General features: G+C 42.8%; 1 protein-coding gene across 3 annotated transcripts; it reads left to right on the top strand.

The window, feature by feature from the left end:
* The first annotated feature begins 19,947 nt into the window (after positions 1 to 19,947).
* On the top strand, positions 19,948 to 56,609 carry LOC101159345 (leucine-rich repeat-containing protein 38). Of its 3 annotated transcripts, XM_020703612.2 has the most exons (4): positions 20,213 to 20,400; positions 20,539 to 20,630; positions 21,143 to 21,780; positions 41,204 to 45,569. In XM_020703612.2, the coding sequence occupies exons 2-4, from the start codon at positions 20,575 to 20,577 to the stop codon at positions 41,449 to 41,451; spliced, it is 942 nt and encodes a 313-aa protein (XP_020559271.1). In that variant the 5' UTR covers positions 20,213 to 20,400; positions 20,539 to 20,574; the 3' UTR covers positions 41,452 to 45,569. The 3 variants fall into 3 exon arrangements, with proteins under 3 accessions (XP_020559273.1, XP_020559271.1, XP_020559270.1); XM_020703614.2 differs by lacking the exon at positions 41,204 to 45,569 and adding an exon at positions 56,269 to 56,609 and having other exon boundaries at positions 19,948 to 20,630; XM_020703611.2 differs by having other exon boundaries at positions 20,213 to 20,630.
* Positions 56,610 to 72,089: the final 15,480 nt, after the last annotated feature.

Raw genomic sequence — 72,089 nt, forward strand, 5'->3', positions numbered from 1 at the left:
TTCATATTCTGCACACATGTTCCTGTATATTATTCCAGCCACTTGATTGTGGCGCGCCATGTATGCTTTCCCTGCCAGCATCTTACACCCTGCAGTTATGTGCTGGATTGTTTCAGGCACCTCTTTGCACAGCCTACACCTTGGGTCTTGTCTGGTGTGGTAGATCTGAGCCTCTATTGCTCTGGTGCTCAGGGCTTTTTCCTGGGCTGCCAGGATGAGTGCTTCGGGGCTGTCCTGTAGGCCAGCCCTTTCTAGCCATTGGTAGGACTTCTTGATATCAGCCACTTCAGTTATGGTCCGGTGGTACGTCCCATGCAGGGGTTTGTCCTCCCATGAGGATCTGTCCTCCAGCACTGTATCCTCTGTTCTCCATTGCCTGAGACATTCACTCAGCACACTGTCATTTGGGGCCTTGAGCTTGATGTACTCATGCATCTTGGATGTTTCATCCTGGATAGTGGCTTCTACGCTCACTAGTCCTCGGCCTCCTTCCTTGCGGCTAGCATACAGTCTCAGGGTGCTGGATTTGGGATGGAACCCTCCATGCATGGTGAGGAGCTTTCGTGTTTTAACATCCGTGGTCTGTATCTCTTCCTTTGGCCATCTTATTATTCCTGCAGGGTATCTGATAACTGGCAGTGCGTAGCTGTTTATTGCCCGGGTCTTATTTTTGCCATTGAGCTGGCTTCTCAGGACTTGCCTTACTCGTTGGAGGTATTTAGCTGTTGCAGCTTTCCTTGTTGCCTGCTCCAGGTTGCCATTTGCCTGTGGAATTCCAAGGTACTTGTAACTGTCCTCGATGTCTGCTATTGTTCCTTCTGGGAGTGAGACCCCTCCTGTGTGGACTACCTTGCCTCTCTTAGTCACCATCCGGCTACATTTCTCGAGCCCGAATGACATCCCAATGTCAGTACTGTAGATCCTGGTGGTGTGGATCAGGGAGTCAATGTCACGCTCGCTCTTAGCATATAGCTTGATGTCATCCATGTATAGGAGGTGACTGATGTTGGCCCCATTTCTGAGTCGGTATCCATAGCCAGTCTTGGTGATTATTTGGCTGAGGGGGTTCAGACCTATGCAGAACAGCAGTGGGGACAGAGCATCACCTTGGTATATACCACATTTGATGGACACTTGCGCAAGTGGCTTCCCATTGGCTTCAAGGGTGGTTTTCCACAGCTTCATTGAGTTTCCTATGAAGGCTCTTAGAGTCCTGTTGATGTTGTACAGCTCCAAGCATTCAGTGATCCATGTGTGTGGCATTGAGTCATAGGCCTTCTTGTAATCATTCCAGGCAGTGCACAGGTTGGTGTGTCGTGACTTACAGTCTTGAGCGACTGTTCTGTCGACCAGGAGTTGGTGTTTGGCTCCTCTGGAGTCTCTACCAATGCCCTTCTGTGTGTTACTCATGAATTGATCCATGTGCCTATTTATCTTTGTTGCAATGATGCCTGACATGAGCTTCCATGTTGTGGAGAGACAGGTTATTGGCCGGTAGTTGGATGGTACTGCACCCTTTGAAGGATCCTTCTGGATTAGGATCGTTCGCCCTTCCGTTAGCCATTCGGGGTGAGTCCCATCTCTTAGCAACTGGTTCATTTGTGCTGCCAGGCGCTCGTGGAGTGCGGTAAGCTTCTTTAGCCAGTAGGCATGTATCATGTCAGGGCCCGGTGCTGTCCAGTTCTTCATACCTGAGACTCTTTCTTGGATGTCTGCCACTGTGATGGTTACTGGATTCTGTTCAGGGAGGTTGCTATGTTCTTTTCTCAGAGATACCAGCCACTGGGCATTGCTGTTATGTGCTGTCTCTTTCTCCCATATACTTTCCAGTACTGTTCAGTTTCTAGCCTTGGTGGGTCTGCTCGGCTGTCTTGACCATGCCACTGAGCGTACACTTTTGCAGGTTGAGTTGCGAAGAGCCTGTTTATTCGTCTGGCTTCATTGTCTCTTGTGTACCTCTTTAGGCGGCTGCTCAAGGCTAGGAGCCTTTGTTTGGCAGTTTCCAGTGCTTCAGGTATGGGGATCTGGCTGTATCTCTTAGGTACTTGCTTTCTCATTGTACCTCTTTGAGCCTCTGTCAGCTTACTCACATCCTTCCGAGTTGCCTTGATTTTGGCCTCTAACCGTTACTTCCATGGTGGTCACTGTTTTCTTCCATGGTTGTTCTTGTAGCCAAGCATCTCAAGGATCACTGCTGCTGAAGTGTAAACCAGTTCATTAGTTTCTGCGATGGTTGTGGTAGGAATTGCCCTCAATGCTTCATTCACAGTTTCCAGTAGACTTTCAGGCGGTACATCACTTAACCGTTGTAGCTGGTGTCGGGGTTGCCTAGTGTTCATTGTAGACATGATCTTGTCTTTCAGGTCAGTTGCTGCCTTGCTCAGCGTAATTGTGGTTGTTGGGGCTGTGTACCCAATCTCAGGGTGGGAGTGTGGTAAAACCTCCTCTCTGACCTGCTGTTCTGGCTCTCCCGTGGCATTTTATTGTATCGCTTCAATCTCAAGTTGTGATAGGAGTTGCCGTTTGTGTATGTTAGAGCACTGGGCTACCAGTTGTTTGGCAGTTAGCCTTGATTGTGGGTTTCGAAGCATCCATTCATTCCACATTCTCTGCTTGTAACCTCTCTGGGTGGGATTACTTGAGTAGTAGCATTCTAACAGAACCTTGTTCTCACATCTAGTCCATTTCCGTCTTGTTCCAGTAGCCCACTTTCCATCAGGGTGCTCTGGTCCCTCAGCACCTGACGCAGACCTTGTTTGGCGGGGCGACGTCTGAGCCGGCATGACATGTGGTTCATTGTCTCTCATGTTGTGAGGTAGGCATTAGCGTTAAGGGTCTTGCCAAAGGACCCTCACTGGGTTATGGTAATTGCCCCATTTCCATGGTAATTGCCCCATTTCATTGCCATTTTTTTCCATTACCATTAATTGTTCGTTCCCTGGGAATCGAACCCGGGTTTCCTGCATGACAGTCCTGCACCTTACCAACCGAGCTACCCAGCCGGTTATATATATATATATATGTATATATATATATATATGTATATATATATATACATATGTATATATATATATATATACACATATGTATATATATATATATATATATATATATATATATATATATATATATATCTATCTCTACACATATGTATATATATATATATATATATATATCTACACATATGTATATATATATATATATATATATATATATATATATATATATATATATATATATATATATATATATATATATATATATATATGTATGTATGTATATATATATATATATATATATATATATATATATATATATATATATATATATATATATATATATATGTATATATATATATATATTTATTGTGGAGAGACAGGTTATTGGCCGGTAGTTGGATGGGACTGCACCCTTTTGAGAGATCCTTCTGGATCAGGATCGTTCGCCCTTCCGTTAGCCATTAGTGGTGAGTCCCATCTCTTAGCAGCTGGTTCATTTGTGCTGCCAGGCGCTCGTGGAGTGCGGTGAGTCTCTTTAGCCAGTAGGCATGTATCATGTCAGGGCCCGGTGCTGTCCAGTTCTTCATATCTGAGACTCTGTCTTGGATGTCTGCCACTGTGATGGTTACTGGATTCTGTTCAGGGAGGTTCCTATGTTCTTTACTCAGAGAGACCAGCCACTGGGCATTGCTGTTATGTGCTGTCTCTTTCTCCCATATGCTTTTCCAGTACTGTTCAGTTTCCAGCCTTGGTGTGTCTGCTCGGCTGTTTTGACCCCTCCCGCTCTGCGTACACTTTCGCAGGCTAAGTTGCGAACAGCCTGTTTATCCGTCTAGCTTCTCTTGTGTGTTTCTTTAGGCGGCTGCTCAAGGCTAGGAGCCTTTGTTTGGCAGTTTCCAGTCCTTCAGGCATCTGGCTGTATCTCTTTGGTACTTGCTTTCTCATTGTACCTCTTTGAGCCTCTGTCAGCTTGCTCACATCCCTCCGGGTTACCTTAATTTTGGCCTCTAACCGTTGCTTCCATGGTGGGTATTTTTTTCCTCCCATGGTTGCTCTTGTAGTCAAGCATCGCAAGGATCACTGTTGCTGAAGTGTAAACCAATTCATTGGTTTCTGTGATTGTTTCTAGATGTCATATTTATATATAAATATATATGGACCATGAACTAGGTGGTTCTAGGTGGTTTTGGTTCATTTTCAAGTGGACTGAGGTTCAGTTTGCTATGAGATTCCTCAGTCTGAATATGTTCCGTACTCAGAATGGAACGACTGGATCAAAATGGCCACCGTAGCTGGTCGTCACTTGATGTAAACAGCTTAGGAAAGAAGCAACCCATGAGCCAGGGACAAATGTAAAGCAATCTGTGTCGTGTGATCAGACAGAAAAAAATTGGTGTCCAACTCCCCACTTGTTTGAACATTAACACCATAAATGCCATAACACCACAACGATGAGACACAGCAACTCATTGAAATGTGGTCGGATGATTAAAACAACTTTCAACGTGAATGTTTCTGAAGACAATCTCTAGGTCATAAGCACTTACTAGCATACCTTCTTATGTTAACACCGAATGTGATTCGCGCAACCAATTCACGTTGGCCGCCTCTCTTTCACCACATGGCCAATTCTGTGCTCGCTGCCTACCAAAAATGACTTCCTTTAAGCTTACCGCCGCAGCCATGTGAGGGAGGAGCTACCAGCTAATGCTGTTAGCCTGATAGCTACATGGAACAGGGTCCGTGTTTTGCTAATTTACAATGTGGAAAACACGGTTTATATATAGATAGATGGTAGATCGGGTTTATTCATTTTAAAGAGCTCTACAAAAACATCGGTAATCCCGTCTCCATGTTTGGAATCTTTCAGATTCTCTCCATTCAGTGATCTTCTCTACCGCTGCTGTGTCTAGAAGACGGCTGGTTCCATTGAGTTTCCATCCCTCTCTGACCGAAGGCTTGAAGGCTTGCTGTCCCGCATTAACCCGAGAGGGAAAAAATAAGTGCAAGAATAAAATTAGGGAATTTCTTTATCATTGCCTCGATAAAAATAAAAACAACATCATAAAGTCCAGGAGACCAGAGCAGACTGTCTGTCCATTCAGCATCTGCTCTGTGTCTAGCCGCCAGCTGGCCTCCTGAGCCGCATAGCGAGCTCAATCGTCCCAGTCCTGCGACAGACTGCCGATGGTGTACCCGGCTGGATAGAAGCCTGGCCGGTTTCTGAAACCCTGCTGCCCTGAAAGGAAAACAGTGCTTTAAGAAAATGAATGGAAGTTCAGAAAAAACTATGGATCGATTTACTATATTGTGTTTTCTACCAGCTGTCACTGAAAACGTTGCGTGCTAAAAGTTGAGTACTTGATTAATTGATGCTACGTGGCGACCTCCCCAGAGTTCCAATTTTTTTAAAATCTGGTCCGCCTCCCAATTCACACTGTGCCACTCAAATCCCATCGGTACCAGACCCTCACACCACGCCCGCCGCTCCAATCACAGCGCAAGACCTCAGATCTCATCTATGCCGTTGACTAAACAATAAGACTGGCTGCCTCCGCCACGTGAATCCTATATGATGTGAACACAGCATTAGCCATCCTCTTGCCAGTAACAGCCTTGCAGCTACTGCTCGCTACTTTGGTCCTCAGCTAGACCAAAGTAGCAAGTAAAGTAGCAAAGTGTTGTCCCTGACATTGATACAAACTTTCCAAATTGGTCAGCCAAATATGAAGTCTAAATAATTGTACTATCCAGACAAGGATTGCAAAACGCTTCATTCCATCATCTGTGCCTCTAGTTGCTTTACCTCACACTCGTAATTCCTGGCCAATAATTAAAGAGATCTTTAACGTGGTTTTGTTTACAAGCTTTGGTTCGAGACAAGGAAGTCCGCTTGATGGCGGTCTCGGTACGGACCAAATTACTACTCCAGTCTAAATACATCCTGTTATTTAATAGGGTTAAACAAATCTTTGAAACAAGGTTGATTGAAAAAGGGTTATAGAAATAATGCTTGAGTTTGCACAGGAGCAAAAAGTAAATCCTATTCAGTTGGAATAAGGTATTTACTCTTTTACACCAGAGACGTAGTCAAAACACGCTCTTCAGACTTCCATAACTCTTCAACCATTTACGCAATTTTTGTGATTCCAATGGTTTACGTTAATTTTGTAACCACTTTACTGCTGCAAAGCACTGCAAAGCTGCTTTTCTCAACTTTAGAATGTGTTGCAGAAATTGCGTAAACTGTTAAAGAGTTGCAATAGTTCAAAGAACGCTTTAGCTCCAGTGTTAACGGGATAGACAACATGATGACACGACAGCCAGGAAATGAAATCATGTACCAAACTCATTAAAAAGGGTTTTCATGGCAAACAAATTGTTCATTAGACTCTTGGCACCACTTTTACTCAGGCACTTTAGCAGCCACAGACTCCCAGTTACAATGTTTATTTTATGATTCTCATTAATTATTCACATTAGAGAGGCTAAAACACTGAACTTATCCAGTAGTAGCACACATTGATAAACAAACGTTTTCTACTTTTATACATTGATTTACTCTTGTGTTTTTTTATTCTTAAGGGGAAAGCCACCAAGAGAAATGAGTCGATCTATGAGCTCAATAAAAAATTATTGATCAGGATTTCTTTTGATGTTTTAAATGAAAACTATGATGTGGAACGATTATTGAAAAGCTATTGATCAGCTGACAGAAGTGCTAATATTGAAAACCTTGAGTCAATTTAGTATAAATATTCGGAATTTGTTTATTTTAAGCAATCAAAGAAACAAACAAACAAAAAACTAAAGGGGACAAACATATTTATCCATGTATACACACACACATATCCCTACAGATCCATAAACATGTGTAAATAATGGTAGTATAAAATCACAAGTGAATATATATGCATTTATACGTACAGTACATTATTCCTTGAAACCATTAAATGTTAAAGTTGACAATTTGAGAAAAATCCCCTAAAAGGAAATGGGAAGACGCACATTTATGTAATCCCACCCCTATAGATTTTCAACAGAACTTTTTCTTTCATTACATAGTCACATTTTGTTTGTTTTATTCATACTTTATTTTCCAAGGTTAAAATATATATATATATATATATATATATATATATATATATATATATATATATATATATATATATATATATTTTTAACTTGTCCTGTCCAACAGCTGGGCAGACAGATGAGAGCTGAGGGCCTCTTGTGTTGGACATATTTTACTTTAACAAGAGGGGTTATTAATCTTCAGACAAACCAAAGGTATGAATGAATAAACCCCTTTTGTAATTGAGGCCAAACTTTTATTCATTTCAACCATGATTGAAAATCTTTGGTGTTGGACCGGACGGAAAATGAAAGAAGGGAAGAAGAGGGAGGGATGTCAGAGGGGGGGGGGGGGGGGGGTGGTAGTGAGAGGGGGGGGGGGGTAAGACCATGAAGCAGCATAAAGCAGACAGGTTTACTGGTTGTTTATCGTTGCGGTACAGTTCAAATGTAGTACAAATAGGGCGGGGCCTGTTCACACACACTCAAATATTATCAACACACCTGCTAGCCGCAAAAATGTCCACATGTCAACATGCACACAAGACAGATAGTGTTCACGAACGCATACCTATGCCTTTAAACCAACTAGTGTGAAATCTTTCATTCATTCAATCATGCAAACTATAAGTGCAAAGGTGAGCTAACACCTGTGCTCAGGTGAGTGTTTATGTTCTTCTAAAATGGATGGTGGAATGTGAAAAGAAGGAGGAGGAGCGCCCAGCCACCGCCACACCCAGACCCCCGCCACAGCAGCAGCGGCAGCCGGAATTCCCCCAACGCCACACGGGAACAGGCAGGGAACGACCGCCCCCCGGGCAACCAAGACCGCCACCCAGGCCAGGGCCAGCAGGACCGCCGCGAGGCCCCCAGAGCCAGAGAGCAGGGAGGTTAAAGCAAGGTTAAAATATTTAGTAAATTCACAAGTATTAATAAAAGCAAAAATGACATGCTTATTGATTTTCACTAGAATCCATTACATTATTCCAGGAATCGTTATTGCACATCATAGATAGATAGATAGATAGATAGATAGATAGATAGATAGATAGATAGATAGATAGATAGATAGATAGACAACTTGACAACTTTATTTATCCATTTGGGAGGTTCCCGCATGGAAATTGACATCTCCATCGCATACAGCACTGGTTGACATACATATAGGAAAAAGGAAAAAGCAGCACAGTGACTAGAAAAATGAGGAAGATTAGAACAGTAAGAAACAATTTAAATATCTGCAAACAGTATATAAAAAAAAAAAAAAAAAAAGTCATTCAGGCCCTTTCCCTTTCCTTTCTGTCCCCCTCCCCCCTCCTAAGTGGTGGTTAAAGAGTTTGATGGCCCGGGGGACAAACATCAAGAAAAAAAAAAAGTGGTGTGCTTTCCGACTGTGATAAGAATATATTACGTTGTTGCATAATCCATTACAATTAATATTGCTTGTTTTTGTTAAATAAAAATCAGTATCATTGTCCTGACTGAACGAGGTTACAAATATTGATATGATATTAAATGAATCAGTCCATATTCAAATGGTCCACGATGGCTCTAAGGTTGGTTTACCTTCTTATTCTGTCAAATTCTTCTGGGTTAACACTTTTTAAAGTTCTCTGTGCAGTTGTATTTGCCGTGCATGTTAATTGAGGAATAAACTCGTAATCAGGGTCTATGTCTTCTTGTAAACTGTTATCCGTGTAACTGAAGAAGGTCATGTCTGTGAGGATTGTGAACTTTGGTTTGGTTTTTGTCAGTTGTAGTTTTTGTTCATGTTCTGTTTTGAGTTCAGTCACACCAGTTTCAGGTTTGTCATGATCCACAGCTGTCTTCATTTCAGTTAATTACCCCCAGTCTATTTAAGTGTCTTCAGGTCACCTGCTCTGTTCTGCTCTGTCACCCTTTTTTTTTGTTGTTGTTGTTTCTCCATGTTTCTCCCGTTGTTTTTGGGCATTTTCTGTTTATTAAATGTTAGGTTTCTGCTTGGTCTCCTGCATTTGGGGTCCTACACCATGAGTGATGGCGAAACCAAAGTGAATCCGATTGTACTGAAACGGTTCAGGGTTGTGAAGCATTTGGCACACTGAAACTAATGACATCTATTGGTCAGACTACAAAACTGTATCAGGAGGGAACAAAAGACCAACATGTCATTCTGTGCTTCAAGTCATGTGTAGCAATGAAACTTAGGATTTCCAAAATATCTTTCTTTTATGAATAATCTTAGTGAAGTTGTCACATATTGACATTTCATGTATAAAATATTGTAAAGCATATACTGTTTGTTTGCAGATTAGAAACAAATGATATCTTTAAAATGTCAAATTTCAAATGGAAATAAAGCTGTGAAATCCTTCTGCTACATTGTCAGCCTATCTGTGCTGAATGTGTGGATACATGGATTTATATGATTTGCAAATGTCAGTAAATGAAATGTTCAACCAAACCGTGAAGAAAACAATGTGACCACAGCAGCAATGCAATCAAAGACTCCTCTGCCCATAAAGTGATGATGAGGATTCTGGCTCTTCGTACAGAGAACCGGCTCTTCTGGTTCGGCTCTCTAAAAGGACCCGACTCTTTCAGCTCTTCAGATATATTTGTGGCTTTAATTTATCATCAATGATGATAAAATTATGCACAAAATGAATTTCTAATGTTCAAAACCCATTTTTTATTAATATGTGCATTGTATGAATACATTTTTATTTAATATTTAATGTAAAAAATAAAATTATAGAATACAGAAAACTAATCCAATTTACAACTATATAATTATTTTTAATCTTTTTTACTTTAAACAATTTACAATGAAACTACGCACAACACTGCAACCACAACACAAAATATACATTAAAATGTGCATAACAAGACGAAAAAATGGAAATTATCACAGTAAAAGTTGGCATATAAAATAACCAAGTTTCTCAGCCTTGAGAATCTGATCCGGTTTCCTCAGTCAGTAATGATCTTCTCTGACTTTAAGTGTGGGTTGTTTGTGGAGCCGGTTAGAATCTCAAAAGGGTGCACTTAGGAACCCTTTGGTGGTTTAACCCAAACTAACCGTGATCCTAACCTTGATGTAACCCACATGTTTTCCTGGCACTGTCCCTCTAAAGCACACGCGATTTCGGGAACTCTCGCGAGACTTCCGAACGTGACGACACACTCAACTTCCGTGTTTCATTCAGTTATAAATAAGTGGCGGGGATGGTTGACAGGATGCATACATTCGGGAGTTTCAGCAATATCCTTGCTACACAACGCCCTGCATCAGACAGCCATCTAACTCGTCTTCCAACTTTCGTTTTTTTCTCACGCTGCAACTGGTGAGTGACAGTTTTCTTTTGTATGTGTGCGAGTCAGCAGGCGCGGGCGCCAGCTGATCTCACAGCTGATCCCGGTTTGAGATCATGTAAACAAAACAAATTGTTTGGAAAACTATATGAACTGTTTATTTTAAAATCAATTGTGAGTACTCTAAACAAACCGAACTAATAATCATGCGCATGTTAATTATTATGAATTGATGATTATGAATTATGTTGTAGTGATTGCATTGTTTCTGATCAGAGAATCAGATCAGAAAATCACAGGAAAAATGCATATTTGGAAAGCTTTTGTCATGAACTTATTTTTAAAACATAATTCCATGTTTTAAATAAGTATTTGGTCCTGTTTATACAGGCCAGGTTTTTTTCCATCGGGAGGAATCCTCTTCCCATCTGCTGATGGCGAGTTAACAGAGCCCACCTGGACAAAAACGCCAACTGTCCCTACTAACGCGGTAGGATACAATCACATGAACCCTCATCAATAACTTTACCGGCATTGCTCAAGCACCAATCATCGGAGCTAACTCAGCTGACTCCAAAGACTATTTCTGAATCACCCAAAAAGGGTGAACTTGTTGGACACTGGACTAAAAGAAAAAAATATATATATATATATGGTTATTTCGCATTGTACATATTGTCTGTCAATTATTTTGTAGCTTGTTCACTGTAAATATATCAACTTCAAATCAGCTGAAGGAGTCCTGTGTGATTTTGCATCTCCACATTTCCTCCCTGAGACGAATCTGCCCAGTCTAATGTATCCTTAATCAAAAGTGTTACATGTAAATTTATGGCGAGCTAGCTAGGAGGAATTGTGGAGTGTTAAATCACTTTAATCCTTCAAAACTGTTGCATATACTTTGATTCATGGATGTTTTTCTCAGCTGTGGGGTTAAAATACCATATGCTGTTCTTGTTGAAGGGGTTACAGTGACTAAAGAAAATGAGGAAGTATTAGACTTTTTGAAACAGTATGGAAAAATTAATCAGGTAAAGGTAATTTCTGACTCTAACTCTGGGTATGATGATACACTTGTAGTGGAGTACTGCTCAGGTGCAGCTGTGGAGGCTTTACGCCCTAAATTACCACATAATTTAGTTTCTGAAGATCATGTTTCCTCATTCTGCATTTTTGATTTATCAGCAATCTGTTCAGCGCGTGTTGCTAAAACCAAAACCGCGTCATACTTATCAGAACTCCAGGACCTTGCACGATTAACTGGAATGGATTACGCACAGGTCCTGGCGGCTACAATGACTCAGATTAGTCACTCTGTGGCAGCACTTCAGCCTCTTTCACAGGTGAAAGAGCAACCTTCAAGTCCATCATTGGGAGTTCCACCATCGGATGTTGGGGCTTCAAACTTAGACATCCCAGGGCCTGAACCACCTCAAACTCCAAAGTCTGCATCTCATTCGATCCCTCGCTTGTCTAATTTTGGTCCAGACCTTCATCCACCTGAGGTGCAGCGGTATGTAGTAGAGCATATTGTCAAAAGTGAAGACGTTACACACCAGCAAAGACTCAAACCATTTTCAGGAAGATTCCCTCGACCAAACCATGAAACAGATTATGAAACCTGGAGGTCTGGAGTGGAATTGCTGTTGAAGGACCCTGCTGTTTCTGATCTCCAGCGCTCAAGGAAGATCGTTGACAGTCTACTACCACCAGCTGCTGACATAATAAAACATCTCAGCTCTGATGCATTGCCTGCTGTTTATTTGGAAACTCTTGACTCTGCTTATGCTACAGTGCAAGACGGAGATGAACTTTTCGCTAAGTTCATGGACACCTTTCAGAACGCTGGTGAAAAGCCCTCGACTTACCTGCAGCGACTTCAGGTTTCACTCAACTCTGCTGTGAAGAGAGGAGGAGCCGCAGAGGATGACATACCACGCCATCTTCTTAATCAGTTCTGCAGAGGATGCTGGGACGACAATTTAATCACAGGACTTCAACTCAAACAGAAAAAACCTCAACCACCAACTTTTGCAGAATTACTACTACTTCTACGCACAGAAGAAGACAGAGAAACAGCCAAAGCTCAACGAATGAAGCAACATCTAGGTGTGACCAAGCAAAAAGTTTCAACTCATGCACAGTTTGCTCAAAACATAGAAGGAGGAGCAGTAGCCAAATTAACTAGCATCACTCAACAACTGGCACGTCAACTAGCTGATGTTCAGCGACAACTTGCGCTACTAACAGCCAGCCAGTCTACCTCTTCGGTAAGACCGAAAACGCATGCAGTCACCACACAACAACAAAAGCCTGATAACCAGCAGTTTCGAAGGACCACGTCCCATCCTAAACCAGGCTATTGCTTTAGATGTGGTGAAGATGGACACATCAGGCCACAATGTGAAAATAAGCCAAACTCAGCACTCGTGGCAAAGAAGAAGAAACTGTTTGCACAAAAACAAAGTCATCTCCATTTAAACTAATGTCGGTGCCTGTTGAGGGACGAACAGGGACCCAAGACCAACCTTGTCCCAAGACAAAGAAAACCATCCAGTGTGCAGTGCAATCCACTGTAAAGAGCAGTTCACTTCCAAAAGGTCTCATCGGTTCCAAGTGTTCTGCCATGTTAAGAATTGCTGGATTGACCTGTCATTGTCTGTTAGACACAGGTTCACAAGTTACCACTATCCCTGTGTCATTTTATAATGAAAACTTAACAGATCAACCTGTAAAGCCTTTGGAGCATTTATTGGAAGTTGAAGGAGCTGCAGGACAATCTGTACCCTATCTGGGATATGTAGAACTTGCTGTTCTTTTCCCCAAAGACTTTGTTGGAACTGAGCTCGAAGTGCAAACTTTAGCTCTAGTGGTGCCAGACGTCCGTCCAGAGAGCCCATCTCCTGTACTTATTGGGATGAACACTCTTGAAGGGCTGTATGCCACCTATATCAACAGTGAATTTACGAAATTTCAGCCTAGTGCTTGTGGCTATAAAGCAGTTTTGAAAATCTTAGAACTCCGTCACCAGCAAAACCAAACGGGAAAAGCAGGGACTGTGCGGTTAAACAGCCAGACCCCAGTTCTGATTAAATCCAGCCAGGCCTTAGTTCTGGAAGGTTCTGCCAAGGTTCAAACATCCCCTACAAATAAATGGGCAATAATTGAACATCCATCTATTCCTTTACCTGGTGGATTGAGTGTCCAAAGATGTCTAGTAAAACTTCCTAAATATCCTCCATACAAGATTCCTGTTATTGTTAAGAATGAGTCCAAACAAGATATTCTAATTCCGGCTATGTCAGTTATTGGTGACATTGATGACGCACCTACCATCTTGTCACAGCAAGTCAGTTCTCCAGCCAAAGAAAACCATACGTTCATGGAGTTTAACTTCGGAGACTCGCCTATTCCAGCCGAGTGGAAACATCGCATAACAACACAGCTCAACAAAATACCTGAAGTTTTTGCTCAACACGATTTAGATTTTGGTTGCACTGACAAAGTCAAACATCACATCAAACTGCATGACAAGACCCCCTTCAAGCATCGCTCTCGTCCAATCCATCCACAAGATCTGGAAGCAGTTCGAAAGCATCTGCGCGATTTGTTTGAAGCAGGAGTCATCAGGGAGTCTGAGTCCTCATTCTCCTCTCCCATAGTTGTGGTCCGGAAGAAGAATGGTGACGTAAGGCTGTGCATCGATTACAGGAAACTAAATCTTCAGACAATTAAAGACGCCTATGCTTTGCCAAATCTGGAAGAGTCATTTGCAGCTTTGAGTGGTTCAAAATGGTTCAGTGTGTTGGATTTAAAATCTGGTTATTATCAGATCGAAATGAATGAAGAAGACAAAGAGAAAACTGCATTTGTCACCCCCCTAGGGTTCTGGGAGTGGAATCGCATGCCCCAAGGAGTAACCAATGCTCCTAGCACATTCCAGAGATTAATGGAAAAATGCATGGGGGATTTGCATCTCAATGAAGTTCTTGTCTTTATTGATGACATTATAGTTTTCTCACCCACGTTAGAAGAGCATGAAACCCGGTTACTCAAGGTTTTGAACAGACTAAAAGATTATGGTTTGAAATTGTCCCCAGACAAATGTAAATTCTTCCAAACCAGCGTCCGTTACCTTGGCCACGTCGTATCTGAAAAAGGAGTAGAAACCGATCCAGAGAAGATCTCCGCATTAAAATCCTGGCCAGTTCCTCAGAACTTGAGAGAACTAAGGTCTTTCCTTGGATTTGCCGGTTACTACCGACGGTTCATTAAGGATTACGCCACTATTGCAAAACCGCTGAATCTACTTACCCGAGGTTATCCACCAGTTCGTCGGTCCACCAAAGTAAAAAACTTACCTGGGCGATATCTGGACCCGAAGAACTCCTTTGGTGAGAGATGGACCATAGACTGCCAAAATGCTTTTTCGGCTATAATTAATAAGCTAACTTCTGCACCTGTTCTTGCATTTGCCAACCCTAAATTGCCTTATATCCTGCATACAGATGCAAGCACAACAGGGTTGGGAGCAGTTTTGTATCAAGAACAGGAGAACCAACTGCGAGTCATAGCCTATGCCAGCCGAGGCTTATCCCAGAGTGAGTCAAGATATCCAGCTCACAAACTGGAATTCTTGGCATTGAAGTGGAGTGTGACGGAGAAATTTCATGATTTCCTCTATGGTGCCAACTTTACAGTTGTTACGGACAGCAACCCCCTTACATACATCTTGACATCAGCAAAATTGGATGCCACAAGTCACCGCTGGTTGGCTGCACTTTCCACATATTCTTTCAAGCTGCAGTACCGTGCTGGCTGTCACAATACAGATGCTGATGCCCTCTCGAGATACGCTTGTAGGGATGAGCCAGAAGAAGATTACCCCTGTAAGGAGCAGGAGTTGGTGCACCGTCTGACAAATCAGTTGAGCGGGGCTGGAACTACTGAAGAGATCTCCTCTGATGTAGTGGATGCCATTTGTAACAACTGCCTTGCGAGAACCAGTCTCCAGCCAAACCTTTTGCACTCTAGCATAACATTGGTTGAATCCCTTTCTGTCACTGCTCATGCCATTCCAGCTGGTTTTGATGAGAACAGTAGTGGCCTTCCACTCATCCCTTCAATGTCTCATGATGACTTAAGAGCAGAGCAGCAGGCTGACTCGGCCATCAGTGAAGTTGTTCATCAACTCAACACTGGTGAAAAAGTTCCCCCCGGGGTCAGAGAGGAGCTCCCAGAGTTACCCCTACTGCTACGAGAGTGGAACCGACTGGAATTGGAAGACGGAGTGTTATATAGGAAACGACAAGAGGAGGGTCGTGTTGTTCTCCAATTAGTTCTTCCCCCAAGGCTGCGGCCTATTGTTCTTAAAGCCCTTCATAATGACATGGGCCATATGGGCATAGAACGCACCCTGGATCTGCTTCGTCAACGGTTTTTCTGGCCCAGAATGGCAGCGGACGTGGAACGGACAATAAAAACATGTGACCGGTGTGTCAGACGTAAGACACCGACAGAGAAAGCCGCTCCACTTGTCAACATTAAAACGTCTCGTCCACTTGAGCTGCTGTGTATGGACTTTTTGTCACTTGAACCTGACAGTTCAAACACTAAGGACATTTTAGTCATCACAGATCATTTCACAAAGTTTGCAGTAGCCATTCCCACTCCAAACCAAAAAGCCAAGACTGTTGCTAAGTGTCTCTGGAATGACTTCATAGTGCCATATGGCATTCCAGAGCGCTTGCATTCAGACCAAGGACCAGATTTTGAGTCAAAATTAATCAAAGAGCTCTGTGAAATAGCTGGGATAATAAAGAGTAGAACTACACCCTATCACCCACGTGGAAATCCAGTCGAACGTTTCAACCGGACGCTCTTAAACATGTTGGGCACACTGGAAGCCAAGCAAAAGTCCAAGTGGCGAGAGTATGTAAAACCTCTTGTACATGCGTACAACTGCACAAAAAATGAGGTCACAGGGTTCACACCATATGAACTCCTGTTTGGTCGATCACCTCGCCTTCCAGTGGATTTGGCCTTTGGGTTGCCAGTTCGAGAACCCCCTGCTGTATCACACTCAGAATATGTCAAAAGCCTTCGGAACCATCTAGAGGAAAGTTATAAATTGGCAACAAAACACTCACTCAAGTCGCATGAAAAAAACAAGAGCCGCTTTGATAAAAGAGTGATACCTTGCAGCTTAGAACCAGGCGACAGAGTTCTCGTCCGCAATGTGCGACTCCGAGGGAAACACAAGCTGGAAGACAAGTGGGAGCAAGAGGTGTATGTTGTAGTCAAACGTGCAGGCGATCTCCCTGTCTACACAATACGACCTGAGACTAGGGTTGGCCCAACCCGCACTCTCCATAGAGACCTGTTGCTGCCCTGTGGATTCCTTCCAGCAAGTCCAGTTGAACCTGACGATGCAGATATCCCACTAGTAAAACCTAAGACTCGTAGCCAAACTCACTCTGATCCCGTTGCTCTCCTGGAGACGGAAGATAATGAATCAGTCTTCTCAGAATGTCCAATTGTACTACCAGCAAAGTTCGGAGTGGAAACCACTATTAGACCTCAGCAACAGCAAGGGCTCAGCGATTCTACAGATGTTGCTGTCCCACCTGAGTCTGATCCTCAGCTACCAACCACGGCTTTAACAGTTATGGATTCACCAGATGGACACTTACCTGCTATCGACGAAATCATAACCCCCATCGAGGAAGAGGACATATCCCCAGCCGGTGATGAGTCTGCACAACTCGAAGGAATGCCTGTGAACGATGAAGTGCCTGAAGACTTACCTGCTGCTGGGTTGTCTCTGGATCCTGAGGCTGAAGGTGTTTGCCAATCTGAGTCATTAATGAATGAGAATACTTCTAGCTCTGCTGAGGTGCTTAATGATCAAACAGACGCAGAGTTAACCCTTAGACGCTCTACTCGACAACGTCAATTACCACGCCGACTTAATTATTCAGTGCTTGGTAACCCACTTATTTCTGTTGTACAGACACTGTTTCAAAGCGTGTCTAATGCGTATACAGAAGCCCTAAAACATGCCGCTGCGGTGCAATCATCGAAACCCAGCTAGGGTCCCATGCAACGTGGACGTGCAATGTCTAAAGCGGGGAGGATGTAACCCACATGTTTTCCTGGCACTGTCCCTCTAAAGCACACGCGATTTCGGGAACTCTCGCGAGACTTCCGAACGTGACGACACACTCAACTTCCGTGTTTCATTCAGTTATAAATAAGTGGCGGGGATGGTTGACAGGATGCATACATTCGGGAGTTTCAGCAATATCCTTGCTACACAACGCCCTGCATCAGACAGCCATCTAACTCGTCTTCCAACTTTCGTTTTTTTTTCTCACGCTGCAACTGGTGAGTGACAGTTTTCTTTTGTATGTGTGCGAGTCAGCAGGCGCGGGCGCCAGCTGATCTCACAGCTGATCCCGGTTTGAGATCATGTAAACAAAACAAATTGTTTGGAAAACTATATGAACTGTTTATTTTAAAATCAATTGTGAGTACTCTAAACAAACCGAACTAATAATCATGCGCATGTTAATTATTATGAATTGATGATTATGAATTATGTTGTAGTGATTGCATTGTTTCTGATCAGAGAATCAGATCAGAAAATCACAGGAAAAATGCATATTTGGAAAGCTTTTGTCATGAACTTATTTTTAAAACATAATTCCATGTTTTAAATAAGTATTTGGTCCTGTTTATACAGGCCAGGTTTTTTTTCCATCGGGAGGAATCCTCTTCCCATCTGCTGATGGCGAGTTAACAGAGCCCACCTGGACAAAAACGCCAACTGTCCCTACTAACGCGGTAGGATACAATCACATGAACCCTCATCAATAACTTTACCGGCATTGCTCAAGCACCAATCATCGGAGCTAACTCAGCTGACTCCAAAGACTATTTCTGAATCACCCAAAAAGGGTGAACTTGTTGGACACTGGACTAAAAGAAAAATATATATATATATATGGTTATTTCGCATTGTACATATTGTCTGTCAATTATTTTGTAGCTTGTTCACTGTAAATATATCAACTTCAAATCAGCTGAAGGAGTCCTGTGTGATTTTGCATCTCCACATTTCCTCCCTGAGACGAATCTGCCCAGTCTAATGTATCCTTAATCAAAAGTGTTACATTAACCCTTCCTCTGGGTCCATGCGGCCAAGAAAAAAGTTCAACACTGACTTGCAAATAAGACGCTTAAAAAAACAAAACACAGTGACCGACTCTTTACTGCAATCTTATCGCCACAAACACAGGATGAGTTCTGCCTCTCTATAAGAACCCCGCTTTGACTTCAAAACTGGCAAAGATGGTCAGCAATCCATGAGGGTGAAATGAAGATACATTTTGAAAGTCAAACGCCATCTCAAGCGAGCGCTCGATACGCCAACAATGACACTTTGGCTTTGAAAGATCGATACAGAGTCGAGCCGCACGCTTGAGCAAAACATCTCTACAGTATACACCACTAGGTCTTAATAACCCCCCCCCCTCCTTTTAGGCGGGTAGGGGCGCAGCAGGCATGTCGCTCAATTCGCGCCGCAGGACCTTTGATCGCGTCTGTACCTTTGACTTGACACTAAAAACTGGTCGCCGCGCAAATCGTGTGTGGTGTGAACTCAGCTCAACACTGTCAATTGAATGGGACCAATAGATTTATGATCATATACGGATACGTTTACATTCATTAATATTTGTATTTCTGAGTATTTATGTAAAAAAAGTAATGTGTTAAAAAAGTCAAATCCTTAAATAATATAAGGGGGTCTTAAGAATATTTTAGAGGCGATTCAGCCCCCCCAAAAAAGGCCTAACAATACCACTGCTGTACACCACCAGTACCTAACAATGTCAGGTTTTTTTACAGGTCAGAAAACTGTTGCAAATCATCATAATGAAGAGCTCTCCGAAATAAATGGATAAATAAAACATCTTTATACATACAAGAATCTGTGGGGTCATGCCCTCTGAGCCCCCCAGCAGAGATGGCAGATGAGAGCTGTAATGAGGCTGAGACAACCACCGGTCCCCCCTCTGCACCGTCTTCTGTGGCCTGCTTATCACCCTTCCTGACATTGCAGGTTCAGGACGCCCTTCTGAAGTAACCTCTCATTGTTGAAACAGCAGACACAGCAACTGTTACAAATTCAGAAACACACCAAACTCTAAATGTTATCAACAGGCCATCAAGATTTTAAATTTAGTGGCCCTACGCTGTGACACAGTTTACCTGTTTCACAGATTTTTTCTTTTAAGTGCAATTTTTTTAAACGTTTCATTCTATAATACTGGACTTATGTTACTATAAAGATTTGAAAAGACAAAGTCCCACTCCTATCAGCTTTGATTGCAAAGCCTTTTACAGTGGTCTTTTTATCCTGATTATGCCGTTTTTAGGCAAAAAAAAAAAAAAAAAACGGTAGTTTCCAGGACCTTGTTTCTGCAGAGCGGCAGGAGTTCATTAGAAGTTTGCCTCTGAGTTGTGGGCAGGCCTGCCTTCATTTACCATCAACCCTTTGTTTACTCGCTCCCTTGAGAAATTGTCTTTGTGGCACCTTAAAACCCTGCACTAAAAATAATTTTCTACATGATAAACCTAATTAACATGCAGGTGAATATCTGCAAATGTTCTCCAGGTGCATTTGTGGTTCATTTAGGATGATTTTCTTTTTCTTCCTGACCTACACATCTTCTCCTAAGTATCACGTATTACTAGTCCTGCATTTTTGATAGTCTCATCCAACCAATCGTTTCTTCCCACTATGGGAAGTGACATCACATGTTGACAGCTTAGTTCAGGCACGCCCCCCTGAAAATGAGGAGAGGGGAGAGGGCATGAGATAAGCTGTGGTACACACAGAGGCAGACGTTGGATTGGCATGGCTGTGCAGCTCAGCGCTGCATCCACGGGGCTCCTGCCTGGACATTTCCATTCTCGTTGAAGCAGCCTTGAGACGGTGCAGACGGACAGAGGAACCCTAACCCGTGCTGTGTGTGTGGTTTTTTTTTTTACAGCATGTGCCGGGCTCTGGGAGACATAGAGGGAAAATTGAGGGGAGGGGGGAAAAACAACACCACCACCACACACTTGAGCGATGCTCCGTGAGCTTCTCTCTCTTTCTTTTCAGATCGTCGGGCTTTTCTGATCCTCGGACCTCGGACTAATGGAGGAATGCAACGATATAACTCTGTGCTTGTCATGCTTGAATCACACCTTCATATATCCTTTTGTGTCAGAGCCCTCATTGTCTTTGTCTGTCCCTGCCGCCAGACCAACTGTAGGGTAGTGTGGCGGACTCGGCTTCCTCCTCAACCCCCCTCTTCTCCCCTGTGTGTGTCCCAGACTTTCCTTCAGTCTACGATCGCTCGAACCCATTTTGCTCCTCGGAGCGCCACTCCTCTTTGTGTCAGGCACGTTTTCTCTCGCTGCCCGTCTTCCCCTCTCTGTCCACTCACAGCAGGCAGGCTGCTCTTCTGCCTTTGCCGCTTGCTACATGATCTGTTGGAAACCAGTTGTCGTCTCCGTTGTGTTGTCTCGCAATTCCAGAGCTCTTTCAGTAATCCATCTCCATAACGTCAGGATGTTCATTCAGGAGGACTGATCCCCTCCACCCCTTTCCCCTCCCTCATCCCAATCTCCTGCCCTCTGACCCCCACCTTGTTGCCGTCACCCCCCCCACCCTTCTCCTCTTCGTCCCCAATCGAAGTGTTTTCTTTCCTAACACATTTCACCCTTCTGACCATGTTGCCATGCGTCTGCTGGCTTCACACTATCCTCGTCTTGCTGTCCTCTGCCTTATGGACCCTGGGGGAAAACTGCCCAGCGATCTGCCTTTGCCCCGATCCTCACACTGTTGACTGCAGCGGTCGTGGGTTGACCCGGCTACCCGAGGAGATCCCTTTGGACATCCGTAGGCTTTTGTTGGCTGACAACTGGATACCTCGCATTCCTTCGGACTTCCTGGTTCTGTACAGTGACTTGGTTTATCTGGACCTCCGGAACAACTCCCTCTCACACATAGAACCCGGGACCCTGAGCACCTCCTCTAGACTGGTCTTCCTGGACTTGGGCAGTAACAATTTGACTGAAATCCCCAAGGGGACTTTCGGGGAGACCCGGAGCCTGATCAAACTGCGACTGGGAAACAACCCGTATCTCAGCAATGTCAACGAGGATGCCTTCCTGGGCCTCACCTCTCTGAGAGAACTTGAACTGGAACGTAATGCATTGTCTACCCTGAAGGTGGGGGCATTGAAACAGTTGCCCTCCCTGCGGGTGGTGAGGCTAGAGGGCAACCCATGGGTGTGCAACTGTAATTTTACCAACCTCTTTGAATGGCTGATGGAGAACAGCCACAAGCTTCCAAACGGTGAGTGTTAACGCCAGAGTCTGCTTGTCTTCCGGTGCTTGACCCAAATTAAGTGTTTATGAGTAAATCATCCACGAGCAGTGCAGCAAATCCATAAGCATAGCACTCCTCTGCTCTATTTATATTGGAGAAGAGGAATTCCCCCTCCCTCCCCTTTGCTCTAATTTATTTTCTTTCTTCCTCCACCCCCACAGAACATAATGTGTGAGGCTGAGTGCGTAATAGCAGAAAATAGTTGTTTAAAAGTGACAAGCGTGTGTTATTAATAAATCCAATCAATTGAAAAGTCCATAGAGCTCATGTGATCTGAGCTAAAACAGAACAAACAAGTGAGGGGGTGTGTTTATCAATTCAATCAACATTTTTATTTCCAATCCACGGTGACACTCAAACTAAATCCATAGTGGTGTTTCATGTTTTTTTTCTGTTTTCTTTATCCATTAGGATTTTTATACTCACGACTCCATCTAGCACAGCGATTTAGTCACGGATGAGTTACATAACAGGATGGATGATTTGGTGTTTTTGCTACGTAATCTTGCATGCTGATTTCAGAGGAACCTCAAGACAGAGGGGCTAGCCTCTTCTTGGAGCGGTAAATAGTGATGACAATAGAATCTGTAAGGGATTACTTTAGTGCCAACACTTACAGGTGCTGAATATTAAATGAGGTGGCAAGACATATCTTGCATACTAAAAATGATTTAGTATTTTAATCCTCACGGCTCCAAGGGGCTTTTAAGTGGTCGTGTAATTGTGAATGTAAAACAGATTTAAATGTGTCTTTCTAATTGGTGAACATCAACATCCTACTGAAGAGGAACTCTGTGGGAAAAAAAAACACTATTTATGACCTTGGAGAGGACACAGACAGCGGTTTGTCATGAGTTGTTTCAGCAATAAAACTGGACTAAACGCATTTCACAGTCTTGACGTACAACGCACAGTGCTGCTGTTCTATGACAAAGATTCTATTCCATCGAATATTTCATTCAAATCAGATTGTATGCATTTTAGAAATGGGGGGGTTGCTCAGGTGGAGGTCGTGAAGAATGTTGACAGTCACGTGTGCTTCTGTTTCGAGGGTAATAGGGCTGTGAAATTTTGACTTGTACATTCAAAGAGGAGCTTATGTCGTGGCCGATGAATCAAATCATCAAAGGGCTTGAACACGTTTTATGCATCTCTGCGTGTTTCTTTTGGGGCAGTCTTGCAAATGAGCAGAACATTTTGTTTTTGTTCTGCTAGCAGCTCTGCTCAGCTATAGACGAGACGTGAAGCATGCTGTCTTGTGCTGGAGTCCCTCTCAGATAACTTTTGGAATAATAGACAATATTTGTGTTTTTGTTTTTACCGTGCTATTTAGTCGCTTTAGGATCTAGGATCCTGTCTCTTTGGGGAACTGTACCATGTTCCCATATATATTGTTTAAATACCCCAGATGTTTTTGCTGTGAATGATTTAAAACATTCAGATGGACCTTAAGTAACCTTTACTTTAGGAAAAAGGAGCAGAAGGTACATTCTTTTCTGAAGATACTTCCGATTTGAGTGAGGAGTATATGAGTGAGGAAATGGCAACTGCAGATTTTTCCATTGTTTTTACATATTTCTGGACAATACCATCATTATGGAAACTACCAATAAAGACGTGCTACAGCATGAACTGGACACTTTTTTAATGAGCAAGGTAAATCGTTTGGACCTAAATGCATCAAAAACCAAAGAATTGATCAACTGTTTCCTCCATCTCCATACCATAATTTCACTTTAACACTAAATACCTCTTTAGAAATGCCAGCAGCGACGTTTTTATTTTTCTACATAAACTTTGAAAACTCCAACATTCTTTCAGCTTTTGTTTTAAAGGTTTCATGGAATTCATCTTTTCATTTAACATAGTTTCTTGGTTTGGTTCACAATTTACAATAATGGTTCAAAGCTTTACTGATGTCTACAGACTCCACATATTCAGATCTTTACCGCCAAGGACAAAGAGAGCTACTTGGAGTTTTAGACAAGTATCACACCTGGGTGCATCAGAGCTAGTGGGACTTTATACCAGCCGCAGTCTGTTAAATAGCTAATCTAAATTCTATGATGACATTTTTTAGGTTATTTTGTTGTTTTTTTGTATTCTGAATTGTTTTGATTTTACTGATTTTGTGTCTGCTCTGTGTTGGACCGGCAAAGGAAGTTTAGACTACCTGAACATATGATATATATACTTTGACTGTGCTCTCTTGCATCTTTTTATCCAAAATACAGCAGCATCTAAGCTGATTTACTGATATATTTCTCCACCAACAGTCAAAATGAAAAAACGTCGCTTTTCCCTGTCAAACACTGAATGGCCTCAGGGTGAAGGTGCTATATAATAAAGTTGCTTTTCCTTGTCCAGCTGCTGTTTAGATTAATACCTAATTTAATTTATGAAAACATTATCCAGCTGTGAACCTTAATAACCGTAATGTTCTGATGAGTGATAACAGGAAGCGGTTTAATTTTTAAAGTAGAGAGTTGCTCCCTAACATTTTTCCAATGAAGCTATTAATTATTGTGAATCAGTGTAAGTCATCCATGGCTACTGTTGTCTCGATCTGCTTGTTTTGTCTGAAAAGTGTCACAAAATAAAAGGGTTATTTTCCCAGAATTCCTAAATTCCAAGTTACTTCAGGTCTTTTAACCTAACTCTGTTCCTAAAATTTGCCTAAAAATTGTGGAAAGAAATATTTTAAACTTAGCTTCTTTGAGCAACTCCCGTACTTAAACCATCTTTTCCTCTTTGCGTTGTCTCATTTGATGGTATCACATGGACTTTTCACAGCTTGGTCAGTTATCAAGGTTGTTACAGTATTCATACAAAACAACGACCAAATCAAATTTGTTAAACGTTTTTAAAAATCCAGACTCCCTTAAAAGCCATAAATAAAAGAAGAAAGTTTGCCCATCCTGGAACCGTGTCGAACATTTTTGAGATGCAGTTGGAAAGTAATGATACAAGTGTTGAGTTCCCCAAGCAAATGATTAAATGATCCAAACTGGTTATAGTATGAAACCGTGACATAACAAATAGATTTTAGATTGATCATCCTCATTAAAAGGTTTGTCCTCCCCAGAGGAGCCGCAGAGTTCATCGCCACCTGCTGACCCAAAGGAGTGTGCGACTTACTGAATATCAGACAGTTGGATTTAGCAAACCCGACTGGTTCACACATGCAGTCAGCAAACTGCCAGATCAAATTAATGGAATGATGGAGCTCCGATTGCAGAAAAAGGTTGTGACCTGTTATCTGGGATATCGCATTAGAAGTGGTTATGCAACAACAGATGGACACTCATTAGTAAATGAGCTTGATAAGCGTCACAGTATTGATTTACTCAAAGTAGCGTCACCACTGCGGGCATTTTTACTTAATAAGATGAACAAAAACTGAGCGAAATTCATTTTTCTCAACACGTTGATGTGAACTTTAACATGTTGTGTGTGAGATCTGTTTGATCAAACAAGAAAATTACATTCTGTCAAACATGTCCACTTTCAATTAAATTTCATTCATGTTGGCCAATATTACACCTCAGCCCGTGCACCTAGAGGGAGAAAGCGTACGGATGGTACAGACATACAAGTACCTGGGGGGTGTGTTGGACCACAAGCTGGACTGGACTACCAACACGGACCAGCTTTACGAGAAGAGCCAGTCCAGGCTGTACTTTCTCCGGAGGCTGCGCTCCTTCAACATCTGCACAAAACTGCTGCACATGTTTTACCAGTCGGTGGTGGAGAGGGCTCTCCTCTATGCTGCTGAGTGCTGGTGCAATACCAGCAAGAAGAACATCTGCAGCTCAACAGGATCATCAAGAGGGCGAGCTCTGTGGAGGGACTGCAGCTGGATCCGGTGGAGGAGGTGGCAGAGCAGAAAACTCTGAGCAGGTTCAGGGCCATCATGAGGAATCCCTCACATCCCCAACATGAGGCCTTCACCAGCAGGAGGAGGACATTCAGCAACAGACTGCTGTCCCAGCGCTGCTCCACAGAAAGACTGAAGAAACCTTTTGCTCCTCGTGCCATCAGGCAATACAACTCTCTGGCAGGGCATCTTGGAAGTAATTTATTGTATTTTATTTTTATTTTTTTTATTTTTTACCCACTGATTTTAAAATTACCAATTAATTTTTTTATCTATTACTCTTTTGCTATTTTTTTAAAAACTATTTTTAATGTTTTTAATGTGTGTGTGTGTTTTTAAGTGTGAGCAGATGGCCTTTTTTAAATTTCCTTAGGGATTATTATAGACCTATTCTATTCTAATCTATTCAATAGTTGTCTTAATGGGCTTCAAACCGGAAGTTGTGTAATAAACATAAATCATAAAGAGCATAGAATTCAATGGGTAATGGCTAAACTAATCAGGGCATCCCTGCCCTTAGACACTCCTTAAGGAAAAACTCCTAAAATAAAAAAATAAAAAACGGATTCCAGAAAAGAAAGAAGAAACCTCAGGGGTGTCCACATCAAGGCGGGATCCTCCCCCAGGACGGACAAGCGATGTACCAGAACTCATAGAGAAAACTAGCTTATCTAACTCTACAACTACATGTTTAAAGTCCAGCATGTGAGCCTCATACTTTGACCATATTAGTGTCAGGGCAGTTTTAGTTAAATCAGTTGTGAAACAATCACTTTGAAAACTGATGTTCTGAAGCCCCTCATTCTTTCCAGTAATGACTTGTGTTTTACTTTTTCATTGCTGTAAAAATCAAGAAAATTAAATCGCCTGCCTTTATATGCCACCCATCCTCATTATCCTTTTTTCAGACATGTAAATCTGTATGTATTAAAGGTATGAACCGTTTACTGCGACAGGCGGGCGACCTGTCCAGGATGTCCCCTCCCTTCACCCACAAGTGACTGGGATAGGCTCCCGAACCCCTTGAACCCGAAAGGGACAAGAAGGGACAGAGGATGAATGAATATACCATTTAATTTCAGCCTTTACCTCATTGTCACAGCAGTATTCTGCCATGCTAACTTATTTGGCTCATTTGTGAGGCCAAACGACTGCCCCCTGCTTTCAAACTAAAGATCATGAGTTTAAAGCCTTCTGACTTTTATCATTTTATCAAGCTTTCTTTGTGCTTGATGCTATGCTGAGGTCACTTCAGACTTTATATTAGACACTGACACTTGAGAAAATTCACAAACCGAACAGTGTGTCCTTGTTCATGACCTCCTGCTTTGTGTTGCTGGGCGCTGTCATGTGGCAGTTGAACTCCAACACCCTCCCTATCATTGACCCACTTTTCCTTACCTGTACCTGCCCAGGTGTTGAGGATAATTTAAAACTGTAGTTTTAAATAGATCAGGTTTTGCTGCTTCAGCCTTAGGATCCTGCAAATGATGCTGGCATGCAGCAAATATTTGTGCAGTAGTTTCTTAAATAAATGTTGCTTGATTGTTTTTAGCACAGACGGTTGTTTTCTGTGCGGATGTTTCTTAACATGGGCCTCTCTAATTTAGCTTTGCTGTAGGACAATTCCTAAATGGCCCATTTTTATTAAGTTTCCACAAATCAGCAGCTTAATTTGATTTAATCTTCATTTTCTGTAAATCCAGAATCTGGTATGTTTTACAAAATAAAACTTCCTTCAGAATCTGAAAATAAACAACAGAGATCATAAAAATTACCTACTGTATTTTTTAAAAATCTGCAGCCTGGTACTGAGTGACCCACGGACCAGAACCGGACTGCAGCCCAAAACTTGTGGACCATTTCTTTATGGTATCAGATAAAAAAGCGTATACACTGGTTGTATGTTAAACAACATCAGAGGTGTGTTTTATTTTCTTTGGTAAACTTGGATTATTCTTTTGAAATGTAGTCTGCACAAAATAGATCAAGTAAACCGGATGCTTTTAAAATGTCAGAACTGTACAGTCCATACATAAAACATTTAGGCAAATTAATTGAACAGAATAAAGACGTAAAAAAAACTGAGCTGGTTTTGCATAAGGCTTCCCAAAGAATTTATAGTTTCTGCTCAGAAAGGCTGCATAATGTTGCAGCTGCAAAACCCAGGGTTGTAAATCCAAATCCAATTTAATTATCCTTTTTATTTTATTTATTTTGTTATTTGAAAAAAAAATCCCTGATAATTTGGAGTCTTAGTGGAGAACACTTCAAACATTCCAGGTGAGTGTGATGAGCTGATGGCTGGTTAATCTATAAAAATACTGGTAAACTGTCTCTGACCACATGTGCAGCTTGAGGATAAACAATTATTTGACAAATCTGTGTAGACTCATTCATCCACGATGGTTCCATAGCAGAAAAAGTCACCTGGATTAGGACTGTTTTTCTTCTTGGATAAGATGCATCTTCATTTATTTGACAATCAAAAATGATTGAATAGTTAGTCAGATGTTTTGAACTGTAAGCAGAGATATGTTTGTAATATTTTGTGTGTTTTAGGTTTTTCTTTGTTACTTCTCAGCCTCATAAATGTTTCAGTGGAGGAATGAGTGTAAACATACTCCACTGCTGTCTCCTGTGCTCTTAGGTTAAGGATGAACAAAGGCCATGTATAATTCAGAGTGACACAGTTCTACGCCACATTGGTCTGAGTAATTGGAGCTGGAACTGCCTACCGGGCAGGGCAGGCCAACTTCTCATAGGAGATGAGGGATGGAGGCAGAGGCCTGCCATGGCATCGCTATCAACACTAACCATGACCTGAACAGTATTTTTTGCAAATTCGCAGTTCACGCCACACCTGAGACTAAGTCAGAATTTTCCTTTACCCACTATCCACTTGCTCCTCTGGGGGAATGTCACTTTGCACAAACAGCTAAGAAATATGATGGCATTAACACTGCACACAAATTATGCCACAGTACTCCAAATGCTATATTTACCCCCCATGGGTAAGAGATGGGAAAATATGTGTTCCAGTACCACAGGCTGTTTGCTTGTTTTATCTTGGCCTAATTTCGTGTTTTTGTCAAGCTGGTGTGAGACGGAGAAAGTGTTGACATAAGAGGCAGAGAGGGAAAAGGTGGACAGAACAACACAGAGCATCAGCTATGAGATGAAGAAACGAAAGATGACTTCAAAGTTTCTGAGAGAGAACACAAATCAAAGAAAGGAACAGCATCTTTGTGTCTTAATGACTAAAAGAGACAACAACAAAAAACGGAGGCAAATGCAGGAGTTATTGCTTTCAGCACCAGGAAGTGAATAATTATGTTTTAGTGATCATAGAGGGTGGTTTGATGTTCATTAATCTTTCAAAACTTATAAAATTTGAATACTGAACATATTATCTTTTTTTTTTATCTTACAGCTCAAAAAAGCCTGCTTATCTCCAATCTAATGGAACCGTATTTATAAAACACACAAAAAAAGAATGAAAAGAGAAAATTCAAAGATAACTGACCTTTTTCTAAACTATAGTTTTTTAACCCCTTGACTCCTGAATTTATTTCCAGCAACAACCAAAAAGTCACATGTTTTTGCTTTCAAATAGATTCTGGATTAAAATTTTTAAACCACCAACGTGGTTTAATGCACATTTGCATCATTGTGCATCAAGGGGTCAAATTTGTACCTAAACATGTCGTTTCCTAAACTTGATTTTCATTCTACAGGTATATAAACATTTTTATTTAGATTTTCCCTTAACCTTGTAACCACTCTGCCTTTACTCCTTTGTAGACTAATATTACTGGTAAAACCAGAATATTGTGAAGGTTTTTTTAGTTTGCATGTGTTCATGGTTACCAGTGCTTCAGAAACCAATAAGGGGGCTAAAATCTACAGAAGGAAGATGTTTGTGCAGAGATCAATCGTTTGGTACTGAGAGCGCGGGGCAAAATGAATCCCCAATATCAGTCTGTGATGGCAAAGTAGATCAATCTCAGCTGAAACAGGGGATAGCTTATATCCTGTCAACTGCTTGTAACTTTAAAAGCAATCAATCAAAGCTCTGCGCCAAGACTGTAATGCATCCGTGTGGGTAGACGTACCTGGTGGTGTAAAGGAGTGATTTGTAATGCATTACTGGACAGAGGCCTGCTCTGCAGCCACTGCATTTATGAGCACAAAGGTGGTGCAGGTTATTTATGAGCCCTAAAATGTGTTGGTATTGATCTACACATCTTTAATGCTGACAGTGACTCTTTGAAGATCTATTCGGAAGTTGCCGAATAACGGTTAGCTTTCATTTGGTGACAGGAACTAACCATTTTTTAAGTACACAAACAGTATGTATTTCAATCGACAATAAAAAATGATTATATTTAGGACAAAACCTCATTGACTGTATCTGAGAGCTTGACTCAGTGATGTCGTCCATAGAAAATGGTTTACTTTCAGATCCAACAAATGACGTCAATTCAGTCGGCGTTCTTAACGGACGCCACCACGTTGGAGCAAGATGTCATCAGGAAGCAGTGATTGGTCTTAATCGGTCCAAGTCCACTCTCAGCCAATTACGAGTGAGCCTGTTGGAAGGCCACACCCGTACTATTTGAAAGCTGGCTACTCAAAATCTGTCCCACATTTTGAATGTTGGATGTGGGGGCCAGCTGGCTCCACATACTTTTGTTGAGGCGTCTGATTGGTTAGTTTATAATTTAATTAACTTGAACTAAAGAAAAAATATCATGGAAAAAATTAGGGTTATCAAGAGTGTGTACAAAAAGGTATCAGAATGTTTTTTCTGACCAATAGAATGAGTGACAGCTGTTTATTTCTCTATAGAAGTCAATAGGATTTTGGCTTCTTGGAACTTTGGAAGTTTCCATTTAATTAGAGTGACAAATGGGGTCAAGCTTGAAGTTTGGTTACTGTGTGGGGTTATCCTTGCCTCTGGGCTTCACACCCAACAGGCTTTGCAGTTGCTTTGGGCGTGGTCTGATTCAGTGTTCATATATAAGATGATTTGCCCGCTTTATTTCAGTTTTTTGGCATATGAGTGAATAAAGCTTCACGTATCGAAGTCAAGACTTGTCTTCTCATTCATTGCCACATTGGTGACCCCAATCGTGAATAATGTCAGAACCAGCAGACGCGCGAGTTTCAACGTCATCTTCAGTGACCTCGCCATCTCCCGCGCGCGGGGACCCGGCCATGCTAGCTGCCGCCGCCGTGAAGCTGCCCGAGTTCTGGCAGAGCGATCCCGCCTCCTGGTTCCAGCATGTCGAAGCCCTTTTTCATCTGCGCGGGGTGCACACGGATGACGCCAGGTACTACTTGGTGGTGGCTGCTCTGGATCAGCAGTCCACACGCAGGGCAATGCCGCTGCTGCGCAGCCCGCCCCCGCAGGAGAAGTACGCGGCTCTGAAGGAGCTTCTGCTGCGGAGATACAGCCTGTCTGCTTCAGAGAGAGCAGAGAAGATCCTCAGCATGTCGGGCCTGGGAGACAGTTCGGCTGTGGACTTGATGGACAGCATGCTCTCGCTGCTCGGCTCGGATGAGGGCGGTTTTCTTTTCCCGCACATTTTTTTTGCGGCAGCTCCCACCGCCCGTGCGCGCGGCTTTGGCCAACTCTCCTCGCCTGGCAGCGGGAGATTACAGAGGACTGGCTGAGGAAGCGGACCGAGTTCTACTGGCTACCAGGCGTTTTGCCGTGCAGCACGTGACGTCTGATGCCCACATGCAGGAGACGGAGGACGATCCGGTATCGGTGTCTGCAGTCGGCGAGGGCGCGCGCCGCGGGACCTCCCTGTGCCGTTTCCATCAGAGGTTCGGAAGGAAAGCAAAGCGCTGTGTCCCGCCATGTGCGTTTTTGAGTTCGGGAAACGCAGCAGCCGGCACTCGGTAGCAGCTGTGAGTGCTGGCGAACGTGGAGAGCTGCTGTTTGTTACGGACTCTTGCTCCGGACGTCGTTTCTTGGTGGACTCTGGCGCCCAGAAGAGTTTGGTTCCCCCCTCCGGCTCAGAGATGTCCACCGGTGGACCGCCGCTGTGTGCGGCTAACGGATCTGCTATCGGGACTTTTGGGACCAAAAGGACAACTGTATGTTTTCATGGACGTAAGTTCAATTGGGAATTTGTCGTTGCCTCCGTTTCTGTTCCCATTATCGGTGCAGATTTTTTGTGTGCACATAGTTTGTTGGTGGACATGGCTAACCGCAGACTAATAGACGCGATCACTTTTGCCACTGTCCCATGTGCAGCTGGGGGGTCTGGGCCTGTCATGCGCGCGCATTTTTTGTCATGCGATGACGTTTTTCAGAGTTTGTTGGCTGAGTTTCCATCCTTGACCACCCCCGCCTTTTCCTCCACTGTGGCTAAGCACGGCGTGGAGCATTTCATCCCCACTAAGGGCCCGCCAGTTTTTGCTCGTGCACGGCGCCTCGATGCGGCAAAACTCTCCATCGCTAAGGAGGAGTTCGCCACCATGGAAAGTCTGGGTATCGTGAGGCGCTCTAACAGCCCGTGGGCGTCGCCCCTCCACATGGTGCCCAAGGCAGATGGTTCCTGGCGCCCGTGCGGGGATTTTCGCCGTCTGAACGACGCTACAACACCTGACCGTTATCCCATTCCCCACATTCAGGATTTTTCGGTTCGTTTGTGCCGCGCCTCAATTTTTTCCAAAGTGGACCTGGTGCGCGGTTACCATCAGGTTCCTGTGCGGGCAGAAGACGTGCCTAAGACTGCAGTGATCACTCCTTTTGGTCTTTTTGAGTTCCTGCGCATGCCCTTCGGTCTAAAAGGTGCAGCCCAAACCTTTCAAAGGTTAATGGACTCCGTGCTACGCGGTCTCGAGTTCGTGTTCGTCTATCTAGACGACATTTTGGTGGCCAGCCCCTCCCCTGAAGAGCATCTCATGCACCTAAAGGAAGTTTTCCAGCGGTTGGAAATCCACGGCTTGATCGTTAACCCGGCTAAATGCCAGTTTGGTTTGTCAGCCATTGATTTTTTGGGCCATCGAATTTCAGCGCAGGGTGCGGTTCCTCTTCCCGTCAAAGTTCAGGCCGTGGCTAAATTTCCCCGCCCTGAAGTGGTTAAGTCCCTACAGGAGTTCTTGGGGATGGTGAACTTTTACAACAGGTTCATTCCCCGGGCTGCCCACCTGTTACAACCGCTTTATGACAGTTTGCGTTCAAAGAAAGCCACAGACCCTGTGGAATGGACCCCAGACCGCGTTGCTGCATTTGACGGAGCTAAGTCAGCCTTAGCAAAGGCTGCACTCCTCGCGCACCCAGACCCAGATGCTGAGATCGCGCTGACTACTGACGCTTCAGATATAGCAGTGGGTGCTGTGGTAGAGCAGCGAGTGGCGGGCGCTTGGCAGCCTCTTGCATTTTTTAGCCGCAAGTTGCAGACTCGGGAACGCAAGTATAGTGTGTTTGACCGCGAGTTGCTTTCACTGTATTTGGCAACTCGACATTTCCGTTTTTTGTTGGAAGGACGTTCTTTCGTTGCCTATGTGGATCATAAACCACTTACGTTTGCCATGGCTAAGGTGAGTGAACCTTGGTCTGCGCGCCAACAGCGCCATCTGGCAGCCATTTCTGAGTTTACGACTGACATACGTCACGTAGCCGGAAAGTCCAACACTGTTGCTGACTGCCTCTCACGCGTACTCGTCTCCCCGGTGCTTGTTGGGACGGATTTTTCTGCTATGGCCGCCGAGCAGCCTGGTGATGCAGATATTCTTGCCCTCCGCTCTGGTAGTTCGGGCCTCAAGCTTGAGGATATTGTGTGGCAAGATGGTGGTCTAACTCTCCTGTGTGACGTTTCCACGGGACGGCCACGGCCGGTGGTTCCTGCCGGGTGGCGGCAGCGCATTTTTGAATCTGTTCACTCCCTCTCCCACCCAGGTGTACGTGCGTCTGTAAAGCTGGTTAGTTCCCGTTTTGTGTGGCCTGGGTTGCGTAAGGATGTGAAGGGCTGGGCCGCAGCTTGCGTTGCATGTCAGCGCGCCAAAGTTCACCGGCACACAAAAGCCCCCCTAGAACCTTTCCCGATCCCAGCCAAGCGTTTTGACCACGTTCACGTGGACTTGGTTGGCCCACTGCCTCCTTCGAAGGGTTTCACACATTTGTTAACAATGGTGGATCGGACCACCAGGTGGCCTGAGGTAGTTCCTCTGTCCTCCACTACATCTGCTGACGTGGTCGGTGCTTTTCTCTCTGCCTGGGTTGCTCGTTTTGGTCTACCGTCAGACATTACTTCAGACAGGGGCCCCCAGTTCACTTCGGAGCTTTGGTCGGGAATGGCGCGATCTTTCGGGGTGCAGGTGCACCGTACTGCGGCTTATCATCCTCAAGCGAACGGGTTGTGCGAGCGTTTCCACCGTTCTCTTAAGGCTGCCCTCCGTGCAGCGCTCACAGATGACTGTTGGTTGGATCGTTTGCCGTGGGTCCTACTTGGGCTACGCTCAGCTCCTAAGACCGACCTAGACGCGTCCTCCGCTGAGTTAGTGTTTGGACAGCCGCTCCGAATTCCTGGGGAGTTTTTATTAGAGTCGTCTGCCCCGGGCCCCCGTTTACCGTCGGCTCCTGGCCCCGTGCACCACTGCGTCCCACGGTCATTTATGCCTGCATCGCTCCAGTCAGCCCAGTTTGTTTTTGTCCGACATGACGCCCACCGCTCGCCCCTTCATCCCCCCTACGATGGTCCGTTTCGTGTCCTGGAGAAGGGGGACAAATGTTTTGTCCTGGACATGGGTGGGCGCAGAGACTTTGTGACAGTGGACCGGCTGAAACCAGCGTTTGTGTTGACAGGCGACGCTGTGCAGCCAGCTCGAGTTCCTCGCCGGGGGCGTCCTCCTTCCAGACCCCCAGATCTGCCACGCTCTACAAACAGCGTCCCACAGTTGGCTCCACAGGCTGCGGGTCGACATAGCCGTTTTGGCAGACTCATTAAACGCCCTTGCAGAATGGGTTTGGACACTTGAGTTCCTTTCTGGGTGTTCGGGGGGGGGCTGTGTGGGGTTATCCTTGCCTCTGGGCTTCACACCCAACAGGCTTTGCAGTTGCTTTGGGCGTGGTCTGATTCAGTGTTCATATATAAGATGATTTGCCCGCTTTATTTCAGTTTTTTGGCATATGAGTGAATAAAGCTTCACGTATCGAAGTCAAGACTTGTCTTCTCATTCATTGCCACAACATAAAAGATTGGTTAGAAAGTCTTCAGTTATCCACAGTTTGTCAGTCAAGCGCCTCTGGAATGGAACAGCTACTAAACAGCACAGGAGCAGACTGCATCTTGATTGGTTATTTGTGGGAGCACCCTGTTCTTCTCTGTGGCCTTGTAAATCTCACAAACATGTAAGGGGGCAGGGAATATCACCAAGGACTCCACTGACACAGGAAATAGACTTTTTGGGATGTTGTTTGTATATATTTTCTTTTTATATGGTAATGTCAGCAGGATCATACAATAAAATAAACAAATTATAGAAAACATAAGGAGGTAGTAGCTTATAAACTTTGTCCAGTGCTACTAAACATGTGTATAGAATTGGGACATCTGACCCACATCATTGCGATCCCATCCAGTCCCACGGTGGACACCAGCGCCTGACGGTGAAGGACCGTCATGGTGAGCCTCCTGCAGGGGATTGTCTGTTCTGCATTTTTGGTCAGAGAGCTGCCTGCAGTTCCTGAGCTCTAAGAAAACATTGACTGTGAGGAAGCAGAATTCTTGGTTTCATATAATCGGGATTCAATTCATCCCAATAGAAAATTAATCAAATCAAGCATTATCTACAAACTTTAGAAACCAAAGAATGAGAAAAGTATGGAAAAACAAGTGCTTACTTTGGTGTGATGCAGTTACAAATGTCTGTGAGAAATTCCTGTATACAGTGTGTACCCAGAACCCGTCACAGACGCTGCTCCATCCTGTACAAGTAGATGCACTGGATTGCATGTGACAGGCAGGAGCCTGTTCACCGCCTGTCTCTCTGTCACAGACGTCAGCCTGTTCAACTGTGTGCCTACAAAGGACCTACCCAACCTACCAATTGGTACCACGTCAAGCTTTGTCGTGCCCAGCAGATTATAATCTAGCAAAAAGCCTTTGCAACCAAAGTCACAGTCTGCAGCAGACATTTGCAGCCAGCTATCTGAGGACGTAAAAGCAGGTCCGTCCCTTCCTGCACAGAGCGTGACTTTAGAATTCAGTCCAATTTACTGTTCAATGTCAAGTACTCTATGGTTTCATATGCTAGACAGGACAGCCAAAGCCCCAACCATTAAAAGCAAAAGTATAAGAATGTATTTATTTGGGAGGATTTATATTTTTAATAAAGCACCTTGTTGTGTGGAGACTACATCATATAATTCCCGTCCGTCCTGGTTTTATGAAACTTAGCTGTCTGCAGCAAAATGGTACCAACGTTTCCTGCAGATGTTGCCACTACTTGGTTCTTTTGGGCTTCAATCCCAAATCCAAATGATAAGAGACTTTTATGCTTCAATCAAAGTCTGTGGGATTGTGGCTTCTTGGTACCAGCAGGTACTTCCTGTTTGGAACGCCAGGGGGGAGGGGTCACTCAGTCCAGTTCTAATACACAATCAACAGCTTACAACAATTAAAGAGCTATTTTTCACTAACCCCTTTCCTTTACTAACCCATGCAAATGTGTGCCTGCAAAAGTTCCTGAGACATAAAACCAAAAATAATTAGCAACAGCAAAACAATATGCACTGTTAATGTGCTCATGTCACACCTTGCAGCTCTTTCTATGAATGGATCTTGTAACCCTTGTTCTATCCTAGGCACTTTACCATTGGGAGTTGGGTCATCTAGACCCACTAGACAGTGCTCTGAACCTTTTTTCTTCAATGATTTGTGATCTTCACTGGTGTCCATGGATTACATGAAATCTTTCCACCTTTATCCACCTTTGTCATGGTAGGGAGAACACCTCAGTGTAGGGGGGGGGGGGGGGTCATCTAAGATAGCAAAAGGGTTAAAAAAATTAATAAAACAAGATTTTGGATGAATCTAACCTTTTTTTTGTTGTTACAGCAAACAAACAATCTATTAAGCATTTATGTGGGAATACTGACAGAGAAATTGGTCACTCTCTGAAACTCTGTGTTCAGCCACCCAAAGCAACAGACAGGGGGAGTAGGCTGGATGGAGAGTGGGGACAATGTCAGGTTTAATTTATGATGGAAGGATAGCACCCAGAGTGAAAGGGAAGGTATACAGGATGGTACTGAGACCAGCGATGATGTATGATGTGGAGATAATGGCTTTGGCCAAGAAGACACAAAGCAGATCTGGAGGTAGCAGTTTTCTGCTGGGGGTGGCCAGGCTGGACAGAATAAGTAATGAGTTTATTAAATAATGGACAGCATAGCTGAAGAGTTCTGCAGGACTTGAATGCAATCACTGAGCTACTGAGGACAGACAAAAAGAATGTGTGTCAATTTTTGAAGATGAATTTTGATAAAAGATCAAAACTCCAGCATCAGATGGTCCTTTGTGAATGAAAGGCAAGTCGGCAAGCTTAGCCTTTTCCTTCTCAACAGTAAAAGGGAGGCTGTGGATCGGTGTTGACGTGTTCTCATGTCCTTTGGGATATAAATGTGTGTCAGTGGAAGAACAAATGTCCTTAAGAGGAACAAAACAATGGAGGATGGCAGAGTTTAGTAGGAAAAGTTTAAGGTTCAGCAAATCTTTGTTTTGGTTTGAAACCATCCCCTCAAGCCGCAGTCACAACTGCCCCTATGGGGGTGGATCCGGGCTGTCTGCGGGTGAAATATGGGAAAGCCTGTATGGAGTGCGCAGGTGGAAATTTTGATGTCATTCACTGCTCTGTGATCCCGTAGAGCCTAAATGTTCATGCACATATGACCCGTCGACGTGACGGCTTAGACAGCACGTGAGGGTGACGCAGGCGTGTCATACAGGTTTTTCTGGTGTGCCCACTGTGTGCAATTTTAGAAATGAGGAAATGGGACAATCAGAGCTGAGTTTGTGCGGGCATCCTTTAGGTGTCCTGCGGGCAACATCTGGTATGTGTAGCTTTGCGTAAACTCGGGAATGGGCCACTTGACTAATGACTAGTGTGGCGCAAGGACATCGTATGACAGCATCACCCTTACGAAAGTGTGTGTAACTTCCATTAGCTTTACGAATACTTCATGGTACACTTACCATACACACCAATGGTACATTCCATTTTCAACGTTCCGTATGAGTGCATGTGGCTAAGGCGTTAAATCTACACTCTAATTTAGAGGGTTTAGCCTCTAAAAAGCCCAGAAATTTTGATTCGACTGTAAGGATTCAGTGGTTTGGTTTTCTTTGTCATGTTTTTGGTTTCCTTCTTGTCAGTCACTCCACTTTCAGGTTCATGATCCACAACTGTCTTCAGTTCAGTTAATTGCCCTCAGCCTATTTAAGTGTCTTGGTTTTTGTTCATCCTTGTCAGGTCATCTGCTCTGTTTTGTCACCGGTTTGTTTCTCCCCATAGTTTTGTCATGTTTCAGTTTGTTTATTAAATGTTTTATTTCCTGTCACCAAGCTTGGTCTCCTGCATTTTGGGTCCTCCACCACCAGTTCTTGACAGACTGACAGAGAAAAAACCCTGCTTTAAGAAAATTTGTGCTCAGACGATAAGGTTTAGTGAATCTCAAATCTTATTTTGCTTAGTTATTTTAATAAATGGGAGTTTTAGTTGTATTTGAAACATGTAGCCGAGGAGGAAAACCAAATATAATGTACGGATCAAACCAGACAGCAAGCTTAGTTGCAAAACTAAGAACAACTGAGTCCTAGATCAGTCTGGGTTAGATGGGCTGTAATGCTGCTGAAATGTCACAAAAAACCCAAAGAGTTCAGACATTCTTTACTTCCAATTTCCTCATGAACTATTGTGGTGCAGGGAGTGACTCATTGTCAGTCTGGACAGAAACTTAAGGTTTCAATAAAAAAATCACCTGGACTAGCCCAAGAAGTACAAGTGACTCACATGAAATCATGAAAGGCAAAAACAAAATTGATGAGCAGAAACTCATACTTTGGACTTTAAAACTTTCTGAAGGATTTGAGTAAACAAGCAGCAGGTGTGGAAATGAATTAAAATCAGTTGATCGCTGGTTGAAAAAGGTTTTTGGAGCCAGATCTCTTCACAAGGTAACCACTAGGGGGCTTCTTACACAAGTCAGATCCCTTTTTCTTTAAGGTAAACTGGCCAAAAGTTTTCCACCAAAAAAAAAGAAGCTAGTTCCAACATTTTTAACATTTCCTTTTATTCCATGTACAGTATGTCAATATTTTAGTTCCGTTTTGCCCAATGATGACAGCTTTCCTTCTTTAACAAGGTGGCAAGTTTACAAAAAAGATGTTTTATAAATCTTGTTTCCCTTTTCATTTATTAACATACATTTTTAATCAATCTGTTTAGAATTCTGAGGCTCGAATTTGCATATTTTAATTTTGACAGACAGATTTAGGTTGTTGTTTCCATTAAATTGTTTTCCCATTACATTATCTGTATGATTCACATTTCAGTGAATTCTGGTGCACTGATCCGCCTCTCTGCTTGTTCACTATTAATCCAGCACCTATATTCCTTTGTTTAGTTTGTTTTAGGAGTTTCTTTCTTTTTACTGAAGGACATTTTTTTCTGTAGTATTTGGTTTATTTCAGGCTCACAGAAACAGATAATTTCCTTCTCAGCAGGAAGTAAAAGTAATCTATCTTTTTTCTTGGGCCAAGTTTTTCTTTTGCAAAGTACTAACCAAAGAAAACTCACAACTTTTTAATAAATTGATTTAAAATTACTATTTAGTTTCTATTTATGGCATTTTTTCCACATCTTGCTGAGGTGTCAATACTCTCACAATGGTCACCAACTGAATACTTAACGAGTTGTAACAAAAAAATGTTGAAACAAATCTACCATAAGAAGTCAGGACCATGGAAACAGGCTCATCATAGGCTACGTTCACACTGCAGGGCTTTATGCTCAATTCCGATTTTTTTTTTAAAAATCAGATTTTTTTTTTTTTTTTTTGCAAGGCCGTTCACATTTCCAATTAAATGCGTACTTTAGTGATCTCCTGTGTGACCGTGAAATGACCCAGAAGTGACCCGCATGCGCAGAAGAGTACTCAACGGGGAACGACTTCACTCGTTGTCTGTGGAAGTAGCCAACGTTAGCAATGCATGTCAAAAACAGTGTTATCAAAGCGGAGCTCTTTTTGCATTATTACATTTATTTTCACAAAAGAGCCAGCACAATTACAATCTTCTCATTTTAAGAAGGCAATGGAGCCAGGATCATCTGTACCCACTGTTGTGGAATGGAGATGTGTATGTGGGGGGGCCGCGCTTGTGTGCGTGCATGTTGTTTATGTTCTAGTTCCCGCCCTATTTCAACGCAGAATTATGACGTTTGGAACGTCTCAATGACATACGGGTCGGATTCATGTGGCCTACGTATTGGATTCAGGACCACAGACCCAAGTGGCCTGGGTCGCATTTGAAAAGATCGGATCTGTGTCATTCAGACTGTCATGAAAAGATCAGATACAGGTCGCATAGGGGCAAAAAAATCAGAATTGGGTCGTCTCAGCCTGCAGTGGGAACGTTGCCATTGTGTGTTTTTCTATTTGTACTTTGGAGATGTATTTATTTATAATAATAATAATATTATTGCTTAAAAAATAACAAATACATTTTCTTTATACATGGTCGTTTCTTGGCATATTTTGAATCCAGGATGTTGTCATGTAGAATGCCAGCCAGCCTAACTTGTCTGAAAAATGTTTGTGTCCGTAGTTTAAACAAAGCAAAGTGTGTGAATGAGAAGTTCAGACTCCTTTTTTTTTTTTTTAGAGTAGAATTAATGTACAAAATCCAAAAGTGGATTCCAAATTAATCCATAAACTAGGAATAAGTATCAATGGTGGGTGGCCACATTAAAGTATATGCTAGAGCACATGTGTCAAACTCAAGGCCCGCCGGCCAAATGTGGCCCCCATGTCATTTTATGTGGCCTGCAAAAGATAAAAGTTTTTAATTTCTTAAAATAAAAATTGGTGTGTATTTATTCATATCTAGGGGGAATTGGACTTGAAATATTGGATTAGCCAACTATACATTAGGAATCAAACAGTCCATATGACCTAACCTGACAGAATCAAATGTAAAAGGATTTATGCTAGAGTAACAAGCTAACATGTTTCTATGCAAGTGTAATTGTCACTTTAAAAAGTTATAATAAATAAACAATGAGTTATTTAACATTAAGGAGTAGTTACGTTTATTTTTCATTACAATTAGTTACATGTATACGTTACATCTGGCCCTTTGAGGACAACCACTATGCTGATGTGGCCCTCGGTGAAAATGAGTTTGACACCGCTGTGCTAGAGTGACTGGGGGGTCACAGTGTTTACTGGGATGTCTGGTTAACTGTCTTGTGCTGTTTCTTGTTTCGATCCAGGGGTGGAAGGCATAGAGTGCTCCCTCCCCATGGACGGCCGGCAGGTTTCCCTGACCCAGCTCTCAATGGACAGCTTCCGTGAGTGCCAGGCCACCCTGACTTTAAGAGACCTGCTCATCATCATTTTTTCTGGCATCTCTGTGTCTGTGGTGGCCATTATGACCAGCTTCTTCCTGGCTTCAACTGTTCATTGCTTCCAGCGCTGGAGTAAAGGCACCAAGGGAGACGAGGAGGAGACCGAGGAATGAAACGGATTAAAGCGTGGTCCCCCCCATGCTTTACGCAATTCTAGTTCAACAGTATTTGCCCAATATAACTTCCTACCTGATGAACATTCACAACAGGCTTTTGGTGTTTTCCAGTTTGCACAGAGATGTTGGAAATTACAGACATTCCTAAGGAATGAGAACCTGGGAAGCTAATGAGCTGCTCTGCTAGTAAAATGCTGTTAAAGAGATTATTGATTTGCCTGTGAAAGCTCCTGGTTAGTTATATTCTCTGGGTGTCAATGTCAAAAAGTACACAGTAATCCACTGGGGCCATGACCTTTGTAACAAGAGCAAAGAAGCTTACAATAAAATGCAGAAAGACCAGGTCGCTGCTGTGCTGTCACCGTGGTCTTAGAAGACCCAATAACTTCTCAGCTCGTATTCATGCTGCACACTCAGCTCGGAGGTACAAAATTCTCAAATGCTTGACTTTTTTTTCCTGGGGCTTGATCCCGTTAAAGTGAACCGTGCTGACCACCGACCCCCGAAGCTCAGCCATCTGTAAAGCCACTTGGAGATGTACTCCGCCTCCCAGTTTCTCTGATGAATTGGCCTCCTCCCCAACGCTCAAATTTGGAGCTCAGAAGAAATCTCATTGATCCACTGTTTTTGAAAAGGAAAGTGTCCAGAGAAACGAGAAGGCATCAGCAGACAGGCGGGGATATTAGCGTGTCAAATCACACTTTCTGTATTTTTGATGTATAATCGCAAAATTATAGTCCCGTATAGTCATAGGATCAAGAGTATTTACAGAGTTGAAGTGTATAGAGAAATATTTATGGCATAATCTCAAAAAGGATGGAAATTATACGAATTAGAATCTATTTAGACTTGTGTTGAACAACGCACTTTAAATCGTGATTTTTGTTGTTATTATTATTATTGTTATTATTTTTTTGGCAGGGCCAGTTGCAGCATATAGACTGATATTGTCTTCATCTGCCAAAGACTAGACTAATCTATATGGACTATGTAGTGGATGACGTGCTACCTAAAATAAATGGAACAAATTGCACTTTGCATAAACACATTGTACTCGAGCAGTTATAGATCTCCAAAGATTTGCATTTTCTTCCTGTCTGTCTGTGATCTAACCAGCAGTCTTCGTATACCTGGGGTGTTTAGCCTCTAGTCTAGCAGGGAGGCCACCTCTAAAATAATGACTATTCACAGTACAGCACAATAAACAAGAGGTTTATTTTTTATCTGAGCATCATCTATGTATATTGTCTTTACAATGTCATTTGTTGTTTTTTTCATAACAGCATCAGCAGCCTCTGTGTGCAGAGAAGTGGTTGTACAGATCATCCCTGATTTTTCTTAGTCTTTCTTTCTTTCTGTTCGTTGGAATCCTGGCTGATTTGGATTCTGAATGCACATCTCCGCTCTGCTTTATTGTTTCGCCTCACATTTTCCTTTGTAAGGCATGAATTTAATAAAAAGTGACATGTAGCAGAAAGAATGTCAAGTTTCTAAATGCAAAAAAAAAAAAAAGCCATGGACACATGAGCGGAGCCATGAGCGAACGGAGACGTCGTTTCTGTGTGGGTCATGTGAGGGAAAGGAAAAGGACACAGCAGCTGTCTGACCTTTTTCAGAGAGTTCTAACCTTAAATGTGTAACATTCTGAGGCATTCGGCAGAAACGACGTATAACAAATGTGGCCTTACTCATTGCTGTGATATTCTTTTGTATTGGCATCAGTGAAAGCACATGAAAATCACTAGAAACTGATATAATCTTGGTATTCTCTTGTAAAGGATGTGTTGCACCATAATGTATGTTGTTACCAGCTTGTATTGTCAAGAGTATGTTTTTATTTACATGTGAAGTTACATGTTGTGTTTGAATTGACACATCTGTATTGACAGTGTAACGTTGGAACCAAATACGGATGTATTTCTGCCCCAAACGAACTATTCAAGCATTATCATTAAGCATTATTTGGTTTGAATTTAAGCTGGTGGAGGTGGGAGCGTCCACTTGGCCACAGCTTCACGGCTTCAGGATCAAAACGGCTTCATGTGTTTCTCTGGAACCAGCGGCCAAACTTGAAATAGATATCACAACTATGCCTCAATCAAATGCAGGAAGTGAAAATCAATCAAATTGAATCAAATGATTTACGTTTTTAGCATTTTATTCCACAATACCCTGCACTGCAATCAAACGTATTTCTTTTATTTGTTTACCAGTTGGCTTTTCACCTAGAGTATGAAAAGAAGCAGATTTTTGGACTTAAACTTAAGATGGATGATAAATATGGATAAACAAATAATCTACCATAAACAAATTACTACACAAATATATTTTAAAAGGTTTGATTTGTTAAAGTAATAACCACTGGCTGTATGTGAGAACTGGACTGAGTGACCCCTCCCCTCTGGCGTTCCAAACAGGAAATGGCTCCAAGAACCCCAAATCCTATTGACTTTATAGAGAAATAAACAGCTGTTACTCATTCTATTGGTCAGAATAAACATTCTTGCTCTAAAACTTTTTTTAACATCTTCTTAATACCCCTATTTTTTTTTTCGTGTTTTGTTTTAAATCATTTTTGAAATTTGTCCGACAGCTGAGTAAACAGATCAGAGCTGAAAGCCTCTTGTGTTGGACGTATTTTGCTGTTACGACATTGGATTAGGAATCTTCTGACTCACAAGGAGGCAAAAAAAGAAAGGGAATGATCCCCCCCCCCCCTTCAGTTATTCAAGTCATAACTGACTAATCAGATGCCTCAATTAAATTAGACGAAGCCCCCACATCCAGCGATCAAAACGTTTGACAGATTTGGTGTAGCCCGCTTCCAACTGGTGGGGCTGTGGCCCTCCAACAAGCTCACTCCTGATTGGTTGCCATGGAAACGATGACTCAGACCCTCTTGGACCAATCACTGCTTGTTGCTGTCCAATCTCTACTGGAGGCCCCGCGATTGGTGCAGATCTTACATTGCTTCTTTTTGTCGCCAACATCGCAACAGTTGAGCCATTTGAATGAATTATATAATTATTCTGCAGCCAAATTAACTGTCCACAATATTTCTGTGTGAACTGAGTGAAAATATGTCTGTTAGGTGGTGGTATCCACGTGGTCTGGGGAGTGAGCTGGCATCAAGGAGAAAACATTTGCATGTCCGTTGCAGATCAGGTTCTGGTTCCAACATGAAGAAAAAGTGGCGACAGATTTGATTTCCTTTGAATGGAGCTGAATGTTAGCCATTTGCTATGGGTGACATCAAACTCATTCGTTCCAGTTCTCACAATAACCGAAAAAAAATATTTAAAAAAAGTGAAAACATCAAAGTAAAGTACTAAAGGCCTTTCCCCACTGAAGGTCATCTTTGAAATATTCTGCTGCACATAATGTGGCACATAATCAGTTACCGAGCTCATTTTCAACATGAAGAATTCCCAGGTGTCTGGAGTGTGTCATTTTTGTCTTTAGAAACCAAACAAACATTTCCGCATTTCAGTCAGACAGGCGGAGGGACTTCATCCAGCTGAGTGGTTTTCCCCTTCAGCAGATGGCAAATGGCTTTTTTAATATACAAACGCACAGAGTGACACTTTTTTTTATACACTATTATTTCCAACTACTATGTAGTTAACGTTCATTAACACATGATTCTATTAGCCTAGTTGTTAGCTTCAGGACCATAGCATGATGTTTCTTTTCTCCTACTGATTTAAATGGGGGTATCTGCACACGGGCGCATGCACTGCTGAGTTCTGTACAGGTGCTGTTTCAGATGTCGTGTCTATTTTTCTATCAAACCTTTCAGATTAAAGCGTTTATGTTTTTCAGCCTCCAGTATTATAATTTTTTCGGGCATAGCAGACACTGGAAGTGAAAGACAGTGGTGGCTGCTGTCGTTCAGGTCGCTCCTAAAATTTTGTTTGAATGACTAAATCCGTGTTATGCTTTGTCAGACAATGGTCAGAGTGGCTCACATCTGATTCAGGCCATGTGACGGACGGGAGAGTGATGCTGCTGCGGCGGCTGAATGCATTTCCACCTGTCAAACAGAGTGTATGTGTCGCTGTATATTGATGTTTGAACAGAAAATCCATCGTAATAAAAATCAAATATTTCTGTTCTCTGGTCTGCATCTGTACTAGAAGACATCCTTATTATTCACGTCTTTCATCGGAGAATCACTGAAGGGAAGAGATTTGTCTGCATAACTGATGAGGGAAAGGAGAATATTAAAAGCTTTTATTCATCTTGAATAAGTTCTCTCTCTTGGAAGCCTAAATTTGTTGAATGATCATGAAATTGATTTGTATCAGCAGGTTTATTTTATTAAAGTAAAAGAAGAAGCGGCTGCATTTTTTTTCCCCCAGTGTATCCACAAAAATGACGGCAAAGCCTCACTTTGCTGCGGTCGACTGAATTCAGAAGAAGCCTTCTTTACCGTGCCGTTTTCACACGGCAGGTGTGCACGTGCATGAACTATTTTTGGACGGGGTGTTAGACAAATTAAAGTCCCAGAAGGAAATAGAGGAGGAAAAAACAGATCACTGTCCTGTTACGTAACAGGCATTCGGCACGTTTTTTCTATTGCCACGTGCACTCAGAGTCCCAGAGACTGAAATAACTCAATTAAAGCTGAAAAATAGATTCATTTACCAATAAATTAAACATTCTAAATGAAAAATCATTCTATTTGCTCAAATTAAAGCCCTTTAGAAAACAGGGGACCTTTTTGGGGTAATTTGTCACAATTTTCAGATCATTTTCCAAATTTTGTGAGGATGCAGTTTTGCTGAGAACATTTTATAAGCGCAGCTGCTGTGCCGAAGAACTATCAGGAAAATAGTTGCCCTCAGCGACGAGACCTGAGATGTTAGTTGGTCGGAGAGCAGCCGAATGGCACACAGCAGATCGTTCGTTGCAAATCCAAGCAGGAATTACAACGTTGGATGAGGATTATCGTGCACGAAAGACGGAGGCAAAGCGTGTTCATGCACCGCTGCAGAGCGGTCTGAGGGTGGTGGTTGTGATGATGATTTTCCTGCAACCATTTACCTCATTGTGTTGTCATGGCTACACAGCCAGAGGCCTGAGCTCTTGGACGGCGAGGCGGGAACAGGGAGAGGGAGGGATGCTGGGATGCATGGCCCCTCAGTGTTGCTGCTTCGCCTCCCTCCCTCTCCACGCATCAACTAACTCAATCTGGCATTCCATAAAAAAATGCAGACATACAACCTTTTCCATCTTTACTTCCCTGCAAAAGAAATTCAGTTCCTGAATGACAGTTCAGTCAATTAGGAGTTTTAAGGAGATGAATGTAGCAGCGGGAGTCAAACCAAAAGTCGTAAAATGAGAGGTCTCATTGGTTAATTAAAAATAAATAAATAAAATAAGGAATTTCAGAAAAACACAAACTGTTCGCACATCACCTCTATCAATGACAGACACCAGTGAGTAAGAATGGCTGATCTCTGTCTTCTTTCTCATATTTACTCATTTATTACCAGCTGAGTTTCCTCACTCACTGACCTACAAAGGAGGAGACCGGCTGCACGCCGACGAAAGGAATCCAACCCTCGCAGAGGAAGCTCTAAATGAATAATGGCCTCCTGACTTACACCAGGATTAGAGTTTGGGGAGAAGAAAGGTCAGTTTGCAAAGTTCAAAAGGGCCCACCGCTAAGGCCTGTTAGTTGTGTTCAACTACGAACACCATCTTGTTCTTTTTCTGAATCCTTTTCTTTTGCTTTGGAAAAGAAAAGAAGGCATTTGTCAAAGTAGAAACATTTACTTTTTGAAAAACAAACTAAATTTGTCATTTTCTTTTCATAACTGCAAATCTGTTATAATTCATCTCAAAAAATGACCAACAGTGTTTGCTTTTTTCAAATCAAACAAATTGGTAAACTCACAAGGTAAAGGAATCTTCCAAATATGAGCAGCAGAAATGGAAAGCAACATTTTCTTTAATGTAGATGTTTTAAGGTTACTGTTTTAAATGTTCGATTTCACACCATGGCTTTTCCTGATCCTGCATTAACATCCATGCACCATTTATTCAGCAACAGAATCTATCTGGCCTTCAGTGGACGTGGGTTAAAGAGAGGCTGAATGGTGGTGTGTAACACAATCAAAGTTTGGTTAAGCGACATGCATCGATGGTCGCGCGGCTTCTTTAAAATGTCGGCACTGTGGAGGTATTTTAAAGCGACAGAGAGCGACAAATGAACTGGAGTTTGCAGTGAATGTGACTAAATTATAAAAAGGGAGTTCATCTGCTAAAACCTTTAGCCCCTCTGCGCTGATGCGGCCCTTTAAAGCCAAACAGCACGATGAGGATGAAGAGCGAGGAGCTGCAGCAGCAGCTGAAAGGAAAGCTAGCATCACGCCGTCTGCGGCCGACGGATTTAAAAGGTTCACAAAAGATGGTGATGGCAATACCGAGCAGACAGGATTTCACTGATGTAAACGTTTACTTTATTTCAAAAACACGCCTAAAAATTATTCAGGCTATTTGTACAATATTTGAAAAATAACAAATTCCACATCCACATTTTATATTCTGTAAATATTTTGTATTCAGCCAACGCTTTTTGTTTTAAAAGTTGACTCCCAACTCTTTACCTTTCATATTTGTTCAACCGATCAAGTTTACAGGGGGGGAAGAAACAGGTAGAACATGGGTTGACATGGATCTGACAGCCACTTTTGACAGAACACTAATGCCAAATTCAATGTTGAAACTCATCAGCTGCTTATATATAAAGAAATATAAGAGGGACTCAGTCTTTTTCTTTCTTTTTTGAGAGGTCCATAATGTAATTTAAAGCAGGAAGAGCCACTGCTGTCATGAGCAGCCATGAGCATCAGAGCACGCTCCTGGCAAAGTGCTCATCCGCTGCAACAAAACACATTCTGGCAGTCGCTCCATCTCAAATTCTATTCTTTTTGAGAATAAAAGTCCTCGTCTGCAGATGACGTGGTGTAAAATAAAACAAAGACGTCAGTTTATCCTATTGAATTTGTTCATACGAATAACCGCTTTACATTTTGAGAGGTTTGAACCTGACTGGTCAAAGTGGACAGATTCTTCTTCCTCCTATGCAATGGAAATATTCCCTTTTTGTGTAAAGCCTTTCAGTCTCAGCAGCAGTCTACTTCTTAAAGCTATAGACTAACGAGCTGGTGATGGACACGAGCTGCCAGCTCTGTCGTCATGCAAAAGTCCAGATCTGCATCCGTGTTTGTGACAGATCACCATAGAACCACAGACGCCGTCAAGTTGCACAGACCTGTCTGAGTCTGGAGGTGATGATGCAGATGAATGGCTTAATCAATATCTGGCTCAACAGCCTCTGCAAGTATCATTGACAGAGTCTAAACAGCAGACAATCAATCGGCCTCCTGAACATTCAACAAACAAATCACTGCGGAGCAAAAGCTCCGGCTTAGATGACTACAAGCCGCAGGTCTGCACTCATTCTGGAAAGATAGTGTTGGAATTTTGGTTCTAGATTTTGCAGGGTGCCATAAGCCGAGCTTGTTTTCTTCAAAGTCGAGTCAAAATTAATGCTGTTTAGGGTTAATAAGATGGTATGACATATATTTTCTCTCAGCTTCCTGCAGAAACTCCTGAAACAGAACCTCTACATCTGCACACGTTTGACTTGCTTGTTGGTTTCAAGCTTAGTCACATGCCTTACTTTACAAAAAGCACAACTTCTGTGGTGGGATTTATCAACAAATGCAAAAAAAAACACCTTAGATCAACTTCTTATTTGAATTTTTTTCTGCAGGTCCGTTAAAATACATTATTTTTTGCATTTTTACAAATATGTTCATAATTTCAGAATCAAACACCTCCAATTCAACTTAAAAGAAAAATAACAACGTCATTTGCTATTTAAATGACCCCCTATCTGCCCCCTACAAACCAGGGGGGGAGGGAGGGGCTGCGTCCACAGCCACCCTGGCCATAGCAGGACATAAGAAATGTATGAAAACATTTTTTGTTGATTTTTAGAATAATCAACCAAAGGACATTTTTTGTGGTAGCAGAGGTTTTTTGCTAACTATGTTCCTAATATGGTCATATCACATGTTGCGTTGTTTCGTTCAGCTTGAGCCAACAATTTGTGTATAAACAAATCGGTAAATAACCAAATTGTGCAAGGAAAAAGCCAACTTTTGATATTTTTGGAAAATTAAAGATGGCGGCCGCTTCCTGAGGGGTCGAAGGTCAACCTGATGCCGTCTGTGAAAACTCATGAAAGTTGCTTGAACCCACGTTTTCTTTCCCCATATTGTGGGAAAATGTCAAAATCGCAGAATTTTACAGACAGTGGCTGCTAAGTCGTAGGTCTTGTAACCATCCCATAATAATTTCAAAAGTTCCTTTGGAGATCCCTGACACGTGTTTTGGCTTCACTAGTGGATTTCTCTATTTTTTATTTTGAGCCCTGGGAGAGATTGTGGCTCCGTTTCTTTCTGATGGCTTCTTCTGCTGTGATGTCATCCTTCAGTTTTTCGTTTTTTTTTTATGCCTTTTCATCGGTTGGTAGGTTTGTCCAAATATTTAAGTTTTTCTTTTGGTTTTAGTTGTTTAATTTTGAGTTTTTCTATTTAAAATTCTTTTTATTTAAAGTGAAGTGTGACCCTAACATCCTACACCTTCTGGTGAAATATGAATTTAATTAATTATAGCGGAAAAACAATGGTCGGGATTAATAAAAACCAGCCAAACCCCTGCTTTTACATTAACATCTGCCACATTCCTGTTTGTGACACAGACAGATTAAGTTTATAAAAGCCTGATGAGCTTTTTAATCCTTCTTGAATTCCCAGTGAGTGATGGAAACAGTATAGACAGCAGATATGAAGGAGGAGGAGGAGGGCAGGCAGCGGTCCAGATGTGGAGGTCTGGAGCGGAGCAGATGGCGCTCTCTGCCATCACAGGCATGGCTGGGATTAGTTGATGTGAGAAGGGGGCACATGGCTGTTGGGGGGAGCGCTGAGGGAAGTCCACATCTGTTTGGATTATGCATGCAGGGAAGATGCTGGGGGGACAACGGGGGAGACTGAGTGTCTCTCAGAAGAGCTGCTGATGAGGACAACAGAATAGATTAACTGCGGGATGAAATGAATGCTTGTGAAGAAAGGGGGTGTTCAGCCCCTGGTGGATTCACACTGCTGATGGAGGTTTACTACGAAAACGAGTCAGGAGAGTGATAGAAAGTAGGGGAGTAACGATTCATTTTACCATGGATGGATCGATGGATCCAAGACATCTGTAGCTAAATCTTCAACCATAGCGGGGGTCCTGAACAGTGCAGGTGAAGTTTTCCAGATTCCCTGTATTTCTTGCAGGGTATTTATTCATTCATTTTCTAAACCTGTTTTTGCCGGAGCCACATGGGCGAAGGCAGGGGACAGCCTGGACAGGTCGCTGGTCTGTCGCAGGGCCACAATCGAGGAATCGTTCTCCGATTCCTCTGAAGAACATCTCTGGACCGCCTCACTGGCCCCATGTGGAAAGATGGGGAATGGATTGTCTGATTAACCCAGGTGCTTGTCCAGCATGAACAGGCTGCTGTAAGGCAAGAGCGCTAACCACTGCGCCACCGTGCAGCCCTCTTGCAGGATAAGAAGTGTAAATTCAGTCTGTGTACACCATGTCACATGATTTACAGAGGAGGAACGAAGCAACTAAGCTTATAAGACACAGCAACTCAATGGAATTTGGTCGGATGAATGCAGACTCTTTAAATATGATCCTTATTGCTTCTCACACTGTTTTCCTGACAATCTAGATGTCATAAACACTCATCAGCGTTCTTCCTTAGACATCGTCTCCTTGGCAACCGTCTTGCATCATGCCTCCACCGTACCAATGTAAAAAGTATTGTACCTGGCGTTGGTACAGACCTTCAAACTGTATCAAAAAAAATATCAATTTTGAATCAATGAACTGTCCCAACAAGGACTGCAAAGTGCGGGACTTCCATTATTCTTTCTCTTGTTGCTTTGCCCCGCCCTCGTAATTTCAGGCCAATGATTGAAGAGGTTTCTAGTCAGGTGGCTTTGTCCGCTTGACGGCAGTCTGAATCCAGACCAAACGCAGGGTTCAGGATTCACTCCGGACCAAATTACTTGGACTCTGTCCGGATTTTTCCAGTCTGATCCGTCCAACGTGTGGAAACACTTTGGGTGTATTCAGTTTTTGCTGCCATCCCGTGTGTGTTGTCTGCTGTGATGTACTTGGTCTGTTCTACTTTTCAGTAGAATAAACCCATCATGTCTCAATCTGAATGATATTTTCCAATATCAATTATTGATTTCCTCCATTTTTAAATGGTTTTATAATGGTATAATTAATAACTGCCTCAGACAGAATATTCTGGTTGGATTGTGGGAAAATAAATCGATTGATCGTTCCATTCCTACTAGAAAGACAAAACCAGCAAAAGCTTCTGTTTCCTGTTTTCCTGAACTAAAGGATTTCAGTTTTTTCCATCTCTACCCTCAAGTTTGTTTGTTTCTCCACATTTAGGTGGATTGTTTAAATTTGACAGATTGATCTTCTAATTGCGAGCCATTAGAGTGAGTCACTGCTTACACGCTCTGGGATCTCTGACGCTCGTCCTCCACCGAGGAGGACGCGGCGCCCTTCGCCACTAAGCAGACAGGTTGTCACTGTGTCAAAAGACACAGTGACACAGTCTTTTTTCCTCTTGGGTAATGGGAGAGGAATTGACATTGTGCTTAGTTTCAGCTTTTTCTAATCGTGCAGAACGTGCACTACTTCCCTGTGAGTGACACTGCCAGGAGAAGAATGACTCTTTTCCACTGACTGCAGACGGGAAGTAACTCAGAAACTCTGTCTTTCTATGCAGAACTGTCTCACTGACCCACAGCTGTTCAGCCGTCTTTTTCCTTCCTTTAGTTTACTATTCTGATGACGCAGCTCGGACCAGTATTTATTCCCGTGGCTCATGTATATTTAATTTTTTAATTTTATTATACTTTATTTAACCCACAAAAGAAAATTCGTCTCCGCATTTGACCCTTCCCCTGGGGGAGCGGTGAACTGCAGCTGCACTGCGCTTGGGAGGCAGTGGCATTAAGGGACCCCCACTTGGCGATGTTGATTGCTGGCCATATGGTAATTACCCCCAGTACCATTGTTCATTCTGGGAATCGAACCTTGGTGTCCTCCATGTTAGCTTCCCACCTTACCAACCGAGCTACCCACCCGTACGGGGGTTAACCCCCCAAGGGCTCCGGGTTTTTGGGTTGGGTCCGTGGAGGGTCGTAGAAAGGAGCAGCGGTGTTCCCTTGAGGCTCACACTGCCACCTCAAAGGACAGTAAAGTATTCATCGGGAGAATGGGAATTGCACTTCTGACGGACAGGTGATGCTGTACGCCACACACGGGGGTGGTACGGTGTGAGTATTGAACCCCTACAAAAGACGCCTGCACGGGTTGTGCGTGTGATGCGTAAGGACGCACTCGTAGGACGCTCAAACTACCCTCAGATTGTATAAGTTCCTCCTTTCTAACAGTCAGGCTGCAGCAAGGAGCGTGCACGTGAACAGTGCTAAGACTCCTTGCAACATTTGCATGATTTTCGGTGGTTGAACAAATGATGCCTGCGTCACGCCTACCTTACCCACCCTTGCACGTTTCATGACGACCTGTCGCCCGCAGCATGCCCAAAGGAAAAATGTGCATGAACATTTTGGCTCTATTGGTTCTCCAAACAGTCTATGATCTTAAAATGTTGTCACTCGTGTGCCCAAGTACATGTTTGACCATTTTTCGCCATGACTAAGGCTTTAGATCTTTACGAAAGGAAGGGCCAACAACTCTGCCTGTTTGGTTCTTTTGTTTCAAAGAACCAGGGGGAGGTCAGTGTAAGAGTCGCTGTACGGCGTCCTTCCATGTTTAACGGAAAAGAAGTGAGCTATTTGAAGGCTAACGAAATCGGAGGACGTCTGTGAAGATGTCACTGTTGTGCAGCGAGGCTTTCACAGCAATGACTTCCCCAGTGCTTGATCGGGAGGGAGGACTCTGTCAGAAAGTGTTACGTTTAAACTCTGTGTGCAGAACTCAACCCAGAAATCGACTCGGCTAAAGTGCCCGTCAAAACCTGTTAGGATTAAGACCTCTAAAGCCTCAATCACCACAAGCAGAAACATGTCTGCAAGTTTCTGTTTTAATATTAGAAAAAACCTTTGTGGAGAAACTACAGAGCATCTTTGATCCGAGTCTTTGTCCTGTTTTACACTTTCTTTCATTTTTCTTTCATTTTTCCACAAACAGATAAACAGACTCAGAGCCTCGCTCTCACATTGGTGCCAGCATCATAACTAACAATAGAAAACAGGGAGAATCCTCCTTTCTACCCCAAAATGTGATTTAAGGTGACACCATATCCTAAGTTAGTTCTACAGGCTCCGCCTTCACACGCCACAGGATGAGCTGTGAATTTCTCAGACATTATCTTCTACTCTCTCACCTACGAGCCTCAAATGAATAACAAACCCAAAAATATTCCTTCATTTAAATTTTTTTAAAGAAAATACAGGGACTGATTCACAACCGTTTCAATAAACAAATAACCAGAAATGCAGTTTTAGTCTTAATTTTCTTCATATTCGTCTTCCATCTGCAGCAAAATGTGACCAACACCATTTTCATCAGTGTGTCTCTTTAACCTGCTGAGAACCTGGTTTAAAAGTCGGGGAGACCTGTCCTTCCAAGCAAAAGCCCCCAGAATCTGGAATGCCTTTGACCCTCTGTGTGGCTGATTTAAAAAAAAAAAATACGAAAGTTATTCAGATTAACTTCTACTTCATTTACTCTCCTGTATTTGTTCTGGATTTCTTCCGTATCTTACTTGTTTTTTCTCAATTTTTATTGTTTTCTACTGTACATTGTGAAGCTCTTTGTCTTTTTATGTGTAAAAAGTGCTGCAGAAATAAACCGTCCTTCTTATTTCTATGCAGTCACTGGAGTCTACCCAGCTGCTGTGGAGCAACGGTTGAGTTCCTCCTGGAAGGTTTATCAGTCCATTGCACCTTACAGACAATTCAGGGAAGAACATGCAAACTGCACACAGAAAGGCCCCAGTGGGATTTGAACCACAGCCTTCTCAGGCAAGAGTGCTGAAGATCATGTGTAATTTGACATTTACATTGACATTTACAATAACAACAACCTCTGACATTCCTCATTGAGATTATGGACCCTATTGACCAGTTTACTTCCCCACATCATCAAAGGGGTTGGAAACTGTATATTCAAAGTTTCTCACCTTAACCCCCCAGGTATAAAGTAATTTGAAGTCTATAAAAGTCAGAACAGCTGATTTAAAAAAAAAAAAAACATTAAACATTTCCATCCCTACATCTATAAGAAGTAGCAGCAAACTTTAAAGTAGTGTTGCAGCCAAACACAAAAGGGCATTTAAACAGTTTTCTTCTAATAATATGATTGTTTTCTAAAATTATAATGTTTTCTAAAGTCCTGAGAATAGTTTTATTTTAAACTGAAAAGAGTAAATGCTGAAAATGGCACAGCAAAAACTGAACTGTTTTGGATTCTTTTTATTCCTAGAGCTAAACTGAAAAGTCCTTTTTTTATGTGACTTCTGCTTTAATTGTGAATAAAACAGGTCAATGCTGCCATCTAGTGGTCAGACTGTGTCATTGCGTCTGTCTTCCTTTCTTTCTTTTATTTATTTGTTTAATTTTTTCCTGTCTTTTTTTTGTTGCTCTGAACCTTTGAGAGTTTGAGCAAGTTATGCAGACAATAAAATGTCAATATTGTTGCTCAACATTTAATTGGTCAGATTGATCAAACATAAAATGCCCGTAAAAGTGGGGAGTGTTTAAGACCTGGGTGGATTAACAATAAATAACTAAATAAAGAAAACATCCACCAAGCTGTACTCTGCTTAGTCAAAATGTGTCTTACTGTAAAGTCATTATTCAGCATCATAATAATATTATTTGTGATATTGGTGTTTTAACAATATTGTTAATTTAAGGAACCAACACTTGTTTGGCATTCTGGTGTGAAGCTGCAAGCATGACATCCCTGAAGTTTCTTCTGTTGACTCGATTTTTATTTTGATGTGTTTTACTTCTATGCAGCTTTAGGGTGACGATAGTCTTTGACAGACTGTCAGGATCTGGTGGAGTAAGACTCAAAATGCAGGAGACCAGGCTTGATTGAGGAAACTTAAACATTTAATAAAAAAAACCTCAAACATGAGACAAAAAAAAAGGCCAAAGCAGAAGACTTGACAAGGAAGAATAAAAAAAAACCCAAAAAAACAAACACTTAGATACCCACCAAGGATAATTCACTTAATGAAGACAGCTGTGAATGATCAACCTTTTACCTTGTGAGAGCAGACAAAACAAAACAGAACAAAGATTTAGCAGGAAACCAAATGTTGCAAAAGAGATTATAATCCAGGGATTGAAATCCAATCAAACCAACTTTGATTTATACCAGAATAAATGTCGTAAAATACATTATTTTAACACGGACGTGTTTTTAAATGGTTTCTTTTCTTCAAAGCAAAAAACACTGAAATTGTATTTCATAGTAAAGTTTTTTTTTTTTTTTTTTAAAGTCATTTTTTTCATTTCTTATGTGAGAGTGAGTCTGTTTCTCACTGTGTGTGTGTGTGTGTGTGGAGGGGGTACGTTCTTGTCTGCTGCTCTCATCACAACCGTTAGGAGAACTCTGCAGTCAGCTGTCAGGCTGGATCTTAATCCTCTTCTTTCTTCGCTGTGCCCTTTAACTTCGCAGAGATCCAGCTGGGATTAAAGCTTCATCCCTTTCCATCAACTGACGTTGGAGCTGCTCTTCAGCCGTCCTCATGCTGGGCCGGCGCTGCCATGAGGTGTTAGGAAAGGTCCTCCTTTCTTCACATCCTGCAGTTTGAAGTTTCAGAAGATTCCCTTGTTTTGTTATAGTTGTTCAGATGCTCAGATGCTTAGATGTTGACCACCAGTCTGTATTAATCACAGGAAAAAATAAGTCATTTTTCTGAAATCAGTAAAAATGTGGCCAAATTTGGAAGTTTGACTTTTAAAAAGAGACTCAGACAGGAGGAAACAGAGGACAGCTTTCTGTCCTTTCACCTTTGAAATAAAAGCAATGGGAAATCTTTGTCTTGCAAAGGACTGAATGCCCACATCCGTCCAAAAGAGACCTTTTCCTGTCCTGTAATAATACAAAATAAAAGCCAGGTGTCATTCACAGGTTTGAATTTGACATTCTTCTAAATGCACAGTTTGAAAACGTGAGTTAATTAAAACTGTCGCTAAGCTGAAATTTGAAAGTAAGCGGGGTCCCTTTATACACTATTTACACATATACATCTTCATATCGAGGGTTCTGCCTTCCCAAGACCAAAAAGTCCAACGATGAGAGAAGATTTTCCACTGAACCACAAAATAAAATGCCTACGACTGAAAAGAAATAAGATTTAATACTTACCTCTGTGACAGTTGGTTTCATCCCCATGAAGCAACACTCAAACAAATGCAAACATACTATAGATAAAGTAAAATAAAAACTTTGTGATACTGAATTTGAAATTGTAGTATTTTAACTTATTTTACATTGAGTTAAAATTGTAAAAAAAGGTAAAAAAAGCCTCATAAAGTTTGTAAATGTCTGCAGTTTGACCCCTGGAAGCCCCTGAAGACAAATGCAAACGCTTCTTTTGATTAAACTGCATTATTTTGAAGGGGAGAAATAAACTTTTTAACTCGCTTCCTTTTTTAAATACCTCAATTTGTGAATAAAAAATATGTTACAACTGCTTTGCTTAAATATTCAAACTTTTCTACCCCATTATTTCAGTTTTCAAATACAATGATTGAACAATGACTGCAAGTATTTCACTATAACACTGTCAGTTAGAGGAACTAATGTGTAATTCTGACCTTATCACAGGAAAATGTAAAAGTTCTTAGAAATTTAGTGCTTCTCTGAAAGTTGTAATAACATATTTTGACCACACGAGGGAGCAACTCTTTCACACACTGAACGCCATTCCGTCTGTGGTTGCTCTGATGTGGTCGGTGTGAGCGCATGCGCATACTGCAGCAGTCTCTGAAGGTTCGTTTTTGCATCAGCTACTTCTCATGCTGGCAGTTCAATGATTATGATAAAACTCTTGGGAACAAAAAGATCTTGTAAAATATCACATCTGGTCCACTGACTTTGGCCGGTATCTTCTCACGTTTTCATGATTAAAAAGACAGGAGAAGAAAAAGCTTCCCGGCTTTTCTCCCAAAGATTTGTCCATTTTGCATTAAATTCAAAATTGTTGTTTGTTTTTATGAAACATTAACCCTCTGTGTGTCCTCACGGGCATCATAGATGAACTATGAAAAACTCCAAACAGAAGGGTTGCCAGAGTCTGTTTTATGCCTTTCTGGGACCACTGCTGATGCCGGGTTCTGTGCCAGCTCACATCCCATGAGCCTTGAAGAAAAAGTCCAAGAACGGAGTCCAAGATGCTGAGGAGTCAAAAGTTCAGGCAGAGAAGTTCAGCTCCAAGTGACGTTGGTCCCAGACCTGGTTATTCATTGACTCAGAGAGCTCTCAGGGGGACACTGGATAACTTTTCAAGCACTGCAGTGTCTGTTTTTAGGGGTTTTCCGCACAAAACAGAGCAAAATGTCACAAAACAGGCAGGAAATCCAAACAAAGAAAATAAAATCCTAGGAAGCCTCCAGGGTGAACCCTTGTGGCTGGGATAGGCTCCAGCATCGTGGGATTAAGCGAGATTTGAAAATGGATAGATGAATAAAGTCCCGGCTATTTTTCCTTTTTTTCTTGATCAGCGTTTTACAGTGGCACCACCAGATGATTATAGATCATAATCCATGTGACAAGATGAGATAAAAATGTCCGACGCGACGCAAACGTGACCTTTCAGCAGAAAAAGTGAAGGCAAACCAGACGGTTTGATCAATTTCAGAAATCAGGTCAGAATCTGAAGACAAAGCAGACTGAAGCTACACAGGAATATGTTGGTAATGCTGAAGTCGTGCTGTACGCTGGAGGTCAAAGGTCTCCAGAGTCACAAACCCATGGTTCAGCCTGAACCGACTTATGTTCCGCGTTGGCCGTTAATTTTTGATAATGCCCACCTCGTCGGGCATTGTCCCTCACTTCTGTGATAAGCCCGCGCTCCTTGCTGCACCCTGACTGTTAGAACTGAGGAAGTTAGACATCAGAGTGTAGTTTGTGTGGACATCTATGGGCGTTTGTGTATCGCATCCTCACCCTGCGCTGTGTCAGTGAGGGACCAATACTTGCAACGACTAGAGTGTTGCGTAAGGAAACCATACGACAGCATCACCTGTAAAAGACTTCATAATACTTACCAAACGCACCACAATAGTACATTCCGTTTTCACGGCGCCCTGTAACCCTTGTGCTATTGGCACTTTACCATTGGGAGTTGGGTCATCTAGACCCACTAGACAGTGCTCTGAACCTTTTTTCTTCAATGATTTGTGATCTTCACTGGTGTCCATGGATTACATGAAATCTTTCCACCTTTATCCACCTTTGTCATGGTAGGGAGAACACCTCAATGGAAGGGTGGGGTCATCTGGACCCCATAGGATGGCACAAGGGTTAAGGTGGTTGTACAAGCCTCAAGGGAACTGGAGAACACACCTGTGCTATCCTCTTTCTGACCCAAAAACCCACAGAATCTGGAATGATCAACCCCCGTAAAGGTGCATGTGACTAAGGCCTGAGAAGTTTTCCCTCCACACGGCGTGTAAACATTTCCTAAAATGTTTGCAGATTTAAACAAATTTAAAACTATTCCAGTCATGACTAAACACTGCTTCATTATCACGCTCTGTTTCAACTGTTTATCTTCTGCAAATGGCAGAATCTGACCAAAAAAAGTGTTTTGTCTCCTTGGAAGTGATTCATAAAAGCACAGTTGTGTTGCATCATGTGCTTCATGCTGAAACACTGAAAACATTCCTTCTTTTTTAAAGCAAACCCTTGAATCTGACATGTGTGACCTTTCGGTCGCAGCGCATTTGGGAGGCAGGTGTGAAAAGGAGCAGCAATAAAACTTACAAGTTTTCTGCTTTGAGAGAGAAGTAACAGGATTTAACTATGTGACTCCAAAGCAGGGGGGGGGTGCAAGACAAAGGGAGGAAGGAAGGCAGGAAGGACTGGTGGGGGGGGTCTACTCTGGAAAATGTATTGGTCTAGCTGGAAAAACAGGTCCCAAAAAAACAGAAGAGCAGGAAAATTGAGGGGTGAGGGGATCCGGAGCTGTGGCCTGCAGATGAACCCATCGGGGACTTTGCTTGATGGGGTCATTCCAAGTTCAGGTCTTTCTCTTGCTGACTCTGCGAGAGCGGAGGAGCTGTCCATGGCTGGAGGGGCCTGCTCTTGACGGCCTCCAGCCCCTGCTGCGAGCCCCCCAGGGGCCCTGTAACACAAACCCAATTCCAGCAGGAGTTCCGTGGGTGTGTGGGTAACGGGGCCATGCCCCGGGTAAACGGAGGTCATTCCGAGAATGGGAGTGAGAGGAGAGCCACCTTCCCCTATAAATATTTGTCTGACAGTCAGAGGAGGACTTGTTTTCAGGCTCTGGTCCTGAAGGCTTGTGTTACTGTTTTCACTGGTAACACAAGCAGCACTGCAATGGAAAAAAGCAGAGTGTACAGTCACAGAGAAAACACGCCGGCAGAGCCGTGAAACCGAGACCGATCAAAGAAAATGAACCTGGATGTGGAAAAAAAACAAACTTTTTTGCTCATTCAGCTCCTTGTGACTCGAATCAGCTGATTATGCGAACAAAAATGGGGGATAGAGAGGAAACAGAAGAAGCTTTTTGAAAAAGACAAATGAGGAATAATCTATCACAGACCAAACAGCCAGTCAGGGGGGGCCAACTAATCAGGCCGTTTGCACAGGCAGCACAGCATGGGCTCTTTGAGTGGATAAGTGGTCCCTCCCATAATGTCAAGAGTAGGGCTTGTACCCGGGGTTAGGAGAAGGTTGGCGGGGAGTTAATGAGATGACTGGTGGGGTGATCAGCAAAGAGATTTGGAGACCTGTGACACGGCACCAGACACAGATTGATAAGGATGGCGTCCTCCGTAGATTTATGAAGTGTTCGCCTGTTGGTCGTTTTTCGGCAGGAAGTCAAAGAGCTGAACGAGTCAGACAGAGCGAGCTGTTTTTGATCACATGTTATCTGCACGTCCTCAGTTTGAACAAAACCTTCAGCTCTGACACCCACAATCATCACATGTCCTGGGTGACACGACCCAAATCACTGAACACAGCATGAAAAATTCACCATCGCTCTCACGCTGTCCAGTTTAGTCACAACGTGATTCAACAACATTTGTCATCATAAAATACTCTGGTGTAGAGGAGCTCAATCAAAACTTCTGTGCCACTGCAACAGTATTGGAGGAGGGATTTAAGGAAACATCTGCGCACGTTCCACTTTCAGTTACACAACAGCTAAGTCTTTGGATTTATCCATTTGTTTAGACCTTCTAGATCAACATGACATACTGAGCAATATAACAGAAATAATACACTTTTAAAAGGCCTATATCGTGCAAGATCAACATTTGACTATATTTTAATGTTCATTCCTCACTAAAAACAATCCCAAAGTGGTATTTTCACGCATTTACTTTTTATTTATTTATTTTTTAACTTGACCAGTCCAACAGCTGAGCAGACAGATGAGAGCTGAAAGCCCCTTGCGTTGAACATATTTTACTGTTACAATAGGGGGTTATGAAATGTTTGACACACTGGGTGTATATTTAAATAAACCCCTTTTGTAATTTAGGCTAAACTTTATTCATCTTACTCATATCTCTAACAGTCTTTGGTTGGACCAGACGGAAAAGACAAGAAGGGAAGAAGAGAGAGTGATACCGGGGGGGGGGGGCATTAGGAGGGTTATTGAAGGGGGGGGGGGGTAGAACCGTGAAGCAGTAATACAAATCCAAAAGGGGGCGGGGTCAGTCCACACACACACACACAAATGCCACAAACATACCTGTGGGTTCCAAAGAAGCCCACATACAAAACATGTCAACATGTTTACAATCCAATTGATGGTCACACACGCATACTTATGCATTCAGACCAACACGCGAAATAGTGGATGATGGAATGTGTAAAGAAGGAGGGAGAGTACCCAGCCATCCCCACACCAAGACCCTTGCCAGCAGCAACGGCAGCCAGGACCCCCCCACAGCAGCAGATAGAGAACAACTGTCTGCCGGGCAATCACATCCGCCACCCAGGCCAGGGCCAGCAGGACCACCACGGGGGCCCCCATGACCAGAGAGTGGGGAGGCACCGGGGGACAGAGAATGCAAACCTCAGCCCAACCAGTAGACCCCCCTCCCCCCGCTGCGCGGGTAGGGCCCGACGCAGGGCCCCGCCCCAGGAGAGCACCCCCAGCCCCAGACAAGCAACCGACCCCCACCCTGACCAAGGACAATACAATGATAATGTATTACCTTTGGAACACTAACTGACAATTTTTCTTATGAAATATCAGTTATTTTTGCAGTTCATTTTAATACCGGGAAGTGAGACGACTCGATCTCTGAGGCTCCGCCTTTTGCTCCTTGCGGGTGCCGCCCATTTCATGACATCCTAGAGCCGGCCTCAGCAGCGTGTCTGCGTTTTATCCCATGAAAATAAACATCATCCCAACTTTTGCAAAGAGGGATATGTATATTGTGTATAAATAAGGAAAACCTTTAGCCGATCACCGCTAGCTCCACAGAGAAAGTGGGCGTGTGTTATCCTGGGGGCGGGGCTGGTGGCACAGACTCTTCCTGGAAGGGGCTGTTCCTCACTTTGTGACGTCACAACATGGGGAGGGGACGGTGCTCAGAGAGCGAGTTTTTAGAGGAAATACTCAGAAATGCGTGAATGGATCAAAATACCGCTTTGGGGTTTATTATTGTGCGGTATTAAAACATTACCACACACTTAAAAAGCTCAAGTTGTTTTTGCATGATACAGGCCCTTTAAAAAAACACAAAAAAGTTGTTGGCATGGGTCCAAAATGGATTGAAATCCAGGACATTGGATAGTCCTGGACTATATAGACCTTTGGGGGTTAGTGAGGGAATTTGGACACACATGCTTAGTTTTGGAGGACAAAATCTTTAACAAAACAAATACAGGACTGGAAACCAACACAGACAGAAGGACCCAAAAGCATAGCTAAAGCAAACAAACAAAAAAAAAAAACCCATCTTGGGTACAACACTGGAGTAAAACACATTAAACTTAAAGTAACAACATGAGGTTTTTAAGACTAAGTTCAAACTGATTCACAAGTGTTTCCATTCGCCGTTTCATTCCACATCAATCTTTGAGTCCTTCCTCAAAGGTAAATCAGTTTATCTTGTTGTCATGGAAACCGGCAGCTATGTGCTGTTAAGAGGAGTGTTTATCGTGCACAAAAGGGAACTTGCAAAGTTGATAAGAATGTGAGCGTATCGGCGTTCTCAGGGAGAGACAGAGAGTAGGTCTCGGGACTCGGCTCTTCAAGATACCAGCAGTGATAGAAGTGGAGAAAAGGAGAAGGAGAAGCAAAACAGCACGAAGAAAAGGACTGAGAGAAGCTGACAGAAGTGGGAGGATGGAAGGTGAAGGGGGTTGAAGGGGGGGAGGAGGAGGAGGGTTGCTGTGCGTGAGTAGAGGACCTCCCTGTGAACTGTGCAGTCGCGAGCCGGGTCATTGGGGCGAGGTTGTCAGAGCGTGCCTGAAACAGTACACCCAGGGGTTCAGCCAGAGTTCACACACTCAGTCTGCAAGATCCATGTCCTTCAGTCGGCGTTTGCCTGCCGTGCTGCAGCGTTCTCACACGGAAAATAACTCCACTTTTATCTCACCACTCATGCTGGATAGGGATTATATGAAGGAGCAACAATCACATACCCATACATGCATTCCAAACCCTTGCCTGTTATTGTTTTTTTTTACTTTTCTTCTAGGTGTGGAGCAATTGATTTCCAGAGAAAAAAATGGAGAGTCTGCACATTTACACCATGAAACAAAACATATCTGGTGACGAAAAGAAAATATTATTCGGAGGAAGAGAGGCTGCGGTAAGTGAATGAGTAAGATGGTTACTGAGAGATTTTACAGCCAGAAACAACAGAAGCAGTGAGGTTTCAGCATGGAAGTGTTTCTCTCGTTTTCTTTTTATTTCAGCGTCTTAAATGAGAGGTCATGAAGCTAGAATCCCCTCTGTGTGACTGAGCCTTTTGTTGGAAAGCTGTCTGCTTTACTCCCATTGAAGACTGGTTGGCCCATTGTCAAACCCAGAGCTTGACCTGGTGTTGAACCCAATTGTCAAACTTGCAGTGCAGTGTGGGACCTTGCTGGGGGAGGAGAGGCACCAGAGTCTGGTTTTGCAGGCTGAGCAGAGAGTTTGTCATCTCTTCTTCCATGAAGGTCTGCACAGCGATATCCTTTGCCTCGCGGATGCAGCCGAAAGCCGCCAAAAGTGGAAGCGTTCAACAAAACCAGGTGTTCCCTGATGGTTCATGTAGTGACTCGAACCTGAAACGCTCGTTCATTTCAGTGATGCGGTGGGTGACCCGCCGAATCCGTCTTTAAGTCTCCGGCTGCGGAAACCTCATGAAAGCTTGACAGACAGGCCCAGCTGTGGATGTTAGGCGCCAGAGCTCCACGCCCTCTGAGTGCAAGACAGACAGGGCCCAAGCCCCGAACAATTCGGTCTTTGTGGATCTACTGGAAACGATCGACGGCATCCAAATGAGCGTAAGCTGTAGATACAAGCCAGATGTTGAGAATTCCTCACTTTCAGTTCAGCCTCAGTCCAGTCTGGCTCATCCGGGTCCAGAAAGAAAGCGAGAGTGACGGTTGTGTTCTGATCAAACTGGAGACTCGTACTCGCGCCTGTCCTTTCACCATATAAGGTACAAGTAACTGCAGCTCTGCTCGCTGCTTCAGGCTTTGTGGCAATTGGAAACAGCTCTCTCTTCAGTTTTCATCATTTTGATGAAATATTTTACAATATACAGTCATTCCTCAGAGGCGCAAGCTGCTTTGCACATTACTCCTCGTATAAATCCTCCTTTTAACCAAATTACCCCCAGATGCCCCCGTTTAGATCCGTTATGCTTTGGGGAATGATTGAAGCGATTATTCAGCTTCTTGATGATGCTTTACCACTTCTTTCTGTGCAAAATAAGCAGATCGTCTGAGCCCGGCATGACACTCGGAGGATCTTCCAGCATTATTTCACACCCTCTTATGCAATCAGGCTTTCCGAAAAGGCCATTAAAATATCGTTAGGGTCATTACTAGTCCAAATCTGACAAGCTCGAAGTGATCTGGGGGAAGAATTATTTGTCCAATTGCAGGCTAATTACAGCAGGCTGTGTGACCCCCCCCACACACATTCCCAGCCGACCTTTCACCCCTGAGGGTTCGAGCAGGCAATTATTCTTCTCGGCTTCTGTGTGACAAACTGGCTGTTTCCGTACCTCTCCATGGCTCATTTCACCCCCTTTTCTTCCAAACTCTCTTGAGTTTTCACAGTTCTTGTGTGACACGCAAGTGGTAACACAAACACACAAATCCATGTTTAGGAGCCGGTGTCATGACAAATGCACGAGGACGGCTGTCGGGGTTTTGCGTCCCACACTCCTCTGAGCAAGGATGTGCTTTTGACCTTTTTTCTTTTCTCTGTGTGTTTGTTTTCACACGTTCTGACGTGTTTGGGGGGGGGGGGGGTAACCTGGGGAGCAGTGGGTTAATTTCCCAGGGGTCTTTTGATTGTGATGTTGTTTTTAGCCTAAACGTAAAAGCCGTTTTCTAGGACACAGCTTCTGCAGAGCGGCAGAAGTTCATTAGAAATACCCCGCCCCCATTCCTGTCCCCCATAACTTAAAGCTCCCTGAGGGCTTGGGGCCAGCACAACATCATTTGTATGATCTTTTTTGAGCTGCAGTTTTTTCTTCTGCTACTCATTCACAGTGATTAATATAAATTAATACTGGGTTTTTTTGGACTATAAGTTTTTCCAGAGAAGCAGCAGCCAAAAAAATCAAAAGAAAGCCAAAATCATAACATAACACATTGATGCTTAAATAGCTTCATGAAACATCTGTGTAATCTATTACCTCAACATATGAAAAATTATTCAGAGAGCCATAGAATTTAGAAACACTTTAACAGGTTAACTAAACTCTTGATATAAAATCAAATCTCTAAATCCGTTAAATTCTTTGGAACTGTTCCGCCAAACTCGGCGTTAAGACTGAGCGGCGCTTCTTCTTCTATGTTGCTGTTAGTAGCAAATACACCAACAGTGCCCTCTAGTGGCGGTTGCTATTTTTTTCTTATAAAAATAATTCACATTTAAGTCGCACCGCTGGCCACACTATGCAAAACAAATGTGACTTTTACTCTGAAAAATATCTATATTCAGATAACGCAGCTTTGATCTTAACTTTCTTTAAATAAAATCATCAGAAAAATGCAACAAGAACATGTTGAAAAGAGGATTTTCATCAGAGTGGGTCTTTAACATTTTGAGGTAAAGGTGCAGTTTCTACTTTACAACAATAAAGCTGTGGCTGAGAGTCTAGAATCTGTCTTTTCTTCTCAGACGGATAACAAAACATCACGCGGACTCCCCATCAAAAAAAAGTGCTTTCCAGCTCTTTGGTTCGGCGTGAAAACCCACATCATCCACCACAGCTACACCCTTCCAAAGACATGCTTTCATCCTGACGAAGACTCTGTGTTTGCTCTGTTTCCATTTAGCTAAGTTCAGGTGTAGTTCACAGAGGCCGCCGACTCTGATCGCATAACCTGCACGCAGGCTTGGGAGGTCTTTGTGTTACACAGTCCTGTGATATATGGAGACTCTTTCTGCCAAAAATACATTTAAAAATGACCTTTTTTTGACATAAGCTAAAGAAAATGCCTGGCATTCAATCAGGTTTCCTTCCTGTCAGCTTTATCAGTGTGTTTTGGATAGTCATGCCTCCCTTTGTCTTGATGAGAACTAAGTTCTAAAAGGCTGAGCTCACTTCATCTCTGCTCTGATGTTGAGATGAGAGAGCGGTGCCCTCCGTTTGACCCACATCCGATTCACCTTGAGCAAGGCAGGCTGCTGGCAGCAGACACCAAACCGCAGAGTTCAAGCATGCTGTGACGACGTTGCGTAACCTATGGAGAAGCTGCTCTGTAATAAATAAATCCGGCTGAAGCGGTCCATCTGGGAACAACATTTTTCGGCAGAGCTCTCCTGACGTGATGCCTGGTGGGCTTTATAAATATCCCGAGCCCATCCGTGCAACGTGAACTGCGTTTCACCCTCCCACACCCTTTTTCCTCTGAGTGTTTGCCTTCTGCTTGCAGTGAAAAGGAGGCCTTACTTTGCTTTGTTTGTCCCTTCAGCATACCTCCCACTTTCTCCCTGTGAGCTGTTCAAAAGCAGAACACTGGAAACCACATGTGAAACAGAGAGCTCTCGGTTTCACAGTGGAGTTCGTGTCCCAGAGGGATCTGATTTTGTCTTCTGCAGCAGTCATCCAGTAAGTCAAAAAACAAACTGCTCAAAACGTCTGCTTCTGAAAAACAAGAACATCCATGTGCTTTAAAATAATAAAGAAGAAAAACTGTCAATAAAACAAAACAAAAACAATTTACAATTTGCCCAATATTCACTTTTTTCTTTTTACAATATTTTATCGTATTAAATTGTGTAGCATCAAATAAATGACAAAAATCACCTTTTTCCCTTTAAATAAATAAGCTTTATCAGTCAGAGGTTCATGGAGGAACCTTTAAAGAAATCTTAAAATGCTATATATGATTTGTGACTTGATGGTAAAATGCTTCAGATCCCTGAGGTTTGTAGACATTTTGTCAAACACATTTTCATCGGATACTATTGCCCTTTTAAGATCTTTTTGAGGACATTTATATAGAGAAAATTAAGCTTAAAGTTGTATTTAAAGTTATTTAAGTATTAATTAATTTCCAGAGCACCTTCCACCGCTATTCCAGAAGGTCCAAAGTTCTGTACGCAATGTCAAATCAATAAATAATCCAAAGATAAAACGTGTCAAAAGGTCAGCGAGGCAGATCCTAACGGTACAAGTGACTTAAAAGTGGAAACAAGAGTTTTTCTTTTTTTATTCTCATTGTTGTGAATCAGGAGCAGACGAAGCGATGGTGTTTGTAAAGCTTGGTTGTTACGTACAATAGGCCACCAGCTCCCTGCTCCGCTCCATTCCGATGCATCCAACTGTCAGAAGAATAGATCCAGGATCGTCTTTGTTTTCCTCGTCTGAGCTGGAATCTGGATCAGAACTGGACGGCTGGATAGCTACGATATTGCTCGCTAACGTTAGGTTGGGGGTGTGAGGGGCAGTAAGCTAGCAGCAGAGTGTAAACAGAGAGCTTTCGGTTATGGGCGATGGGAAGGGAGGTGTTTCCCTGCACCAACAGCCCCATTTGCGATGCAGGCCCAGCACCTACATAGTAAATGATCCGACCAATCACAGAGACTATTGAGAAAACAGTATTAAGCTGAAAATGTTGCAGAAAATGTTACATTTTCTTTCATGAAGTGTGCAAAAAAACTCAAAACTTGTTCGGACAAGAAGATTTATGATTTTCATGGCTTAGAAATGTTAGCAGTGATACATCTGTGTTCCTCCTGACTTTCAAATGTTTGAGCAGAAAAACAGAAATAAACCAACTTTTCATGTTCATACATGTTTTTCTTCTTTTTCATGTTGTTTAAATAAATACCACGAATATGTGAACAATCAATTCATAGTGTTAAAATAACTACTGCTGATTATTATCATCGCTATTACTATACTAGTCTGTGGTTTTGTTGTGTGGGAATAGTGCAGTAAACAGGTTCTGTATATCCCTTCATGCTACTCAGACCCCATAAAATAGCCCTCATCCTCAGAAAGGTCGACGACCCCTGCCCTAAACCTTAATCAAGCAGAAACACTGAGAAATGATGTGGTGCAAGAACACAAAGAAAGTGAACTGCTTTTAGACTTTCAGTTACAGCAGAAGATGTTCTGCTCATCTTTCGTGTAAAAAGTTCCTCATATTTCAAAGTTACTAGTACATGTTTAACTCTGAATAGGGACTGCTTAAGGGACTGTTTCAACACATTGTGTCTTTTTGCGTGAAGTGTCTTTATTATCGAACAACAGCCACACAGCTTTATAGCAGGATGGATGCAAAGGTCTTTGATCGGAAGCCCTTCTGCTCCTGTTGCTGCAGCGGTTAAATTCCCAGAGGCTGGGAGTTATCGTCTACATTCATTTGCTAAAGCTGCTGGCCTCCGTGTGCATTTTGCAGGACTGTCAGCCGAACTTGCAGCTTCCTTTAACCTTTCACACAACTGTGTACAATAACTCTTGGAGTGTGACAGGTCAGCTGAGGCGCCGCGCCTGGCCACTTGCTGAGGGTTAGGTCTGAGCCCTTTTATCATACTACCTACCCTGTGATGGATGATCCTGCAGCAAACGGCGGAGAGGCCAAACGGGATTGTTCAGGGAAAGCGGATAAGGTCTTGTAACAAATAACACCTTGCTGAACTCTGCTGCCTCCTCGCTGCAGTCACATTTTAGCCGTTCATTTTAAGACTGTGTCCACAAAGCAGCCAGACTTATTGCGGGGTAATAGTTGGCTGCTCACATGTTTGATAGCGCTCCGAGTTCGAGGAATTCTCTCTAGAGCTTTGCTGCAAACTGCATTATGGCTGGTTGAACAAAACTGACAGCTAGTGTGCAGTTTACCAAACTTACAGCGACTCTCTGAAGTTTTCTGTGCTTCAGAGCTATTAAATAGATGTAAGGCGAACGGGGGAATGAAGTGGTTTGGAAACATTTCCGCTGCATCTGCGACAGAGTCATGTGACACTTCAAAGTCACCGGGAACCATCTGCCAGGAAAAAGCAGAGTCACTGCGATGGGAATAATGACAGAATCTGGAACAAGCTGAGGTTTTGCATGCGTTCAGCATCACCGCTCCACACGCCAAATGGACTGCAGAGCTGGGCGCCCATGACATATTTAATGGATCATTGCAGGCCAACTCTCCAAAGGGATTGCACATGCCTGAACTGTCTGAAGGAAAATACGTTTCACTAAAGCTCTTGTTTTTTTTAAAGCACAAAACAAGATTGTAGCACATTTAATAACACAAGTGCAAGAAGAGCTCATGTTAACAGTCATAAATAATAAAGGAAATGTCTCGAAGCCTGGGAACGCAGTCACAGCTGAGGCAGCTCCGCTTCCTGCCTTCTGTCTTCTGCTTCCACCTGCACATGGTCAGCCTTCCCAGCGGTCAGTGCCTTCAGCAGCAAAGACTTTCCACGGCCTAAATTGATTTATTCTGTATTTGGCTAACCCTGCACTGAACCTTCCCCAGTAGATTTAGAACCATTTTAGCCCTCCTTTTCCAGCATTCGTGCACAACATGCCTCCTCGACCTATTTCCCTCCCAACATGCTCCTTCTTCCTCTGCTTTCATAACACGGCCCAAAGACACAATGAGAAACAGACCAACCCCTCCTGATCACGGCGTGCTGCCCTGATGTCAGGCATCGGGGGATTCAAGTGAAAGTTACAGGGTTGGTCCAGCATCTCAAACTTTGGTGATCATTGCATGGCTTCAACCTTTTTGTTGTTAACCTTAAAGGCTCATTGTTCTGTTTCATAGAAGCTGAAATGCATATAACCCTCAAGCTTTGCTCCATGTGGATCTAAGTGAAAACAAATTTTCAAAAAAAAGCTGCAGGAGCTTTTTCTGTCCCACATTTTTGGCTTTTTGATTTATCTCACGGCAAGGAGCAAACACGGTCAAAGAACACGCAGAAACATGGTTTAAGAAGAAGAAGAAGAGGAAGAGGAAGAAGCTTTCTCAATCCCGTTTTATTAAACGTTTAATGCGCCTTCCCAGGACCAAATATTCATGTGAGGTTTGCACCACCGGCACCACTTTATTGTTTTCACTAAAAACATCAACTTAGCTCAAACTTAAAAGAAAAATTGTGAAGGTTCTGTCAAATAAAATAAAAACTGACTTTGGAGGAATTACGGCGCAGGACAATCTGGACTAAATTTGTGAAAATATATTTTTTTAAATCAAAGAGGACACAAAAGGAAAAACAAAAACAGAAACCTTTTAATAGATGTTGTTACGCATCACAATTTAGAAAAACAGACCACACATTTACTTAGTGGCTTGTAGCTTGACAGCTATTTTAGAGTCCTCTTCAAGCGCTTTACAGTCCACTCATTTACACATGCATCATACTCACGTGGGACTATGCCACAGAACTTACTTACCCTTGTACCTGTGATGCACCAATGAGAGGTCAGCCCCTGCAGCATGGCTGCAGTGGTTATCACTGCAATCAGGCTTTAAAGCTTATTCGTCACAAAAAAACTGTTGAAACAGAGAAGCAGCTCCCCTCCCATATCACTTGTTTGTTTTTGTGCTTTTGCTTGATTTTTTTTCCCCCCTCGCACCTGAAATCTGCTCCAATCAGAGCAGAATGCAGATGTAAGCTCTTCTTCTTGGTCCCCCCATATATACAGTACAGACCGAAAGTTTGGACACACCTTCCCATTCATTTGAATGAAAAGGTGTGTCCAAACTTTTGGTCTGTACTGTATATATCTATACATAGATATATATCTATATATATAGATATAGATGTGTATATATATATAATAATAATAATAATGGATTGGATTTATCTGTGCTTTTCAAGACACCCAAAGCGCTTACATTGTGTCCATTATTCATTCACTCCTCATTCATACTTGGTGATGGTAGCTACGGTTGTAGCCACAGCTGCCCTGGGGCAGACTGACAGAGGCGTGGCTGCCATTTCGCGCCTACGGCCCCTCTGACCATCACTGGGATCATTCATGCACATTCACACACCAGTGGAGCCGCACTGGAGGCAAGGAGGGTGAAGTGTCTTGCCCAAGGACACAACGACAGTTGGCTGGGGGGAGCGGGGATCGAACCGCCAACCCTTCGATCATTGGACGACCCGCTCAACCACCTGAGCCACTGTCGCCTCCCCTATATAGATAGATATAGATATAGCTAGATAGATATACAAGTACAGGAACACCTCAGTATATATATATAATACCCCCACCTTCCAGGAAAATATACAAGCTAGGATTTGAATGATGTTAAATAATAGAGGTTTATCTCGAGTGGATTAATTGTTTTTTTTAAATCTGTTAGAACGGCTTGCCATTTTCTGTGATTGCATTCATTGTCTTCATCAGTCATGACAGTTTATCGTCAATTTTGTTGCATTTTTCAGTAAATGAAAGCCTTTGTTTATATGTAAAGTCCAAAAATGTGTTTAGATAAAGTTTGGCAATTCATCAACTAAAAGGTAAGTGCTGTGTTAAATATTGTTATAAAAAAGGGAAGAAAAAAATCCATCAGATTGTAAAAATGTATTGGGAATTTTAAAATGTGATCAGACTTGAACCACTTACATGGTGGATTTATTCTTAAATGAAGTC

The sequence above is a fragment of the Oryzias latipes genome, chromosome 5 (genome assembly GCF_002234675.1).
Source record: "Oryzias latipes chromosome 5, ASM223467v1".
Lineage (NCBI taxonomy): Eukaryota > Metazoa > Chordata > Actinopteri > Beloniformes > Adrianichthyidae > Oryzias > Oryzias latipes.

Bases quoted from the DNA above. Each gene is read 5' to 3' on its own strand.
- LOC101159345 (XM_020703611.2), top strand. From the start codon at position 20,575: ATGGAGGAATGCAACGATATAACTCTGTGCTTGTCATGCTTGAATCAC. The intron at 20,631-21,142 runs ATATCCTTTTGT...AACACATTTCAC, and splicing joins TGCTTGAATCACACCTTCAT to CCTTCTGACCATGTTGCCAT. The intron at 21,781-41,203 runs GTGAGTGTTAAC...GTTTCGATCCAG, and splicing joins CAGCCACAAGCTTCCAAACG to GGGTGGAAGGCATAGAGTGC.